Below are 54908 nucleotides of genomic sequence, written 5' to 3'. Positions count from 1 at the left end.
AGTGAATCAAGAACCAGAGAACTTTGACCCCGAAGTGGAGTTTGTTGGGGAAGGTGTATATGTGGACCCTGGACCCATAAGGTTTCCCAGGAATGATGAGTATGCTGTGGAGAGAAGAGGTTGCAGTTACACCGAGTTTAAGAAGTGTGGTCCACCAGATTACAATGGAAGAGGAGGAGCTAGTGTGTTTATGAAATGGGTGGAGAAACTGGAAGCAGTCATGGACATAAGTGAATGTCCATCTCATCAGAGAGTAAGATTCACTGGAGGTTCATTCACTGATGATGCACTGTCTTGGTGGAACACTTTGTTGAGAGCCCATGGGAGAACTACTACTTTTGAAACCCCATGGGATCAGTTTAAAGAGATGATGAAGAACCGCTTTTGTCCACTGAATGAGATGCAGAAGATTGAGCAGGAGTTTTGGCACCACACCATGGTGGGATCCGGTCATGCAGAGTATACCAGCAAGTTTCAAGAGTTGGCTAGATTGGTACCACACTTGGTGACTTCCGAGTCAAAGTTGATTGAGAGGTACATCTATGGTCTCATTCCCCAGATTCGCAACACAATGACTGGCATTCCTCCTTACTCGATTGAAGAAGCTATTCGAAGAGCTAGTGTTATGACTGATGACTTGGTTAAGGCTGGAACACTGACAAGGACTGTAGAGAAGAAGAGAGACCTTGGTGAAGCTAGTAAGAGGAGAGATTTCAGGACCGATAAGAGGGTCAGAGTTGGAAAGGTGTTTGCAGCTGTTGAGCCAGGACAGAAGGCATATGTTGGCCAATTTCCTCAGTGTGCTACTTGTACTTATCATCACTCCACAGCAGTGCCATGCGGATTTTGTCAGAATTTTCAGAAGTTTAGGCATTTGGCTAGAGATTGCAGGGTAGCCAGAGTTCCCGCCGCACCACTGAATGTCGCTCCAAGAAACTTCAGAGCTCCTCCAGCTAATCAGAGAGCCTGTTATGAGTGTGGCAGCACTGAGCACTACCGCAATGCTTGCCCAAGAGTTGTTAGGCGACCCGCTCCAGCCGCAGCCAATCAGAATCCTCTACAGATTGCAGCACCTAATCCTCCCAGAGTTAACCAAGCCCAGCAGGCATGGGGCCGAGTCTTTGCCTTGAATGCTATGGAAGCTGCTAATGATCCAAACGTCGTCACGGGTACATTTCTCTTAAACAATCATCTAGCTACTGTGTTATTTGATTCGGGTGCCGACTACAGCTTTATCTCCACTAACTTTGTGTGCACTATTAACGTGAAACCCATTCGTACCCATGCTTGCTATGAAATAGAGGTAGCTAGTGGGGGAATCTCTAAACTTGACCAAATTGTGCCTAAATGTGTGTTAACACTAGATAGTCATTCATATTATATAGATCTAATCCCATTCGAAATGGGTAGTTTCGATGTAATAGTGGGGATGAATTGGTTATCCCTGGTAGATGCAACCATCGTATGTCATGCAAAAATCCTTAGAATTCCCTTGAGTAGGGGAGATGTACTAGAAATCCAAGGTGAACGACCCGAGTCTCACAAACGAAACCTAATGAGCGCGACAACCGAAGTAATCAAACTAACCGATATCCCGATAGTTCGTGAATTTCCCGATGTATTTCCTGACGATGTTCAAGGATTGCCTCCGTCTCGACAAGTAGAATTCCGAATTGATCTCGTACCGATGCAACCCCAGTAGCAAAGGCACCCTACCGTTTAGCTCCTTCTGAGATGCAGGAACTCGCGGCACAGTTACGAGAGCTACAAGACAAGGGTTTCATTCGACCAAGTTCATCACCATGGGGTGCACCGATACTGTTTGTAAAGAAGAAGGACGGATCTTTTCGCATGTGCATTGATTATCGTGAGCTTAAGTTAACCGTTAAGAATCGATATCCTCTACCACGCATTGATGATTTGTTTGATCAGTTGCAAGGCGCAAAGTATTTCTCAAAGATCGATCTTCGTTCGGGCTACCATCAGTTAAGGGTTCGCGAAGAAGATGTGCCAAAGACAGCATTTAGCACAAGATATGGACACTTTGAGTTCTTGGTGATGCCATTTGGTTTAACGAATGCGCCTGCTGTTTTTATGGACTTGATGAACCGCGTATGTGAGCCCTACTTAGATCAGTCCATCATTGTGTTCATTGACGATATTCTCATCTACTCAAAGACTAAGAAAGAACATGAAGTCCACCTGAGGGAAGCATTGGAACTTTTGAGGGCAGAAAAGTTGTATGGAAAATTCTCGAAATGTGAATTTTGGTTGGAAGAGGTGAAATTTTTGGGTCATGTAGTCGACAAGGATGGAATAAAGGTTGACCCCAGTAAGATAGAAGCAGTAGAGAATTGGAGAAGGCTAGAGACACCGACAGAGATCAGACAGTTTCTTGGCTTGGCAGGTTACTACCGACGATTCATCGAGAACTTCTCAAAGATCGCACAACCTCTTACGTTGTTGACGCACAAAGATAGAAGTTTCGATTGGGGAGAGAAACAAGAAGAGGCTTTCAGAATCTTGAAGGAGAAGTTATGTAATGCACCGGTCTTAAGTCTCCCAGAAGGAAACGATGATTTTATCGTTTATTGTGACGCATCGGGTCAAGGCTTAGGATGTGTGCTGATGCAGCGAGGCAAGGCAAGGTCATTGCATATGCCTCACGTCAACTGAAGATTCACGAAAAGAATTACACGACTCACGATTTGGAGTTGGGAGCTATCATTTTCGCACTCAAATGTTGGAGACACCAGAGACGATGGTTAGAGTTGTTTAGCGACTATGATTGTGAGATTCGATATCATCCCGGGAAGGCAAATGTAGTAGCAGACACCTTGAGTAGGAAGGAGAGAGTTAGATCAAGATGAATTAGAGCCATGAGCATTACCGTGCACAACAATCTGAAAGATAGAGTGATTGGGGCACAAGTAGACGCAAACAAGAAGGAGAATGTTGACAGAGAAGGATTGGGAGGTATGATAGAACAGTTTACTCAAAGAGATGATGGAGGACTGTATTTTTGTGATCGATTGTGGATACCAATATATGGAGGACTAAGAAAGCTGATAATGGACGAAGCGCACAAAGCAAGATATTCTATTCACCCAGGGATAGATAAGATGTATCAAGACTTGCGAGATCTATTTTGGTGGCCTGGAATGAAGTGCGATGTGGCGGTCTATGTAAGCAAGTGCCTAACGTGCTTAAAGGTTAAGGCAGAACATAAGAAGCCATGAAGGACTGTTAACACAACCAGAGCTTCCCAGTTGGAAGTGGGAAAAGATTACTATGGATTTTGTCACGAAGTTACCAAGAACGAGTAGTGGTAAGGATGCAATATGGGTGGTGGTAGATCAACTGACCAAGTCAGCACATTTCATACCCATACGAGAAGATTACTCAATGGAGCAGTATGCACGCCTGTATCTTAAGGAGATTGTAGCTAAACACGGCGTTCCAGTATCGATCATTAGTGATAGGGATAGTCGATTTACCTCAGGATTTTGGAAGTCGTTGCAACGAACCTTGGGAACGCGAATCGATATGAGCACAGCCTACCATCCGCAGTCAGACGTACAGAGTGAGAGAACGATTCAAACACTAGAAGACATGCTAAGAGCTTGTGTCATAGACTTCAGAGGAAGTTGGGATACTCACCTCCCATTAGTCGAATTCTCATATAATAACAGCTATCACACAAGTATTGGGTGTCCACCTTATGAGGTCTTGTATGGAAGGAAATGTCGATCCCCGCTTGCATGGCACGAAGTGGGAGACATGCAACTAATAGGTCCAGAGATCATCCTCGAAACTACCGAAAGAGTTGCTCAAATCAAGGAGAATCTTCTAAAAGCAAGAGACAGACAAAAGAAATATGCAGACAACTGAAGGAAACCTCTAGAGTTTCAGGTTGGTGATCAAGTGATGCTTAAGGTTTCTCCTTGGAAGGGCGTAGTCAGATTCATTAAGAGGGGAAAACTAGCTCCAAGATATGTTGGACCGTTGGAGATCGTAGAATGCATTGGTGCAGTAGCTTACCATTTGAAACTTCCCCAAGAACTAAGTAACGTACACGATGTCTTTCACGTATCGAACCTTAAGAAGTGTCTAGCCGATGAAACAACATATGTTCCTTTGAACGAGATACGAGTAGATAGTAACCTAAGCTTCAAGGAAGAACCCGTTGAAATTTTGGAACGAGAAGTCAAAAAGCTCAAGAGACATAAGTATACCATTGTGAAAGTTCGTTGGAACTCCCGTAGAGGCCCAGAATTCACTTGGGAACGAGAAGATCAGATGAAGCTTAAGTATCCATACCTATTCACTTAACTTAATATCACAGTCTAGTAAGTAGGCTTAAGGATTTAGTTTCTAACCTGGTACTTGACGTTTGCTATATAGTATGATACTTGAAACTCAATGTGAAGCATGCTACTTGTTACTTCTAGTGTAGTTACATACTTAGAACTAAACGTGCAACTTGATGCTTGTAAACTTGGTGTGCGATTGGAACATGAAACATGATGTGTAATTCGAATTTCGGGACGCAATTCCTTTAAGTGGGGGAGAATGTAACAATCGTCTTAGAAACGTAGTAAATAAAACCCACAAATTTCATCAAAGTTCTAGACGTGCTTTAGACTTAAGATATATGCTCACTTGAAGGTCAATTCAATCTTAGATCTTGAATTGTAAGACGAGTTTATGATTTATTATGACAAAATAATAGATTTCGAGTCATAAACGATCGTATTTAAGGAAGTTCTAGTCCAAAAATGTTCACAAATAGTCCCTACATTTATTAGGTTCATTTAATATTGGAAACCTATAAATAGAAGATCTTAGAGAGAGAAACTCATTCTTCCATCTTCTTCATCTCACCTCTCTCTCTCTAAAACACACACTTGCAGCCACCATTTTCACACACAAAATCCATCTCATAGATTTTGGGTTGTGAGACCAAAATTATTTGTACTTTTAGCTTCCTTGTGATAATCATAACATATTTCTAGCACCAAATTTCAGGTAACAACAACAAATTTTGAGTTTTTGATCAAAATAAAAGTGTACTTTTTCAAGTTTATTTTCTTGATGATTTGGTCCAATTTTGATATGAAAAACGTGTTAATAGTTAATGGGTTTGTGTCTAAATGTGTTTAGTAACCTTTTTGTGAACAAATTTGAGTCATAGCATGCTTTAATCTACAAAACCCATTTTTAAAAATAAGGGAAAACTTGTTCTTGATGTGTCACACCTCAATCATGTTATAGATGGTCTCGAAATCGTTAAAAGTGTTAATGGTTAGTGTTATTATGTATTATGTACTAGTTTGATGTTATAACAAGTCCCGGAATCGATCTAGATCTTTGTGTTTGGATTAAGTCCAAGTTTCGGCCGTCTAGGACCCTAGAACCATCCTGATCCCAAGATCGTCCTGGGCAGCCTCTTGATACTTGATTCTTGCTCGTTTGTTCTCGTGTGATGTTGTGATGTGTTGGAACGTTTATTGGGTAACTGATCCTTTGGATTGGTTTAGCTCAAACACTTGATCATGAATCGATCTTGTGCACTTGATTCTTGCCTAGGAAACTAGGGCGATCTTGGGTTCATAACCCCTAAGACGATCTTGCTAAAACGATCTTGGTTCCCCCTTACCTTGAAACGATCTTGATCAACTTGCAAGCTGAAACGATCTTGTACACTTCTTCTAGACTTGGAAACCTAAAACGATCTTGAGCTAAGTCAACTAGGACGGTCTTGAGGGACGATCTTGCAGGACGATCTTGAGCCCTAGGAACTAAGACGATCTTGAGCTAGGGTCAGTGGGACGATCTTGAGCAAACCCTAGGACGACTTTATTCAATCCTAAAACAACTTGTATTAGTTCCATAACATAACATACTTGCTCAATTAACACTAAACCAAGATCATAACATCCTTCTCATACGATTACACACCTTAAAGTCTACTTTTTAACTTCGAGCTAGTTCATGAATCGATCTAAAGCAACGTACAAAGTGCAAACCCTAATTAAAGTACAATTAAGACATGTTCTATCTTGATCATCAAAGTACGAGTTCTATGACTAATTGATTTGAGATTCTAAAGACTAAAGTTCAGTACTAAGGGCACATACAACTCATTATTACGATAAGTACTTATGTGTGAGTTCAAAGACGTTCATTTCGAGTCTAGTTTATGTAAAACACTTTTGAGTCAAAACGTTCAAAGATCTTTAAGGGACCAAATCATCAGTTCATCAAGGACCACTCAATGAATAATTTATCACAAGAACTAATACATGTATTCATATATGCTCAATAACTTGTGATCAGGTTGACGTCAAGACATACTTGGATACAATAGATATATCCTACTTATATCTGTGCTCATACTCTGTGTTTATAAACTACGCTTGTAGCAGATCGCTGTGAGTCTTCGTAGCCCCTTTTTCTTTACTTACCTTTTGGGGTGAAAGGAATACTACTTATGCTTTTATACATGCCGTAACTGCTTTTACTACTCTATGGCTATCTGACTACTTGTTACATGTTAGTCGGTCCTGTAAAGGATTGTGTGTGCTTGCTTATACATATCAGTCGGTCCTGTAAAGGATTGTGTGTGCTTGCTTATACATATCAGCCGGTCCTGTAAAGGATTGTATGTGCTCGCTTATTCATATAGCCGGTCCTGTTGAGGATTGTGTGTGCTCACATTATACATATCAGCCGGTCCTGTTAAGGATTGTGTGTGCTCGCTTACTTATGTACAAGTTGGTCACTAGCCACTACATACTACTTTATACTTGTGTTCTATTGACGGCATAAAACGCTTTTATACAACTTGTTTATATACTCAAACCTACGAACTCACCAACCTTTGTGTTGATACGTTTAAGTATTCCTTTCAGATAATCAAGTTAATTGTGGCTAGGATTGGTAGCATGGGACTCTTAGCAGACTGCAGGCTAGGTTTTGATGTTTGCATGCTCTGGTTATGCTTGTTGGCAATATGCCTAACCGTTTCCCCTGCGTGGGAACTTATCGTACTTTTATTTGAATGATTGGTTAAATTTGTGTGAAATGACTTCTATTTTGCTATCTGAATTATGAAGTTGACTGTTTATGCTTGAGTGATGCACCCATTTAATATTCCTATGTAACATCCATGTGCGCGTGTGCTTTATCTTACATCCCGAGTTTTCCGCCGCTGTCGGGGTGTTACAGTAGAGGTACCTGAAATACTTGAGTGTTTTAAAGAAAGACCTTTGGATGATTCAACTTCATTTCCAAAACCTGAAATCGTCAGACTTTATATACCACAAAGTGCTTTGGAAAAAGAAATTGATGATTTGAAAAAGTCTCTTGATGAAAAACATGCACTCATAGAAAATCTGAAGGCTCAAAATCACTGTGATAACAAAAGAAACCTATCCAAGACGAATACCTCAATTTCTGACCAACCGGGGTGCTCTGTATGTGAAATCATGAATGAACCTGAGCAAACCAATTCTGAAAACATTAAAACTTCAAATCAGTCTACTTGTTCTATCTGTGAAATTTTGAATGCATCTGTACAAACTGATCTTGAAGTTGTGAGTGTTTCTGTTCAAACTGGTTGTTCTCAAGATGAATATGATTATGTTTCTGTTGATCCAACTGATATTTATTTTGATACATCAATTCCTAAGTTTTCAGAAGACACTCAAACTTATTTTAATGAACTTAACGATGCAATCAAAAAGTTTGAAAAGGAAAAGGATCAACGAATAAAAGTGGTTGAGGAACTAAATAAAGTCAAAGTGGAACTAACTTTGACAAAATTGAAACTTCAATCATTTTTGGACAAAGAAAAAGCATCACAATCATTTGAGCAAAGTTCAAGTCTGACAAATGTCACTGAATCGGGTGTGAAATTGAAAACAAAATCTCAGCAATTCAATGATTTTATGAATAGAAATCATAAATTTAATCCTGATTTTGAAAAAATCTTTGAGAAAAATGAAAACAAAACTGATTTTGCTGAGATAAAGAATCCAAAATTATACTCTTCAACACATATCCAACAAGGTAAGAAGACAAGACCTAAAATCTCAAAAGTTTTTCAAGTAGTCAAGACCTCTGGTGACTCAAAACCTATTAATGTTAAAACTGAAACTAAGTCACCAAAAGATGTTAAATCTCACAAGATTTCAAAGAAGGTACAAAATGAATTATTAGGTAACACACAACCGAAGACTCACACAATATCTAGTACTCCTAGGAAGTCTCAGACGACCTCTAAGTCCACTTTGAAGGTAGTTAGAGACACAACCTTAGGGATTACTAAATATAAAGATCAGTATGGTTGGTTGTCACCTAATAATATTAAGAAAGGTCAAATGAGTAATGAAACCATCAAGATGAAACCTGGGAAGAACTTAAAGAAAAATTTGTTTTCTAATTTAAAGAATGTTCATGTTTAAGGTGACGTGTGCTTAACTAGTAGCAGTAAATGGATTCCTAAAGATAGATTTTTACATGCTTCTAGAAAAATCAAGCTTGATGGCATTTCAACTCAAATCAAACAAGTGTGGATTGTTCGTAGATCAAATTCAATAGATAGGGCTAATACATCTAGAACTACTCCCACTTGTATCAAAACTTGTGTTTAAACTCTGGTTGTTTCTGTATTTCGTATGTCAAATTTGAACATTTATGTGTGTTTACTTGTTAACTTTGAATAAATTCATGTTTGTGTGCTCTTGTTTGTGTTGTTTATATATATGTGTGTTTGCATTTTATCTCTCTCTCACCCACAAGGACCCAATATATGTGGGGACCTTAACATCATAACTTGTCTTTGCAGGAATATCTAATTTGTGTATGGTATGTTGACTCGGGATGTTCTCGTCACATGACTGGAAACAGTCATTACTCTCTAATTTTGTTGAGAAGTTTTTGGGAACGTCAGATTTGGAAATGATCATATTGCCCTTATTCTTGGTTATGGGGACATTGTCAAGAATGGAATTACTATCAAGAGAGTTTCCTATGTTGAAGGATTAGGTCACAATCTTTTTAGTGTTGGACAATTCTGCGACAATGATCTTCAAGTGCTTTTCAAAAGATACGAATGCAAAGTTCAAACCGTAGACGGGGTAAATATTCTCACTGGAACAAGGGACAATAATTTGTTCACCATTGATCTGAATAATTTTCCAAATCTTGATTCTGAAATTTGCCTTCTCTCAAAAGCCTCTGCACAAAATTCTTGGTTATGGCATTGTCGTTTATCTCATCTTAAAACTATCAATGCTTTAGTGGACAAACAGCTTGTTGAAGGTCTTCCTGACTACAAGTACGCATGTGAACATGTTTGTCCGGCTTGTGCTATTGGCAAGATGAATAAGGCAGCTCACAAACCAAAGAAACATCTGAGTACTGAAGGTCCTTTGCATCTTTTGCATATAGATTTGTGTTGACCAATGAAAGTTAAAAGCATTCATGGAAAGAGATACATTCTTGTGATTGTTGATGATTTTTCTCGTTATAGTTGGGTTTCTTTCTTCATGCTAAAAGTGATGCTCCAAAAGAAATCATTGATTTCATCAAACAAACCCAAGTCAATCTTCAATCCTCAGTTCGAATTGTTCGTGCTGACAATGGCACAGAATTCAAGAATTCAACAATTGATTCTTTCTTTAAATCGCTAGGCATTACTCATCAGTTTTCTGCCACAAGAACACCTCAACAAAATGGAGTAGTTGAACGTCAAAATCGCACTCTTGTTGAAGCAGCTAGAACAATGCTTGCCTATTCAAAGTTGCCTCTAAATCTTTAGGCTGAAGCTGTAGCTACTGCTTGTTTTACTCAGAACAAGTCCATTATCAACAAGAGATTTGATAAAACTCCATATGAGGTGATCAATAAAAGAAAACCCAATGTGAACTTCTTACACATTTTTGGATGTGCTTGTTATGTTCTCAATGTGAACTTCTTACACATTTTTGGATGTGTTTGGATCTTCAAGAACAAAAAGGATGAAAACGGAGTTGTTCTACGAAACAAAACACGTTTGGTGGCAAAGGGATATTGTCAACAAGATGGCATAGATTATGATGAGACGTTTGCCCCTGTTGCACGAATTGAAGCAATACGTATGTTTCTTGCCTATGATGCTTACAAGAACATTACTGTATATCAAATGGATGTCAAAACAACATTTTTGAACGCAGTTCTGAAGGAAGAAGTCTACGTTGAACAACCGGAGGGTTTTGTGAACTCTGCACATCCGGATTATGTCTACAGGTTAGATAAGGCATTGTATGGTCTGAAACAAGCTCCTCGTGCATGGTTTGACGCTCTCACTACTTTTCTCTTGAAATATGGGTTCAACAAAGGTTCAATTGATACTACCTTGTTCATTAAACGACAAGGTAATGACATTATTTTAATCCAGATTTATGTTGATGATATATTTTTTGGGTCGACTAACCCTAAGTACTGCAAGAATTTTTTTGCACTGATGATTAGGAAATTTGAAATGAGTATGATGGGTGAATTAAACTTTTTCCTTGGTCTTCAAGTCAAACAGTTGTCTAATGGTACATTTATTTGTCAAAATAAGTATATCCTTGACATGTTGAAAAAGTTTGATATGATAAATTGTCAACCAATTGGAACACCCATGGAGACTCGAACAAAAATTCATGCGGATTTAAATGGTAAATCTTTTGATCAAAAGAAATATCGCAGTATGATAGGTCATTCATGTATTTGACTGCCAGTCGCCCGGATATTATGTTTTCCACATGTATGTGTGCAAGGTACCAGGCCAATCCCAAAGAAAGGCATTTTTAGGCCATCAAACAGATTTTCCGTTACCTTAAAGGCACAGTGAACCATGGTTTGTGGTATCCAAAGGATACCGGCTTTCAGTTAGTTGCATACTCGGATGCTGACCATGCAGGTTGTAAGTTGGATAGAAAGAGCACTTCGGGAAGTGTACAGTTTTTAGGGGATAGGTTGGTAAGTTGGTCCTCAAAGAAGCAGAATTGTGTATCTATATCTACTGCAGAAGCTGAATATGTTGCTGCAGCTAGCTGTTGTTCACAAGTTTTATGAATGAAGACACAATTAACTGATTATGGATTTCAGTTTGAAAGAATTCCCATCTACTGTGACTCCAAGAGTGCCATTGCTATATCCTGCAATCCAGTTCAGCATACTAAAACCAAGCATATTGATGTTCGATACCATTTTATTAAAGATCAAGTTGAGAAAGGTAACATCGAACTCTATTTTGTTCCCACTGACTACTAGTTGGCAGACCTTTTCACTAAACCACTCGATGAACAAAGGTTCAATTTTCTAAAAACCAAACTTGGAATGCTTGATTTACAAACTTAATTGCTTTCATGCTATGTATTCTATGTTCATTTTCTGTTTCAAACATTGATGTGTTTTACTTGTTATTACATGCATTGTTTGAGGGGGAGAAAAAGGGTAGAATGCATGATTTTAGGGGGAGTTTGTAAATTTATTTTTTTCTCTTATATGCTTAATTCGATGGGGAGTATGCAAATGCATGTAAATATTTTTTTATTATTATTTGTTATGTTGTGTTTATATTTTACTTTTATTTGTGTGTTTTTGTTCTAAAATTGGAAAATCAAATACAAAATTAGAAAAGATAAAAAGGCAAAAAGATTTTTTTTGCTTTCATTTTATGTTATTTTTGTTTTTTTGTATTTTATTATTTTTCTGTTTTTATTAAAGCTAAATTTTTTTGTTGTTGATTGAATACCCAAAAAGATATTAAGCCCAAATTGTTTTGCCAAGCCCACAATTTTTTTTTTGAAAGCCCATTAGACATAATCTGGATAGACACGCGGGTCATACCCAGACCCGTGACCCTGTAACAACCCTCAATTTCCAATTAGGATAATTTACTTGGACTTATCTAGGTCCTTATCCCTAGAGGTTTATTAAGAGAATCGACTACCTAGACATTCAAAGCATAGCGATAATTGCCCCCTAGTATAGTGAAATGCCTTAGAAATGCCATAAACAATAACTATAATCATTCAATACGATCTGAAGCTATAAATTAGTTCTAATCAAACTTGGTAAAATGTCAATGAACCAAAAATTTTATTTCGAGAAGTTGAGTTACATAAATAATTATACAAGACTCACAAGTTGTGATAATAACCAAAAATCCCTATAAATGTCCAACAATTCAAACACAAAGCTAATTAAAGTACATTTGAGCATAAAAATATAATGACTATCTTGAAAACAGATTTATAAATTATTATGTACATAATAATAAGCTTGAATAATAATAAGTACCTAAATATATTGCAACATTTGAATAAGTCTTCCAATTAAAAGATATGCATACAACTTAAACTTATTATAAATATAAACTCTTATAAAATTCACCAATCAGCATACAACTAACCCACTTATTCTTACACTCTCCTCCATGTCTTACATTCACATATACATACACCTATACATGTATATTGAATCTAGTCATTTATGCATCCAAATACATTACAATATTCAAAATCCACACCACCAACCTTTTACTAACCAATGGCCACCTCTCCACCACTCAACTCAACCAATTAACAAGTCTCTAACACCCCATAACCCTCTAATTTTCGTGCACCCTCCCCTCTACACTCTCACTTTTCATTTCAAACACACACACATCTCCAAAAACTCTCTCTTTTCCTCTCAAAATTTCTGCACTTTTCTCTCCTTCTCTTCTTCTCATTTTTGATTCATACAACACAAATTAGAGCTCAAAAATCTTAAGTGAATCAACTATAATAATAAGGGTTCATGCTAGATCATTCAAGGGTGTGTTAAAGCAAGCTAAGGAGTCCATTTTGGGGTCATATGGTCGTGGGTTTGGCTGTCCAAAACAGCCTCCATTTCAAGTTCATTAAGGGTATAACTCATCATCTCTTAGTTTAATTTATCTTGTTCTTGTATATATTCAAGGATTTTTATCAAAAGTTTATGTTTTATTCTTGTTTTCTTTGAAAAACACACTTGATGAGGGCAAGTTGATAGAATCTTCTTCCTCATGCTCATGCATGTCAAGATCTAGAAGAATGATTCTAGGATTCAACAAGTTAAAGACCCAAAAGTGTTGTGTTATGTTATTATCTAGTAAAAGTGACTTTTTCCTTGAAAAATGAAGATATATTTTCATACATTCATTAATATATTTCTGTGATTTTCAAGAATAAACATATTTTTATGTTTTAAGGAAGACTTGTTAGGAGATTTGTTCATAAAATGGCTAGATGGTTACATGCAATCACATTTTTGGATGATTTTGCAAGAACTAGGTTTGTTGAATAAGTTTTGTATAAAATCAGTTTAATATGATGAAGAATGATCTTGTATATGTTTGAAATAAGTGAATATTGATGTTAAAGTGATACAAAGAGAAGTATTAATCTTGTAGTGATGGATTTAAGTGTTAATTAAGCTAGAAAGGTCATTAGTGGGTTGATATAATCAAGAACATTCTGACAGAGATAATTTTCTATATTAAATCGGGTGAATTGAACATGTGAGGGCATTTTCAAGCAAAACTATCAAAATAAAAGTTGTATACAAATGAGTTAAGATTAACCTCCAACTGGAATTACTCAAAAGTAATGAACCAAACGAAAGATATGATTTTTCTACTGAAAATGGTCAAAACTGTAATTTGGTATGAATATTTTATAAACTTTAACAATTTTTATCTCCTAATCCATAAAGTTTCAGGAGGTCATACTTGGTGGAAAGTAATTTCAATGTGTTGTGAACTTAAAATAAAATCATGGGATTTTTCTAACAATCAGAACATCAAAAAATTTTATAAAACTTCTGATGTCGCAAGCAGTGCCCATTCGGAATAGTTTGTGTTTGGATAATTTTTAAGGACACCAAACATTATCTAAAAATTCAACAAAAATTCACAAAAATACTAGATACATATAAGTCGCTATGTAAAAATCATGAAGGTCCAAATAATTCGTCTTGACCCCAAAATAGCAGCCAACATTTCATAAAATGTGAAGTAAAAACAGAAAATTTTGAAAGAAGCTAATCATTAGTGTAATGGGCTAAAAGATGCACTAAGGAGTTAATGGGCTAGCCCGGCCCAACTAATGAACCCACAATGAATATAAATTAGTAGGCCCACTTGGCCCCATAACCACTATGATCCATTAATCACATAACCCAATTAAGGTTAAGCCCAATAACTAAATTAAGCCCAAGTCACTTAAAAACCCATCACATTTTGGCCCAATTGATAATGGCCCATAACATTTAAACGAATTTCATGAGATAAGTGTAATGAAAATAAAACAAAGATAATTAAGTGAGATAGGCATAAGTAATTATGTTAACCAAGCTATATATTGATATCACAAATGCTAATTCGCGCTAAAATCGATTACACAACAAATGATGAATAAGGATAACATAACTTAATATGGCATTTCTCTATGATAACCTAATATATCAAGTGAAACCACAAATGAAGCCAAGTTACCGAAAATCTAACAACTTATAACTACGCATGTTATGAAAGTAACCTTTCTCACCATAAATCTCTACAACCAAAACGATGCGAATGTTAGCAATATACTTGGATCCCACAATTTATAGCAACATAATGAAAGTGGCATTTTTAAGTAATGGCTTAAGATAGGAACTTACGTATATTAGTCCTATCATAGGGATAGTCTTGGCTTGAAATATGATGGAGGAACATAATGGATATATGGTCAAGGAAGCTATAGATGGGAAATACCCATTTTGGATAGATGAGTATAATATGCGGCATATCAAGGTGAGTCATAGCCCCCTTTCAAACTATTTTATGTGTTTAACTATCGGGGTGAAAAGCATGATATATAAATTAAATTGCTTATATATATATATATGAAATGATTCTTGATATAATGATTATGAAATGAACTTGTTTCGTATGTTCAAGGTGATAAATATTTTATGATGAGCTTGAGTTTTGTCAACCCGTTTTCTTTCGGTACACTACTATTTACTCCGAAAGTGGAGGCTTGTAGTTAGAGAGTTGTGCAACTAGGTTTCGTCCACCCACCCATAAGTGTAACGGTGGAAGGTTGGTTGCCTTTGTGACGACCCTCACTTCCAGTCCGACCATAGTGGTGCTCTAGCTACCTTATATTTAAATGGTCGTCTCCATGGCACGACCCTATTATTATTAATACGACACTTGATTGACAGCTTGTGCCATGAAATGAATTATATAAATATTGTTGGACTTGATAAAATGGTAGTAGTAGTGGCTCAAGCATTTACTCATCAAAATTATGTAAATTATGCCTTTGTGGCTAAATGAAATTGATATTGAATTATGCCCTTGTGGCTAAGTGAAATTGATATTAATATTGTTGATAATTGGAAATTGTTTGAACATACGGATTGGGTATCCTCCCTCATATGATATCTTGAAAGACGTTGAAATTGGTGATATTGAAATGATTTTGGTAACCGAATGATTTTGGTATGATATACGATTAATCGATTTATATACTTTTTCTCTCATGATGATTTGACAAATGATAACCTGAAATTTTACTATGGATTTTTCCAAGTCTGGATATGACATTATGGTATTTGGAAACTTGATAACATGATATGAAAATTTTGTCGGTCATATGTTTTGGATATTTTGAAATGTAATAGTAATCGGTTTTTTAAGTATTAAAACGGTGATGTACCAAGATTTATATAAAAACCTATGCACTCACCAACTACGTTTTCGTAGTTGACACTTTTTCTTCATGCTTTTCAGGAAATAAGCTTAAGCATTGAGGATTTATATGCTTCATGATCATTTGCATTGCACTTTGGAGTCAAAGATCAAACCTTGTGATAGGCAATGGAATCCGCCTTGATCATTGTAGTTTACTATTTCATGTGCTTGTTATTTGTTTCGTGAACTTAATATTCAAGTACGGTGGACGCATTTGTACTTGGAAATTGGTTCACATGCTTGTACATTTGTAAATTCTTTTATCAAATAAAACTATGGTGAATGTTATTTATAATCCTTTGTTTTGAATACTCGACTTTCTGTACATCTCATCGTTCCGCCTTAGTTGGGGTGTTACAGACCCGAGTTTGAGTCTTATAAGGAAAAAGGGTTTTAGGCAGGGCTCATTTATTTCAATACAAATTCAAATCAATTTTTCTTGTTTGTCTCTTCGTAAAACTGATCTCTGTTTCCTCATTCATATCATCAAATTTGCAAACTGTTACATAAGTTGAGGTATAATCTAAGAAAACTTGGGTTATCGATCATTTTAGTAGTGATTTCCATCTGGGTTCATTGATCAGATCATTGATTTAAAGGTATAACTATAACTTTTGATTATGCATTTCAACTGTTTGATTAAATGCCAATATGAACTGATCATGTCTGTTATGATTTCTGTGATGTTTTGTTGTATTGTTTGATGAACTTAGATGCATGTTTAGGCTTTATAAGTGTTGTTTATCCTTTAAATTTGTTCTCTTTCTCATTAGATTAAAAAATTTATGGGTTGGGTTTTGAAGGTTTGGGTAAATTCTGGAAAATGGTTTGAATTTGTTCTAAGTGCCGAAGTTTTAGCTTGACATACTTAACAAGTGTCAACGGTCATCTTCATACCTTCATAATTTCTGGACTTGTAAATATCCATCTTTAATAAAGGATGCCGAGATGTTTGCTCGGAAAACAAGTGTTCTCATAAATATCTTTCAAGTGTTTTTCAACTATATGCAGAGCTCTTTACTCGGCATACTTTAAAAGTGTTTAACCTGACCCTCAAACTTTCACAAGGGATAAATAACATGATCATGATTGCCATTTGCCGAGGTTTTTGCTCGGCAAACCATTGATTTCTCAAAACCCATTCAAAGAATTTCAAATGTATGCAGAGCTTTGAACTTGACTACTTTCAGTTTTTCATGAAAATTTTTCCAAAGTACCAAAGTTCTCATTTGCAGAGCATTTTGCTTGGCAAATCAATATAAATCTTTTTCAAAATACCTTATTTGCAGAACTTTGTACTTGAATTTCTTCATGTAATTTTCTTGAAATTATTTTCTCATGTTTTTCTTGAATAAAGCTGTTTGCAGAGCTCTAAGCTCGGCAAACAATACATTTTACATGAAAAATTTTCTAAGTTCTTTGAACCATTTGCAGAGCAATGAGCTCGGCAAACCACAATTTCCTTGAAAAGTTTCTAAGTCATATTTTTTCAAATTATACTATTTGCAGAGCATTTTGCTTGGCAAACAGTTAAAGTCTCTCAAAAATGACTTGAAACCAATTTTTCCTTGAAATGATCCTTTATCAATTGGCAACATTCTTGTTGTTTAATTAAAGGATTTTTCATATATTCAAAATGAAGTCTAATTTATTTGTTCTATACGCCGAGGTATTAGCTCGGCATATCTTAGACTTCATTTACATTCACACTGGGATGCATATCTTCTGTCTGCCGAAGTTTTTGCTCGGCAAATTCTACAAGTTGCCCAAAATCTGTTCCTAAATCATTTTCCATACTTGAAATGTTTCTGGGCAAAATTTCTTTTTCTTTTATGCTATCTGCCGAGCAGTAAGCTCGGCAAACACATAAATATGTCAACTTTTTTTCTTTTCTTGTCTTTGTCAACATTATTATGTCTTGATAAATGTGATTGTGTTATATGTGAGTCCATTTATAGTTTTCATGAGTATTAGGGTAAGAAGCAAGGTTTTGAATGCCTTTGTGTACTACCTTTGTTATCTTATTTTTTTTAATTCTTATGTGATTCTATAAATTGTAATGTTTTCTTATATATATTAGGGTGAGAAGCAAGGTATTGAACGCCTTTGTGTACTACCGTTGTTGTCTTATACTTAATATATGTACGAAACATTGTGTTTGTGAAGATAATGTGTCTAATTTGTTATAATGTGTATATTTCTTTGTGTGATGTCTAAAGTTGCTTTTCTGGTCAAATGTTGGTCAATTTGGTTTTATTTCAGGTTTTTCTTAAAAATCATAAAAAGATGACTATGTTTGAAGAAGGTGCCTCAATGAAGATGCAAGCTAATCAAGCTTTGCATATACCATTTACATCCAAATTCCCAATCATCACTGAAATTCTAAATCATCATCCATTGAACATAGCTCTCACTAATGGTGCTATAGTTCCAGAGAAGTATGTCTTCAATTTGTATACACAAAAGCTGATAAGCAAAAGAAATCTGAAGACTACTTTCAGTATACCTTAGAATCAGAAGGAAAGTATTATCTGTGCAAGTTTAACTTGGAACAGTTCAGATCTATCTTGGGGTTTCCTGAACAAGAAGAATATGAAGAACTGCCATCAGTAAAAGAGATGTTGGCTGCAGTTCAGGCCCTAGGATTTGAAGGGGAGTTGGGATCTTTGAGAGATTTCAAGAGAATGAACGTAGCTACTTTATGGCATACCATGTACAATGTCTTGAGTACATGCTTGATGCCCTCTCAGAAAGGGATTGATGCGATGACAAAACATTCTGTCATTATACTATGCAGTCACTCACAATGTAGGGTGTGACTATGCCAAGATTGTCTGGGAAAAGATGGCACAAGTTGTTAAAGCCAAAGACAAACAAGACAAGAAATACATCCCGTACATCAGATTCTTCACGTTGCTGATTGAAGATGTTCTTGATTCTACAAATGTAATTCCCAAGTTAGATGACAGCTTCAAATGTGTCATTGCGATGTACAAGTCAAATCTAAGAGGCACAGGGAGTGATGTTGCTAAACCTTTTCCTATTCCACCATTTTTGCTCAATCTAGTACCAGCTAACAATCCCCATCTTAGGAGTTATAGAGAGTGGTTAGACACAGTTCTGGGAACAAAAAGAGTATCATTTGAATCTCCCATCACACCCAATATCTCATCTTCTCAAACAACAACACCACCATCACAATCTACACAATCAATTCCTTTTACACCACTTCCTTCTATTTCTTCTCCGATTCAACCAATTCTTTCTCCATCACAATTACCAACAATTCTCGAAACAACTTCAAACATCCCTGCTCCCATTCCTGGGAGAAGATTAAAGATGCAAACTCGAAGAATTAAATCCAAATCTGGTGTGTTAAAAATCACAAAGAAAAAGCACAAGAAGAGACATTTTGCTTCATCTTCTAGTTTGCAAGGAGAAGAGTTGGGTACAGTTGCTATTGATCAATCTTTTGGTACCTCGACGGATTTTGATGATGATCATATCACACAAACCATTGAGAGTGTGATATCGGATGTTATTTCAGAGGATCAGGGCACTAGAGATGAAGTTGTGCCGGAGGAACATGGAAGGAATGAGGGAGGAGTTGAAAATACCGGAGAGGTTGAGAGGTCTGGGCTAGGACAAGGACGTAAAGAAAATGTTTGCCCTCCAATAGATGAAACAAATGAGTGTAGCCGGGATGACAACCCTAGGGTAGAAGTCGAGAGCTCCCCACTCTTGCATGCACAAAACTCTCCTAACCATTCTATATCCTCACAACAGGAGTTAGTCTCACAAAGGCACGGGGAACAACCACGATCACCACACTCTCCTCATTTGGAGGATGAGAGTGTTGAAATAAGAGAGGACCAGCCCCATCTCTCGCCTTCAGTTCGTGCACTTGAGTCTAGATCTCCTAGGGACACGGACATGCAAGCTCAGTTTAGTACTGATGCCGGAACAGGCGGAGAGGGACCCAGTTTGTGTGACCCTCTAGGACAGCTTGGAAGTCCTGCGTTAGCTAACATCATGCTAGCTTTAGCCGCAAGCGACAGTTCTCAAAAACCGAGACTGAGAGACAATATGAACGCCAAGGTGACACTACTGTTTCTCAGGATCAACCTGAGACTGTATTAACGGGCATTCTCAGTGACCCCGTGGTTGTGAGTTGTGTTACCCAACAACAAGTCCCAGACAGTGATTTATCACAGTCTAGGACACAACTTGATTCTGGTTGTGAAGCCAATGAATCCAAAACTGCTGGTGAGGGTGTAACCCGATGATCTGCAGGAAATCCTGAAACAGCTTCAGCTGATTTAGGTCACACCACAAGTGTGCCAACAACCTCCGGTTTGGATCCAGTATCATTTCAAACACCAACACCAACTCAAACAAGACAAACACCCCAACAAATTCCATCAAATTCTAACTAACAAGACAAAGACAACACATGCAATCATTTAATACAAATCTTGAGGTCTGAAGGTGATAGCCTTAACATGATTGATAGAGGAGCGTTGAATGCTTTGGAGTTGAGGGATAGAGAACTCGAGCATGCACGACAAGTCCAAGCTTTGAAAGAGCAAGTACAAACTTAGAAGGCTGAATATGATGCTAAACTTGCTGCTTTTGAACTAAGATTGATTGCTCTAGAGTCTTGCCGACCGGCCTCGGTTTCTACGAGACGGGATGATCCTGATTCAGATGATCACCCCGAGGGGGAGAACCAAGGAGATGGTCAAGCTAATGTTGATGATACTTCGTCAAGAGTTGAAGAAACCAGTGTAGATATAGAGACGGGGGAAAGGAATGAAGGTGGACAAGAAGAAGGAATTGAAGATCAGGCTGAATTAGATAGATTAGCTGAATGTAGAGCTAAGTCTAATGAAATGTGGACAGAACTTGGTGGGAATATTGAAGAAGTTGAGAATGCTGAGTACATGGATGAAATAAGGAAAAGATTAGAAGACGTGTTTGGAATGGGAGAGATTGAAGAGGAAAAAGAAGAGATTATAGATGAAGATATAGTTGATGAGGCTTTAATTGAATTTGTTGAAGGAGAGGCAGACGCAGAAGCAATCAAAGATAACATTGTATTGAGTGTTCCGGAATTTGTAGAGACTCAAAGATCTACTGATGAACCAGTGTTTGAAGAATTCGATGATCTTGATTATTTTACAACTGGTCCTTCAGGTAGAAATGAAGCTGAAGAGTCAACAATTCCATCTGTGTCAACTCCAAAGCAATATTCTTTCAATGATTTTGAAGGGTTTGATGAGCTAAGAAAAACTCCTGAAGTCGTCTCTCAAGATTTCAAGAAGTCAACCTTTAAACAAGTGTTAAGAGAAGCTATCATATCTGAAGAAGAACCACTTCCTGACTACTTCCCTACAGAACTAACCGAAGAAATATAGAACTTTGTTAATAGGGGGTACTTTCTCGGAGATCAAGCTAGAATGGTTGCACTTGGCATTAAGCCAAAGCAAGCTGCAATCAAGTCAAGATTTTTGGAGGAAAGAGCATTTCCAATCTTCTGTGGAGCTACTAAGGTTGTCAAAGTAGGAAGACCAGAATTTGTTGCTATGTACAAGTTTAAGGATCCAAAAGAAGTTGAAGAATACAGATCTCTCCTTAAACTTACTGATAGCTACAATCCAAATATCCTTGAAGATCAGAGAAAGTTCAGGATTGTGGTGCTGATCAGAGTGATTTTAATTAGAAAAACTCACATCTCTATACCTTGTTTCCATGTCAAGAGAGAAAATGGCTTGATATATAGATTCAACGAAGCTCACTTCAAACTTTTGCCGGTTGATGACATAATTTTCCTCTACAACCACTATGTGAATGCCATTCAAAGATATTGTGAAGATCTTATTGCCTTTGATGTAGTGAAGAGATACATGTCTAGCGTTATTCAACATGCATCATTGGAAGATTTTCAGATTGGGTTTGAGCTGGTTAAGAGGAAGATTAATGTTCCGTATCCAGATCAAAGTCTTTACACAAAAAATATAGAAAGGCTGAATATTGGTCATGTTCTCGAGAAACCAACACTTGTAGTAATATTTCTTAACAGCAGGAAAAAGAAGATCTTTGTTAAAATGTGCGACCTTGCTTCTTACTCTGATGGAACCCTGGAATTCTGTATGTGTTGTTATGCTTTTCTGAAGATGAAGAGTCTGATCAAAAGAAAGCTCTACTTGATAAGGTAATCAGCAAGATTGATAAGAGACTGGGTATCAGAGAAAGTATTAGAATGATAAGGGAAGCAAAGAATGTTAAGAAGTCCAAGTATGTTGAGAGAAGAAGGGGAGGATGTTTGATCAAGAATGAACCTAGTAATGTTTTGGGACCACATAACATTCCTCCTAGAGACTATGAAGCAAACATGGTGGTCCCCGAAGATAAACCTGAAGGTGACAACTTGTTCTGGCATCCAAACGAAAACAGACCAAATACTCGAGCATAAAGACTGTTGACTCTCGGATATATTTTTGACAAATCACTACTAAGGGGGAGATTGTTAGAAATATAATGTCTAGTAGTTGATTTGTATGTTTATAATACTTTGTACTTGTTTGTATTTCTCATAAGTATGGAAGGGAGACTAGTGAAAATTGTATAGGAATATATAAAGCCCCTTCCATAGCTTTGAATTGTAACCTTAACACATTTCATGCAATCCAAACTTTCCACACACACATACTTTCTCTCTCGGCATTTACACATACTTACACACACACGACCTCCATTAACACACACTAAAACACATAGTTAAGCTCATTTACATACTTTACAAACTTATTAATTAAACCACAATCTACGGATATCTCTGTTTTATTGTTTTAGATTCCCAAATTCAAAAATATATTCTTATTTATTATGTATCTAAATCTTCTATTTTTTTTAATAGTATACTGAGTGATGTAAAAGACTTGTGTGTTATTCGAAAAATTAAAAATTACTAAAAAAATAAATGAATTGTTTGCAAAAGAGCTTTGGAGTAGGATCACCAAATAGGAGTAAGCAATATAGACTTTAAAGATTAAATTGTAAGTTTTGTTCAAATTAAGATTAAATTGATTTATAGCTTAGAGTCGATGACTCGTGTCATTTGAGGAGGAGCTTCTATATGTTCCTTATTCTTGATCTCACAATTTCAATAAAAAAATAGTTTCCTACTGATCATGTTGTTATGTTATAAAATTGTGCCAATTTCAAGGAAAAAACACAATTCAGTAACAAGAATGCATTTGATGGTTTTCTTTGTTATTTGATCATATTTTGAATTTATCATTAACATTGTATCTATAAGTCCCAACTCAAGAGATGGTACTAACTGAAGACACCTCTATGTCAATGGTGAGATTTCTTTGCAATATAGACACTGAACTGGAGACAACCAGTTACAGTGAATGTATACCAAGTCCTTAGATTACTTAGCAGGTGACTTTTAGGAAAAGACAATGCAATAAGTAAATACAACAAAGTAAAAATGGTGAGACCAAATTGTAATTTTCAAATGTATTTTATTTATTGATGCTAAATAAAATACAAAGTTGTTGTGGAACCAAGATAATACATAAGTGTAAATATCCTAACAACCTATGAAATACAAATGATCTATACTTGGAAATTCTCTTTAACAATCGAAACACTTAAAGTTGTGAAGTGTTCCCTTTTACGATTGAAAGAATATTGCACAAGTACACCAAGAATATTGCAAAAGTGTGAATATGCAAAGTTATATTCTTGCTGTGCGAAGACCTCTATTTTTAGACAAAGTTGGCATTGGGATTCCAACTTTGTCGTATAGATATGGTTGACAGCATTTAAGGAAACTAGGCGAGTTCCTTTGAAATGCTTAATAAGGTAAGTCAAGATGTTACTTTATCCAACCTGCTTTATGCACTTTTGTACTTTAATCATAGACAAATGATATTGTCTGTATAAAGCTGCATAAAGTAAGCAGGCCTTCCTCGTAAACAGTGTAAAGCATTGTAAAGGCTATAGACTGATATTCTCCAGTTTCAATCTATGTAGAATGCCACCTGGGCTTCGCTGCCATTGTCATTCTCTATCTTTCACTTGTTGTCTTCGACGTCAATTGGAATGTCTTCAGTTCTGATCAGATCTTAACTGGAGGAAGTCTTCAGCTGCATTAAATATACATTGCAACTAGACTTCAACATATTTCTGGACAAATCATCTGGTCTCTCCAGATGCAATTGGAGACTGGCCAGTTTTAGTCGAAACTAACAAATTCCCCCTATTTGTCCTAAAATATTGCCAAGTCTGTTCAAGTTCTTGTAACTATACAAGTACGAACTTGAAAGATTTGTATGACTAAATCTAATCTAAGTTTCCAAGGCATTTTTATAGATCATCAAATGCCTTGGTTTTTCGTATGACTAAATCTAATCTAAGTTTCCAAGGCATTTTTATAAATCATCAAATGCCTTGGTTTTTCCTTTTTAGTTTTTTAGATCTAATCTGTTATCTAACTTGTGGTTACAAACTGGCAACTTGTATATACATGATAAAATTACAAAAGTTACAAGAAAATAAGTAAAATTACAAAATAGATAACTGAAGAAGAACTTAAATGGACGGCCCTTCGCCAGTTCTCATTCGCTTTGCAACTGAAGAGATGGGTTGTCTATTTTCAGGATCAAAGTTCAATCTTTTCTCAACATCTTCCTTGAACTTGATCAGACTTTGAAGTACATAAACCCAACCCTTTTCGATCCTGTTCTTATGTTGCCTTGCCTCCAGCAGATTCAGCATCTCAACCTGCTCTGAATGTCCATACTGATGAACATCAGGATTCTCAGTCGTGAGTTGTGGTCCATTGAAGTATTGAATGGTTACCACAAATTGCCTTCCTCCAGGTTTGATTATAACTTTAATTTCATTCATTTTTCCTGGATGATATCTTCGCTGAAGAACTTCATTTAAGTATGCACGTGCATCAGACTCATTGACCAGTTTAATCTGGGTAGTGCTCAGTTTCTGTACAGCAGCTCGGATATCTTCAGTAGATGGCTCATTGGGTTCCACCCAAGTCCTTAAGTTTGCATCCCTTGGCAAGGGTTTAGGCTTTGATTTACTCTTAGACTTGGGTGGGTTCAACACCTGTTTGACTCTTTTCTTTATCTGCTCAGTCCTTTTCAGAATCCCCTAAGCTCTAACTTCCTTGGCCTTCTCCACTGATATGTTTAAGTTTCTGGCATCATGCTCAGCTTCATCATCAGGATAGTCTTTGTCCAGATGGATTTCAATCATATCATTTACCAGTCCCACTATCCTTGGGTCACTCTTGACCTTCCTGTATTGCTCCAGTGTGATGCCCAATAGATTGACATCATTTACATCTAGTATGCCCAATCCTTGCAGTTGAACCGTTGAGACCAGCAAAGTGGCTTTCTTTTATTTCTTTCTTTCATTTATAGCATTTCCAATTCTAGCCAATCTCTTGCTGTCAGATTCAGTCACTGGAAGAAGCTGATCAGGATTTCCAGTTTCCAATAAGGGTACATCAGTGGCCGGCTAGGCAGATTCATCAGTTGCAAGTGCCTTGCCCTTATTCTTCTTCCCCCTATCACCTACATCCTCAAATTCTTCAAATATGTGCATACCAGCATCAATACTGGCAGCAACAACCAACTCTTTCCCAATACTCGAACCTAGAGTTTCAATAGGAGTGTTGGGAATACGAACAGATTTTTCCCCCTTGGCAGCATCTAGTCCTTTTATAATTGCTTCAAACTTTGAATGACTGGAGGGTAAGCGATCTAGAGGCTGCCATGACCCCATGTTCTTACACTCCTTGAAGACTCCACAAATCATGCGAACTGTCCTCCAAAGATGATTGACTTCTTGTGACTGGACCAAAACATTGCCATTTGTTTCATTTTGGCCAGCCTGAATTGCTTTAAGTATAGTCAACTCATCTGGAGAGAGCCCAGTTGCACTAACATCCTTCACAACTTCCTTAACCTTTTCTTTGCCAACTTCAGTTGTCAGATTATGTATAGCGGCGGAGTGTTCAGACACCTTGCTGGCCAGAGTAACCTGGGGAGCTGCAGTCTTGGTGATCTAAGATTATGTATAGTTTCCAGATGTAATGGGAGTGAGATCAACCTGGGGCGCTGCAGTCTTGGTGATCTTAGACATCACCCTTTCCAGAAATTGTTGTTCTCTAGCAGCCAAGGTTTCTTCTGTCTTTTGACCAACTGAAGTGGCCAACTGGTTGCCAAGCTCGATCACATCCAGACCAGGTCTTTCAATAAGCAACTTAACCTGTCTTTCAAGCTACTTTAAATCAACCTCTGAAGATCGGACATTTGTGTTCAGCAGGTTGGTAATTGAGGATGTGACCCCAGTTTGAGTAAGTACAAAAGCCTCCCGTAAAGATGTTGCCAGTAGATTGGAGGAATTGACCAACTCATTAAGCTTGTTAAATACCAAGTCCTCATTTGCAAAGAACTTATTGATCCCCAGGTTAACCACTTTGATTTTTGTAATGTGTTCTTTCTGGTACCTAGAAAGGGACTTGGTATTCTTATCAAGTATCTTCTGAATATCCTCCATCCTTGTAAGAAGTTTTGGATATCGAATTGAAAAGATACAAACTGGCTATCCAGTGACGGAAGGAAAGGTGTCACTGGACCAGTTCGAAAAGCTACAGGTACAATTGGAGGATGTGTTACAAGTGATAGTTCTCCAGATGTAGTAGCACCAATTGAGACAAAAGGAGTTGTTGAAGAAAGAAGGGGAAGAGATTCAAGTTGACGTACAGGCTGAGAATGCTCAGGTATGTACGCCAGCGACGGTGGTGTTAGAATGTGTCTATTTCTAGGCACATTCATAGAAGATAGTAGATGTCTGGAGGCGAATTGTGGAATTTCATGAAGTGTGGAGAAGTCAGGAGGTGAAACTGAAACTTGATGAACTATGGGTTGATTAGAAAAAGAAGGGAGCTGATCATGTATAGATGCATCAGCCATTTCCTGATCAAAATGTGTCTCATCTGAATCCGAGGATTCAAGCTGAAACTCACCCACATTCCTGCCTAGATCCATGAATGATAGGGGTGGTTGAACAAGCTGTTCAGGCTCCTGATGACCAGTTCCAGTTGCCTGGATGGTTTCACCAGTTGAGGGATCCATTGCCGAAGCATTTTCTCCCTAGGAAGAGGTCACTGGTGCCTCAACCACAACTGCTCGATCCTCAGCTGTAGTATCATGGGTCGTAGAGTCTAGAACTTCGATCTCTGGCTGTGACTGACCAGAAACTTCGTCAGTTCGTGCTTCAAGAGTGTCAGAAATATGGCTCTGCAAGTTAAATGCTGACACGGACTCTAAATTGTGCAAAGACCTCTATTTATAGACAAAGTTGGCATTGGGATTCCAACTTTGTCGTATAGATATGGTTGACAGCATTTAAGGAAACTTGGTGAGTTCCTTTGAAATGCTTGATAAGGTAAGTCAAGATGTTACTTTATCCAACCTGTTTTATGCACTTTTGTACTTTAATCATAGACAAATGATATTGTCTGTATAAAGCTGCACAAAGCAAAAAGGTCTTCCTCGTAAACAGTGTAAAGCATTGTAAAGGCTTTAGACTGATATTCTCCAGTTTCAATCTGTGTAGAATGCCAACTAGGCTTCGCTGCCATTGTCATTCTCTATCTTCCACTTGTTGTCTTCGATGTCAATTGGAATGTCTTCAGTTCTGATCAGATCTCAACTGGAGGAAGTCTTCAGCTGCATTAACTGTACATTGCAACTAGACTTCAATATATTTCTGGACAAATCTTCTGGTCTCCAGATGCAACTGGAGACTGGCCAGTTTTAGTCGAAACTGGTCCTAACAAAGAACCGCCATCTATTGAAGAAATATTGGCTGCAGTTCAAGCCCTTGGATATGAAGGGGATTTGGGTTCTCTAAGAGACTTTAAGAGAAAGAATGTTGCTACTCTCTGGCACACCATGTATAATGTTCTGAATACATGCTTGATGCCCTCCCAAAAAGGAATAGATGCCATGACAAAACATTCTCTGTCACTTTATTATGTAGTCACTCATAATGTTCAATGTGACTATGCAAAGATTGTTTGGGAGAAAATGGCCCAAGTAGTAAAAAGCAAAGATGGCCAAGAAAGGAAGTATATCCCTTACATCAGATTCTTCACATTGTTGATTGAAGATGTCCTTAAGTCTACTGATGTAATCCCCAAGTTGGATGACTCGTTCAAATGTGTCATTGCTATGTATAAGTCCAATCTCAGGGGCACAGGAATTGCAAAACCTTTTCCTATTCCACCATTTTTGTTAAATCTTGTACCGGCTAACAGTCCCCATCTTAGGACTTATAGAGAGTGGTTAGACATAGTTCTGGGGTCTGAAAGCCGACAGACTCCTACCCCAACTGTGCATAGGTCACCAAGTGAGGGTCCTAGGATTATTAAAATAAAAAGAGGGGATAGAGGTGAGGGGTTTGTTGAGCAACCGAGGAGGAAAGCTAAACGAGTATCATTTGAAACTCCGATCACACCAATTTCTTCTTGTCAAACAACACCGCCACCATCACAATCAACACCATCTATTCCAACAACACCTTCTACACCACTTCCTTCTATTTCTTCACCGATTCAACCAATTCTTTCTCTGCCACAATTATCTACAATTCTTGAAACCACATCAACCATTCCCGCTCCCATCCCTGGGAGAAGATTGAAAATGCAAGCCCGAAGGATCAAATCTAAGTCTGGGTTGTTGAAAATAACAAAGAAGAATCACAAGAAAAGACATTCAGCTTCATCTTCAAGCTTACAGAGAGATGAGTCGGGTACACCTAATGTTGATCAATCTTTTGGTACCTCGACAGACTTTGATGATGATCATATCACGGAGACTGTTGCAAGTGTGATATCTGAGGTTGTTTCTGAGGATTTGGGCACTGGAGTTGAGGTTGTGCCGGAGGTACAAGGAAGGAATGAGGGAAGAGTTGAAAATACCAGAGAGATTGAGAGGTCCGGGCTAGGACAAAGGTGTAAAGAAAACATTTGCCCTCCAGTAGTTGAAACCAATGAGTCTAGCCGGGATGACAACTCTAGGGTAGAAGTCGAGAGCTAGCCACTCTTGCATGCACAAACCTCTCCCAGCCATTCTAACTCCTCACAACAGGAGTTAGTCTCAGATATACATGGGGAACAACCGCGTTCACCACACTCTCCTAATTTGGAGGATGAGAGTGTTGAATTAAAAGAGGACCAACCCCACCTTTCGCCTTCATTTCGTGCACTAGAGTCTAGTTCTCCTAGGAACACGAACCAGCAAGCTCAGTTTTGTACTGACGCTGGAACAAGCGGAGAGGGACCCACTGTTGTAACCCTCTAGGACAGCTTGAAAGTCCTGCCTTAGCTAACATTATGCCAGCTATAGCGGCAGGCAATAGTTCTCACAATGAGACTGAGAGCCAGTATGAACGCCAAGGTGACACTGCTGCTTCTCAGGATCAAACTGAGACTGTATTAACGGGCATTCTCAGTGACCCCGGTGTTGTTAGAGGTGTTTCCCAATAACAAGTCCTGGACAGTGATTTATCACAGTTTAGGACACCCCTTGATTCTGGTTGTGAAGCCATTGAATCTCCAATTGCTGGTAAGGGTTTATCCTAAGGATCTGCAGGAAAATCCTGAAACAGCTTCTGCTGGTTTAGGTCACACCACAAGTGTGACAACAACCTCCGGGTTGGTTCCACCATCTATTCAAACACCAACACCACATCAAACAACAACAACACCTCAACAAACTTCATCAACCTTCAAACAACAAGACAAAGAGAACACATGCAAACATTTACTAGATATCTTGAGGGATGAAGGTGAAAACATTACCATGATTGATAGGGGGTTGTTAACTGCTCTGGAGTTGAAAGAAAGGGAAATGGAGCATGCAAGTCAAGTTGAAGCTTTGAAAGAGCAAGTACTATCTCAGAAGGCCGAATATGATGCCAAACTTACTGCTTTCGAGCTTAGGTTAATTGCTCTGGAATCTTGCCGATCGACCTCGGTTTCTTCCAGACGTGATGATCCTGATTCTGACGATCACCCCGTGGGGGAGAACCAAGGAGATGGTCAAGCTGATGTAGGGGCAAGAGTTGAAGAAAGAAATGTAGATGTGGAGATGGGGGAAAGGGTTAAAGGTGGTAGTGTTGATATTCCTAAGGATGAACAAGTTGAGATTGATAGATTAGCCGAGTGTAGGGCTAGATCTGATGAAATGTGGAAAGGATTGGGTTTGAATGTGCAGGAGATTGAAGATGCAGAACAAAGAGAAGAAATAAGGAAGAGGTTGGAAGCAGTATTTGGAATGGGAGAGATAGAAGGAGAGGAGGAAGATAATGAGTTTGTTGATGAAGACGTAGTTGATGAGGCCATAATAGAATTTGCTGAAGGAGAGGCTGACGCAGAGGCTATTAAAGACAACATTGTGTTGAATGTTCCGGAATTTGTGGAGACTCAGAAATCAACTGAAGAACCAGTGTTTGAAGAATTTGTTGATCTTGACTATTTTACCACTGGTACTTCAAGAAGGAATCAAGCTGAAGAGTCTACAATTCCAACTGTGTCTACTCCTAAGCAATACTCTTTCAACGATTTTGAAGGGTTTGATGAGCTAAGGAAAACTCCAGATGTTGTCTCTCAAGATTTCAAGAAATCTACATTTAAACAAGTGTTAAGATGAACCATCATTTCTGAAGAAGAACCACTTCCCGACTACTTCCCCACAGAACTAACAAAAGAGCAATGGAACTTTGTAAATAGGGGGTACTTCCTCAGAGATCAAGCAAGAATGGTTGAGCTTGGTATCAAGCCAAAGCAAGCTGCAATCAAATCAAGATTCTTGGAAGAAAGAGCATTTCCAATCTTCTGCGGAGCCACTAAAGTTGTCAAAGTAGGAAGACCAGAATTTGCTGCTATGTACAAGTTTAAGGATCCAAAACAAGTTGAAGAATATAGATCTTTCCTTAAACTTTCCGATAGCTACAATCCAAGTATTCTTGAAGATCAGAGGAAGTACAGGATAGTGGTGCTAGTCAGAGTGATCTTGATAAAGAAGACTCATATCTCAATACCTTGTTTTCATGTTAACAGAGAGAATGGCTTGATTTAACGATTCAATGAAGTTCATTTCAAACTACTGCCGGTTGATGACTTGATTTTCCTCTACAACCACTACGTGAATGCTATTCAAAGATATCATGAAGATCTAATTGCCTTTGATGCAGTGAAGAGGTACATGTCAAGTGTCATTCAACATGCATCATTGGAAGATTTTCAGATTGGGTTTGAGTTGGTGAAGAGGAAGATAAATGTCCCGTATCTAGATCAAAGTCTTTACACATAAGACATAGAAAGATTGAACGTTGGTCATGTTCTCGAAAAACCAACTCTTGGTGTAGTATTTCTTAACAACAGGAAGAAGAAGAAGATCTTTCTTAAGACGTGTGACCTTGCTTTTTATTCTGATGGAACCCTTGAATTTTGTAAGAATGTGTTGTTTTGCTGGTCCGAAGATGAAGAGTCAGATCAGAAGAAGGCTTTACTCGATAAAGTAATCAGCAAGATTGATAAAAGGCTGGGTTTCAGAGAGAGTATTAGAATTTTAAGGGAAGCGAAGAACGTTAAGAAATCCAATTACATCGAGAGGAGAAGAGGAGGACGCTGGATCAAGTATGAACCTAGCAAGGTTTTGGGACCACATAACATTCCTCCTAGAAACTATGAAGCAAACATGGTGGTTCCCAATGATAAACCTGAAGGTGAAAACTGGTTCTGGCATCCTCATGAGAAAAGACCAAGGAATCGAGCTTAAAGACTTTTGAATCTGAGATACATTTTTGACAAATCACTACTAAGGGGGAGATTGTTAGAAATATAATTTCTAGTAGTTGATTTGTATGTTTATAATGTTTTATGCTTATTTGTAATTCTCCTAAGTATAGAAGGGAGTCTAGTGTAAATTGTATAGGATGTATATAAAGCCCTCTCCATAGCTTTGAATTGTAACTTTGATCACATTTCATGCTATCCAATCTTTCCACTCTCTCACTCTCTCTCTCTCTCGGCACATACACACACTAACACATACATAACCTCCATTAACACACACTTAAACACATAGTAAAGCTCAATTACATTCTTTACAACTTTATTTCTAGAAATGTTGAAAAATATTTAATATTTTTACTTACTATATTTTAAAGTACAAACTCTCTTATTTAAATTACATTATCAATCATTTATTTTTTACAATATTTTCGTTAACTATTTAAATCAATTAATTTTTACATCTAATTATAAACACCACTTGACACCACGTCAACAACCAACAAGCACCACGACACCATCACCGTCACAAACAACCGCCGAATTGCGCATGTATCATGTTTTTAAGGTATATTAAAATACCATATCTAAATTCTAAACTACATATCAAAAAACTCACACAGTGATTAATACCCGAAATAAATTTCAACCCGAACACATAACCTAGTAAGGCTGTAAAGGGGTAAGAGTGTAGTCGACAAAAAGTATCGACTCTTTTCTTTGGCTTCCATCGGCTTTTTGGCTTCCTTGTAGCATGTGTATCGGCAAACATCGACAAGTTCCATCGGCTATATAAATCGGCCACATTTGGCCGATCTTTGTGAATGTTGGGAGCGTGCTGTTTGACCATTTTTTTTTTGTTCTTGTGCCAAAACCAATCCCACCGGAAACCTCATTTTTTTATTTGGGGGTTTTCGATTTTGTGGGAAATACAATGGTTTTCTTGGCTTCTATTGCTGGAAACCATGTCGAAAATGACTTGCCAATGCTCCTAATGTACAATACTCTTTTTTGGTGAGATCTGAAACTAGGGGTTTCCGGTGGTCGTGGCCAGAGACGTTCACTTTTTACAGCTAAATAGTTGTTTGGCAAGGGTGCAGTTGGCACATTTCATTGACTCTTCATTGTCTATTTGGCTACTTTTCCGGTGACCCTTTTTTGAGGTTTCTGGTTGGTACACACTTTTCCAGTGAGTCCTTTTTGGGGTTTTTGGTTTAATCGAGTTCTGCATGTGTTCCAATGACTTCTTTTTGGGGTTTTTTAGGTGTTGCTTCGGTTTTCAAGTAACTCCTTTTTGGGGTATCTGGTTTCATTGGTTTTCCGGCGAGCCCTTTTTGGATTTTTCGGTTAACTGCTGATGCTTATGCTTGATTATATGTATATTTATCTTACTTACATTACCGTTAAATTCATGTTTGTGATTAATTTGGTAGTATTAACTTAGTGGTTGCGTTGCCAGATTTTTTCCTTTGTATTGTTGCTGTCTTTTGTTCCATTAAAGCAATAGGTAGCCAGCAAATTAGTATTATGCCGGTGATGATATCATTCAACCTTTAGGTTGCCAGTGTTACGTTTATATGGACGATGATGATACAAAATGTTTGTAAAACTAGGACTCGGATGATCCGAGGTGAATCTTGGCGGGATAAACCTTCGGGTTGACAGCCATGGCGTCTTCGACTTTCGAATTCCCAACCCCCAAGTTCTGAGCCCAAGTATATAGTATTTTATAAAAAAAAAATTGGTGACTTTTATATATATTTTCGCAACCTTTAATTTTTTCGGCATTCACATTTTGGCAAGTTTTGGCTAATATTTTTTCCATTACACCATCACTTTTGGCACGGTTTTAACAAGTTTTGAACATTTTTTGATAAAAATACGTGGCAATTTTTGATTGGTCAAAAAAAAGTCCAAACAAAGCCAAAGAGCTAAAAACATACCCCAAACTCACACCGTGATTAACAAATCCTCAAACACATAACCCTGTACACAAAACAGACACAGATGTGCCGCCACTGCAACTTCCACAGTTGCGTCCCACCACAAATCACCACCACCACCACCTCCTCGATCGGAAAAATGAGAAAAGCCGCCGCCACCATCACCATCGTTGGAAAGCCATCGCCGACGTTGTCCATAGATGTTGTGTGATTTGGGTTCTAAAGATTCCGGTGCATCCACCTCCGATTTCTCTTCTGGTAATTTTTTTTTCTTTTACTTTTAATATTAGTTATTTAATTATTTATAATTTAGAGTTCATTGTTTGTGTCTCGTTATAATTTTTTTTTTATATATAATATTATTAGTATTATTATTTTACAAATGAATTGCGAAACATGACCAGAAATGGAGTTTCATTGGGTATATTGGTCTGTTATATCTTGAATCAATCAAATAAGAGAGTTATTGTGTAGATATAAGTGAACATGACAAATGGGTTGAACCGGTATATCTTTAAAATGGAACATATATGAAATTTCCCCTTATTTATTATGATTTTGTAATCATAATTTACATATTTTTATTAAAATATTTATTATGATTTTGTAATATTGTGCGGATATGTAATATTGCTCTTGCCGAGTGCAAACACAACAATGTTGAATTCCGCTCATTTAAGTTATAATTTAAATTGTATGTTAAAGGTTACCGGGTAGGACCCAATTTAGATATCATTAGCTTTGTAATTGCATTTTTCTGAAGCTTAAATATCGAGACTGAATATCTGTATGCACTTGCATCCTTTGAACAGATTGCAAATAAGTGAAATAACCCGGCAAAAGAACTGCATTGTTTCTCGATTATGATGGAACTATGGAACGCTATAACCGATTGTGGGTAATCCAAATCAACTTTCCCCTCACATGGATGGGGAAAATGGTCCCGTTACAGAGTTTTTGCTAAACATCAATTAGAGTTTAAACATGCTTATATCCGGTACGGTCGACTTGTTTGCAGAGGAGGCTAAACATGCTTATGGAGATATATCGCTGTTCATTTGTCCTGAAACAGGTTACTTCTTAAAGCTAATCGTTAGAGTTAAAAAACGGAAGGAAAAAAAAAACAGGTTTTCTAGTTTTATGCCTCATGATCCCTCTAAATTGCAGCCTGTTAGTGTGGTTGGTGCTATCACACCCTGGGGAGTTATTACATGAATATCATTATTGAATTTGTGGGTATTTTCAAGAGTGTAATATTTGTTTTGGCAAAATGGATGAGAGTTTTGGAGTTAAGAATTCGTTCAATTGTAATGTAAATAATAGACATTGTCTTCATTGTGGGAATTTGTTTGTCTTCATTGTGGGAATTTGTTTTCTATTTTAGTATAAATCTTTTTGTTGTACATTATTCTTGCAGGCATTTGTTTAGCTGTCATAGTTCTAACTTCTAAGTTTCAATGTTATAATCACTACTTGTACCTAATAGGCTAATACCTATATGATCATAACATGAATATGGATTGGACATTTTAGTGTTTTATGTGTAGGGTGACCCAAAAGTTGATTTTATCTATTTGTAGGTTCACCATTCATGTTCGGAAATTATAGCCCCGGTTCCATCAATAGGTCCAACGAATTTGGTTGACGAAGTTTTGATGGGAATACACTTAACCATAGGTAAGTTAATCGTGGCTGTCTTGCGAACCTGCAAATTTGGCAATTTGGGCGATTTAATCATTTATCCATGATCACCGGCATTATTTCACCCAAGATTAACGATATTTTAAGAATTTTGCAAATATCATGCACGTCAGCCTTCAATTATCAAGTTAGCCACATGTTTTATCAATTGGTAAGACAAACATAACATTCACCCAGACAAGTGTAACTACTTTGATTGCGGGGAATACAAATTCTGAACAGTTATGCGTGGTTCGAGCTACGCATACTGCCCAGTTAGATAGTGTCTCGAATATTAACGACTAACTAATAATTCACTGTTTGAAGTAAAAAAAAATTTTATATGAATTTAATTAAAAAAAAAAACAGGTGAAGTTCACTTAATTAGTCCTTTTTTAATGTGACTACCATCATATGTATTATAACCATATATACGTCCAAACGTTTCAACCTATACTTCTTTTTCATCAATAACTATGTTTTTAGCTACTGGCGATGATAATTATATCTTCTTTCCTCTATACTTCTACTACATTAATATTTTTAAGTTATTTCCTACTTACAATGACAACCATGTCTTCTTGCCGTCATTTCGAATTACACGATATTCTTTCAGCTACGGAGAACTTTGACGAATCATTAGTAATTGGCCAGGGAGGTTTTGGAAAAGTTTACATAGGTAACCTTATGGATGGACCAAGATCTGTTGTTGCAGCCATCAAACGATTAGATACCATGTCCCGTCAAGGAGCAGCCGAATTTTGGGCAGAAGTTGAGATACTTTCAAAGTTGCGTCATTGTAATCTTGTGTCTTTGATTGGTTATTGTAATCATGGACAAGAATTAATCCTAGTATATGAATATATGCCCAATGGAACACTCGAAGATCATCTCCATAAAATTTGCACCCCTCTTTCTTGGACTCAACGACTCAGAATTTGCATAGGAGCCAGTTGTGGGCTACACTACCTTCACACTGGTACGGGGATTGAATCGGGTGTCATACATCGAGATGTCAAGAGCTCGAATATTTTGTTGCTTGAAAGTTGGACAGCCAAAATTTCCGACTTCGGGTTGTCCAAGACAGGTCCAACTAATCAGCCAATAACTTATGTCAATACACTTGTTAAAGGAACTTTTGGGTATCTGGATCCTGATTATTATGCAACTGGAAAGCTAACAAGAAAATCCGACGTATATGCTTTTGGTGTGGTAATGTTAGAATTACTGTGTCGGAAGCGTGCAGTTGACAAGAGTCTCGATGAGGAGCAATGGAATTTAGCAAAATGGGGACAAGAATCCATCAAAGAAGGAAATTTAAAGCATATAGTAGATTATGATATAAGGGCTGAAATATCACCAAAATGTTTGAAGAAGTTTGTTCGAATTGTGTTGAGATGTTTGCATAGCAATCCTAAGCAGCGCTTGACTATGGCTCAGGTTTTAGCTAGGCTTGAGAATGTACTAATCTTACAAGAGAAATACGATAATTCACTGCGACCCGCAGACAGCACACTACTTGGTAGAATGGTCCATATGCTTCCCTTTTTTTCTGATGGAGAGAACTCAGGTATTTCAAAATCCTATGTCAAATATGAGAACTGAGATTACGTCTTTTCCTTATTTCAAGTGAAAGAGAAGCAAATCCCTATCATATTCCATCAAACGAATATTATATACTAATTAAGATCCTTTTACATGCATATATATATATACATATATATAGGTTTTAGGTAAAATAAAACAAGTATTAAGGTAACACAAATAAAATAATAGGTTTCTATTCACTGAAAATCACCATGCATCATTAAAATCTTTTTGTATCAATTTTTTCGTGAATCTTCGTGCATCAATCTAACCATGATCTAAGGGTCAAGATTTTGTCTTATTTATTTTACTTTAATACTTGTTTTACAATGCCCAACCTTATATATATATATATCAACTAATTTCAGCCCTTAATATAGTTCTTATAATTTTTTAAAACGAAAAAATCTCTTCATATAGTCTTTTGTATCAACACAATGGTGTTGCTTCTCTAAAACTAAGCCTGTTTCATTATTTTCGTAGCTTGGAAGCATATTCTTAAGTAGGTTTTTTGTGGATTATCTGTTGGCTAGTTATAACTTCAATTTTATAATCTGTTTGTGTTGATCTACTTCAGCTCAGGGTCGTTCAAAGATATCAAGTGATAACAAAGGAAACAGTGAAAGGGCCAGCAATATTATACAGAAATTTGATATTGATGTCTTGAGAAAATCTACTAATGATTTTAGTCAATATAGAATCATTGGCGAAGGAGATTTTGGGACATCATACTTAGGTTGGGTTACTGAGAACACATTCACCCCTTCAGAACATGAGGATGGAGTTATTGTTGCTGTGAAAATGCTCCATTTCTTTCAAGAACATGCAGATTGGCAGGCAAGTATCAACATCTATATAGTATTTGAGTCAAGTGAAGTGAGGTTGGATATTTTAGTGTAATTGGAGTAACTTTCTTACCAATATTGTCATAGAACATCACATAAGTTTGGAGTATGGAATGCACGCTTATTTGATGGGCAGAGCCCCTGGGTCGAGCTCAGTTTGTGGCCCAAAAAAAACTTCTGTAATATCCCTGGCATTTGGTCATAATTTCTGGTTCATCTTTCTCTCAAAATTTGACATATTTTATTTCTTATAATTCTCTGAATTGTATCCGATCAAGTCATTTAGGTGAACCACCAAATAAATTTGATCTGAAAGTGTTATCACGCCTTTCAGAGTATGCAAGTTGTTTGTTCGAAGTTCTGAAATTTCTCCAATAAGTGACCTATATAAACTTTGTCTATTAGATGAGTGAGCTATGTTTATTTTAACTTTTAAATTTTTGTGTTCAGGAAATGGTAAACTTCTTAGGACAGCTGGCTCATCCAAATATTGTAACTCTCTTGGGATACTGCAGCGATGAATTCCAACAATGTCTTGTCTTTGAGTACATGCACAACGAAAGTTTTGATCGCTTTATTTTTACGGGTAAACTACCTTAGGATCTGCAAAAACTATGCTGGATTTATTTTAATCAAGAAGTTGAGATGAATAATTTTGCAGACATACCCAATCATATCGCCGAACCACTTTCCTGGAGAACACGACTCATGATAATGATAGGAGTTGCCAGTGGACTGGTGTATTTGCGTTCGATAAACAAAAAATTTGTCCTACCTTATTTAACAAGTGCTAATATTCTCCTGGATGAAGTACTCTAAAGCTATTTAACACTATTGGTTGTGATATTTTCGGTGTACTGTAACCTTATATAACCATCAATTTTTGCTTCTCTTATTTCAGAACTTCAATGCAAAACTGGGGGACTGCAGCTTTTCCGTAACTAAATATTTAGCTTTATTAGACAGGGATGGAAAAACACGTAATATTAGTTTACAGAGTATCAGAAAAATTGATTACGGCACATACAGTTATATCGACCCAACATATTTGAGGACTGGTAAGTTACCACATTGTTAAGTGATTGTAAGAAGGTCCTTGAGAATCTATACATCTGTTGTATTTTATTTCACCAGTTTTCTTAGGGATAGAGCATCATTTTCGTAATGTATAAAGATAAATAAAGAGTTTGTCTTTAAAAATGGTTGGTTTTCGGTTTTCAACAAAAACAAAGTGCTCTAGTGCAAAGTCAATACCTCCACTCTCAAGAAAATTTATATTTGATGACTTCCAAAAGGATCATACTATTGTGTAATTGTAACCAACACTGTTCAATATTACAGGTTACTTGAGTGAGAAGAGTGATATCTACAATTTCGGGGTGGTGTTGCTGGAAACTCTAACAGGCCTACGAGTAACTGATAGAAAGCGTCCCATTGGGGAGCAAAATTTAGTTGACTGGGCACGCCCAATTCTTGGGAAAAGAGAAGAGCTAAAGAAAATAATGGATCCACGCCTTGAACAGAATTACCCTATAGAAGGTGCTTTTGATTGGGCTTCACTCGCATTGAGATGTGCTGCAAGCTATCCTAAAGATAGGCCTTCGAGTGAAGAAGTTTTAAAGAGTTTGGAACAAATATTAAGTAATTCGATGACAGCGAGCGAGGACTATCCTATAATCAGTCCGTAATCAATAGAAACTGTAAGAATACAGATGGGTTGATGTGGAAAATGAGCGGGTCAGGTTGACTGGGCCATCGGCCAAGTGAGTCCATTTTTGTATTAGTTGAAATGGGTTTTGGAATGGTTGAACCAAAGAACTTAAATCAATCTATATATCCTGCAAATTTAAGATATAAATAGGGTCTCAAGTATGATTACAAGAAAATACACAATCTAGTGGGTTTTTTATCTACTAAAAATAAAGTTTAGGCTATCTTGTTAAAGTTTAATAGCCATCGGGCCATTAGCCTTAATTTGGATTACTACCCCATATTATAACATATTACGATGTATCAATTACCAAAATTTAAGAATTTCATGTCTTTCTTCACCTTGTATTCGACACCATTCGGATATTCCATTGATGAAACATGAGTGGTGCCGTGGTACCTAGCTTATGTGTAAGTCTAGTAGTGAACTAACTTGAAAACTTAGATGCAACTCCTCTGTTGTTACTGTGTTCATCACAATGATCAATTGGTAATTATAGTGTTGTCACTTATGACTGTAAAAAGTTATGTACTTTGAATCTGGGGCCATATAAGAAAATCATAAATTTTGATTCATTCAAGTCATCCTAAACTACAAATTTCAAGTCCTTTAACAGATCCATAATCTACTGTGTTGAGGAATACTACTAACTTTCTGTTGATTAGATGATATAACTTGTCTATCTTTGCAAAGAATATGAATCTATTAATAAAATTTATACAAAGTTCAAATTACCAGAGGGATCTCCATTCGTTGAGAACGCAGATATATAAAGCAATCTACCAAATATTTTCTGTCGGCACATTGCAATGATTTGTTGCTTTTCTTTTGTACGGTGACTGCAGACTAAATACTGATCACAACCTTGGGACGTTGCTTTGGATGGATATGCAAACATCCATCAGCAGTACCAACAAAATCTTTCAGAATCAATGATGTGCTTAGACTTTCCTTCTTTGATAGAGTCTTATTGGGCCCAAGGTGCTTACCCCGTTGGTCCTCATCAAGACTTCTGTCAACTGCACGCTTTCGACACAATAATCCTTCACCATCTCTGTCAGAAAACATAATGTTTCGGGAAATTTGATCCATAGATGATGATTGACACTTGTGGACTATTGGTTGACTCTTGTGGGTATCTGAATCATGTCTATCCATACTCAACCAAAATATTACCTAGTATCCATATATATATGTTGTTTAACATTATTATTGTTATTATTATATACTACACTTTTTTAATAGAGTGGGATCCATATATGTTGTGCATCCAGGAAGAAGACGACAATGTCATTAATTAACAAACTTCATGGATCATATTATCTATACATACATGATACATGTAAAGGTCAACCATTTCAATCTAACACTTCTACTTCATCAATAATTATGTTCTTTCCTACCGGCGATGACAAGGAGTCTCAACCGGCCACGTCCTCCTGCCGTCATTTTCAATTTCATGATATTCTTTCAGCAACAGATAACTTTGATGAATCATTAGTGATTGGTAATGGAGGTTTTGGTAAAGTTTACAAAGGTAATGTCATGGTTGGATCAAGTTATGTTGTTGCAGCTATCAAACGACTAGATACCATCTCCAATCAAGGAGAAGCCGAATTTTGGGCAGAAGTTGAGACACTTTCAAAGTTGCGGCATTGTAATCTTGTCTCTTTGATTGGTTATTGTAATCATGGACAAGAAATGATCCTTGTCTATGAGTATATGTCAAATGGAACACTCGAAGATCATCTCCACAAACTCGGCACCCCTCTTTCTTGGCTTCAAAGACTCAAAATCTGCATAGGTGCCGGTCGTGGGCTACACTACCTCCACACTGGTACTGGGATTGAATCAGGTGTCATACATCGAGATGTCAAGAGCTCGAATATTTTGTTACACGAAAGTTGGGCAGCCAAAATTTCTGATTTTGGGTTGTCCAAAATAGGTCCGATCAATCAACCAACAACTTATGTCAACACACTTATTAAAGGCACTTTTGGTTATCTGGATCCTGATTACTACGCAACAGGAAAGCTCACAAGGAAGTCTGACGTGTATGCTTTTGGTGTGGTGATGTTGGAATTACTTTGTCGGAGGCGTGCACTTGACAGAAGTCTCGATGAAGAGAAAATGAATTTAGCAAGATGGGTACAAGAATCTATCAAAGAAGGAAATTTAAAGCATATAGTTGATTCTGATATAAGGGGTGAAATAGCACAAAAATGTTTAAAGGAATTTGTTCGAATTGCAGAGAGATGTTTGAATATCAATGCTAAGCAGCGCCTAACGATGGCTCAGGTTTTGGTCAGTCTTGAGAATGTACTAATCTTACAAGAAAAATACAATAATTCATTGCAACCTGCATGCAGAACACTACTTGGTAGAATGGTCAATATGCTTCCGTTTTCATCTAAAGGACTGAACTCAGGTATTTCAAGCTCCTCATGAATTCACATAATCCTGTGAAATTGTGTGTATCCGTATATAGATATACTAACATAACATCATTGATAAATAGAAAGTAGCTACCATCTCCCAAAACTAGAAAGATTACCGATGAATTGCAAATCTTTTGTTAAATGTGACAACAGAGCTTATTAGATCTATAACATGGTGTTAATTAGAGAGATTGAGTTCGCCACATTCTTATATCTTTGCCTCCCTTTTCATGTGCAAGTAGTTCAAAAACCATTGAAGATCAAGACTGAGGGAAATGGTGGGGTCCACCAGAATGAAATTTGTCGAGTGTTTACTACTGTACATGGAGTTGATGGTGCACAAGAGGTGGCAGGTTGGCCATCTTGGTTGACTGTAGTGGCAGGCGAAGCTATTAAAGGCTGGTTGCCCCGAAGAGTTGATTCCTTCGAGAAATTGGACAAGGTCTGTCAACTTCATGATTTTTATGTATGATGTATTCATATAGGTGACTAATAATTGCTCAAAGGTTCAACTAATGAAATGTCAAAAGTTACAGTCATGTGAAAACAAGAGAGTGAGTGGAATTATTATGCTCTTGGATGCTTAATTTTTGTGCAGCTTGATAATCAAGACCTTTTGCACCCTTATATTAGATATATGCAGTTGTATGTACTGCTGTTAACTTATATTAGATTTTTTTAAGCTGTATGAAACGCACCCATTTCTTTGATTGTTTCATACAGATCGGACAGGGGACTTGCAGCATGGTGTATAGAGCTCGTGACCTTGAAACCGGAAATATTGTCGCCTTAAAGAAAGTAAGGTCAGATTTAATGGATCCCGACAGTATTCGTTTCGTGGCAAGAGAAATCATTGTTCAACGTAGGTTAGACCATCCGAATGTGATGAAACTTCAAGGTCTGATTACATCCAGGGTTTCAGGCAGCTTTTATCTTGTATTTGAGTACATGGAGCATGATCTTGCTGGCCTTGTAGCATCCCCTATGATTAAGTTTACTGAACCACAGGTATAATTTTTCTTTTTGGCAATCATCTTTATCAACTAGATTAGAATTGTTGTTATGCCCGTAAAATAGTTTTATCCTCTAATATATATTTTATGCATACGACCCGCAGATCAAATGTTATATGCAGCAATTACTTTGTGGGTTAGAACATTGCCACAAACGTGGAGTTTTGCATCGTGATATCAAGAGCTCAAATATCTTGATTGACAGCAATGGGAATTTAAAAATTGGTGATTTTGGGTCAGCCACATTTTTTAGCAGTGACCAGAGGCAACCTCTGACAAACCGAGTTGTTACTTTATGGTATCGACCTCCTGAGCTTTTATTAGGTGCTACTGATTATGGCGTAGCTGTTGACTTGTGGAGTGCTGGATGTATCCTTGCAGAACTTTTTGCTGGCAAGTCTATAATGCCTGGAAGAACAGAGGTACTTATGATGCTAGATAGATTTAGGAAGTATCTGTACTTCCGTTTTTAATCTGATTGTTTGCTTATTGTCACTTCCAATTATCTGATTATTTAGGGATTACATAAGTAGTTTGGTACTAGCTGCAACAAAAGTTGGCTATGTGTGGGAAAACTAAAGCAGCGTATTTACCATGTCTTCTAATCGTATTTTAGACTTTTACACTAGTTAAACAAGGGGTACTTACATATTCTACAAGTTTCGTTTTTCATCATTTCATCATAAAACAGCCAAGCAGTATTCTTACAGCTCATGCATTGCAGCTGATGGTAGTATTCCTAATGCACTTCCAAATGCCACCTTAGATCATAATTTATGACCTTTCACTTATGAAGATCGATCATCTGTTATCTTATGATATGTTAATGGGAAACTAAGTTTTCTTTTTTTTCTGATTCCTTTTCACTTTTAGGATTTCCCATTCATAATGGTGATTCACATAAATTCATTCAATCATATATACAGGTGGAGCAACTTTATAAAATATTTAAACTTTGTGGTTCACCATCTGAAGAGTACTGGAGAAAACGGTTGCCTCATGGTTCATTACTTATACCACCGCATCCTTACAAACGTTGTGTGGCTGAGACTTATAGGGATTTTCCACCACCGGCTTTAGCACTTTTGGATTCTCTCCTTGCAGTTGAACCTGATAAACGGGGATCTTCTGCTTCTGCACTTCAGAGTGAGGTAGGCAATAACCCTTGACTTGAGACTTAAAATTTCGTGTTTAAGAGTAGAGATATCAAAAAGAGTGATTTGGGTAATGGATGAAGACATGCTATTGCGCAGGTTGAAACAAACCAGGGTGAGTCGAGTGATCTGAAACACTTCTTACCGAATTTTAGAAAACAAATGTCTAGGTGTAGTTAGTATCCTCTAATCATTAAAAATACAACTTAGGAAACTTTCTACCCTTTCCATACGAATCATGTTTTTTTCTTTCTTATCTATTTAAATTAGACCAATTTTAGTGTAACCAGAATTGACCCGTTTGATGGTGAACGTGTCAACATTGCCGCTTTTACTTATGAGCCATCTATTTACTATCAATTTTTTTAATACAGTTCTTCACATTAAAGCCTCTTCCTTGCCATCCTTCAAGTTTACCCAAATACCCACCAAGGAAGGAGTATGATGCCAAAATGCGAGATGATGAACTAGGCAGGTAATATTTCTTGCTTTTGTGATGAATTATTCCACATGAGTATTTTGATATGCATTTCAAAAGTGATTATGTGGTGTAAATCAAAATAAAATAATTAGCTGTAGTAATATGGATTGTTGGAGATAGTGTTTCGATGTGGTTCTCTGCTTGAGGTTCTGATAATCAGATGACCAAATATGTAAATATGCACTAGCTCTATCATCTATCAAATTTAAGAAAGACCAAAAATTAATATAGAGTTGGAATTTTGTGAAATAAGAGTGGAATTTGTTATTCAAAAGCTATTACTTGACTCATATGCATATTATATTTCATCAGGCAAAATAGACAGCTAATTGCAATAAATCAGATAATCAGTCCTGAAAAGCAAATCCCAAAATCCCAATAAAAATAGTTTAGTAAATACATAGGTTATACATTGACATAAGGGTTTCACATTCATATTGAGTGTCATAATTTCTAACATTAGTTACGTATACAAGTAATTTGACTAGATATGGGTAAGTTTGTTTGTTGCTGTTATAATCATCATTTATCTCCTTTTGCTGCTGCTGCTTGTCATATTGATCTTTTGTTTTTGGTGGCACCGGCAGGAATAAAGTAGGTAGCGGGATAGAACATGCACCGAAGCCATTGGAAAGGGCTACAAGAAAATCCAGAACTCGGCCAGAAGTTGATGCTAATGCAAAATTCCTGACCTCTATACAGGTAATTGCCCAATTTATGTCAGAATGGGTCAGATCTTGAAGGAGAATACTATACCATCTATGCTTACACATCCTCCTACACACGTTACTACTCTAAAAGAATTGGTTAGTGACTTGTTTTGTGTAGAGGAGGATATATATATATAACATTGCTCCTTGAAAATAGAGTCTACGTGACTTTCAATTTTAACACCTCTGACATGTCCAACCCATTGCACCTCCAAGGGATAAACCACACACAAGTTCACACATTCACAAGTAAATGGTTCTGTACTTTTGGATTTCCACGTATAGTTTCACATGTTTCAAAAACAAGACTCTTAAAAATGAGCCCTTGTTAGCTAAAAGGTGTGGGTTTGAATCCATGCAAAATGCAGATACGTTCTTACCAGTCCCTCTGGGTAGTCACCAGATTGGAGGGTTCCTATAATGAAAGGATAGCCCTAAAGGGTTCCCGGCCATTTACCCTTTTTTGTCTTCTTTTTTTAACTGTCTTCCCATCTGATATTAAATTATTAATGTTTGTTCTTATTCCGATCAAAGAATCAAAGAAAGAAGGCGGAAAGAACTAGAGTAAGGGGAAAAGACCTGGTAATAAGGCTTCGGGTATGATTGTAATTGCTATCGTCAATATATCTATTCAGGTGTTGGCCTCCACTTCCGTGGTTTCATTTTCTAAAATGAGTTGAATGAATTATAGAGCCAGCCTCTATTTGTTTTTCATATATGTTCTTTGCATAAAGAATTGAATAGCTATAACTGTGCTAAAAACAAATCGGAAATTTGAAACTGAAATCAAAGCAGAGTTACTGATGAATATGCTTGATGCTTTTCAGAAACTGTTAGAGAAACAAAATCCTAAAAGTAGCAGTGAGAAATTTAATCAACTAGAAGATAGAGGTTCTGGGTTCCCTATAGAACCTTCAAGAGGATCATTACAATTTAATAGCTACAATTTACGGTCAAAACAATCTGGGGTTCAAGAAGAAGCAGATGAAGCTCAAGGGGGGCAAGATTCATCCCAACATCATAAACATCAATTAGCTCAATTAACCAAGTTGTCTAATTCGTTACCTTGGCATGGTAGTTCATGGTGGGACAATAGTGAAGGCACTAGTGCACATTGGCCTGAAGATCATTCAAATGGAAAGTACCACCAACTAAATGATGCGGAATCATCTTATCATATGTTTGACAGGCCCGATATTTTTTACAGAACCATGAGCATGCACCTGCAAAGGTATGTAAAACTATCTTGCATTTTCAAGTAGATCAACTAATAATTGCTGTCACTGAATGGATATTGGATAACTGATTTTAGATAATGATATGTTCTAATATGAATAGTTGATTTTATGATTATTAAAATCCGGTGCAGTATGTTTTCACAATTCCAAATTTGATTCTGATAATCACAAAATGAGTTTCAAAACATGATTATCATTTATCAACAAGTTTTCATGTTAATGATATATGCACATGTGTTGTGATTACAGGGGTATGCGCCAAAGAAAACGAGGATCATGACTGCAAAACCATTTGATACACCATTTCTTTCGCCGCCTGGTGGAAATACAAGGACTCTTGATGAAATGCTTATAGAACACGAAAGACATATCCAGTATGCTGTCCTTATGGCTCGTCTACGAAAGACTTGAGGGTGTAAAGTGTTATTAGGAAAGAATGAAACAACACGTCTGTTCAAGAAAAGGGGCTGGCAGTTTTTGGGCCTCACACAGCAAAGGACACGGCGGTTCAATTAAGAAGACACAACGCTTGTAAAGCAACACAACGTTACAGCAATAACCGCCAAAGATACTAGTATAAATAGAAGTCATTTCGTTTTAGTTTCATATCCAACTTTGTAACAAAACATCAGTGATTGTATACATATCAACAAAGTGTGATTCTTTATATGAATCGTGTTCTTTGAGTTTGATTACAAACCTGGGCATCACATATCAGAAACTGGGCTTCCAATTAGCACATATATTATTATTTTCGTATGGGAGAAATGGGGGGTCTTTCTATTTTGTATAGAGTTCTAACCAGATATTCTAATGGCAAATGTCAAACAGATCTTAAAGAAAAACGTTGATGATCAGTTGTTAGAGCTGATGCGTCAACACAAACAGTTCATGTGTTTTCTTTTTTATTGAGTGTTGCCACTGACACACCTCAATTCCAAAAGAAACACCTCCTATACATCTCGTAATAACCTCTACGTCCATTAAACAACCGGACCTACACAAAGAATTCGACCTAGTATCCTTCTCAACCATAAATGGACACCCTCTACTCCTGGTAACGAGAGAAAGTAGTCATCTATGTTATTGTTTTACCTAATTGATACATATATCTTTTCGATGTTGTTTTATAATTAATTATTTAGAAAAGTGTATTTTTTTTACGGTGTAGTCCATCCCTTAGCGTCATCACCACCACCATCTCCCATCTGCACCGCCACCAAATTAATACGTGTTTTACATAACATATTCGGACCGTCACATTGGGCGGATAGTTGTTTCTCATCATTTTATTCCTTTCTTCCCAGGTAGTTTATCATAAACATGTAACTAAAGTGATTGATCATACTTAGGAGCTAATTCATTTGTTTCCTTCAATGATACTTTTTATTTTTATATCGGAGTGGGGATCAAGAGTGGACTTTGAGTTAATCATTTGATTTAGTCATATGATCTATACTTTCTAACTAATTAATATCAACTTTATTAGATTAATATTGTACTCAGATTTTGGTATGTATATATATAAAAAAAAAAAGTTAAACAAACGCGATCAAGACCCGCTGCTACTATTCATTTTATTCTTTCATTCTATCAAACTAGAGTCAATCAATTTCTCAATATCAATACGTAAAGTCTTTGCTGCTGGCGATGACAACCATGTCTTCTTGCCGTCATTTCCAATTTAATGACATTCTTTCAGCAACAGAGAATTTTGATGAATCACTAGTAATCGGACATGGAGGTTTCGGCAAAGTTTACAAAGGTAAAATTATTATGGATACATCAAGTTCTGTTGTTGCAGCCATCAAACGATTAGATACCACGTCCGGTCAAGGAGCAGCCGAGTTTTGGGCAGAAGTTGAGACACTTTCAATGTTGCGTCATTGTAATCTCGTATCTTTGATTGGTTATTGTAAACATGGAAAAGAATTGATACTTGTATATGAATATATACCAAATGGAACACTTGAAGATCATCTCCATAAACTCGGTACCCCTCTTTCTTGGTTTCAACGACTCAAGATCTGCATAGGTGCCGGTCGTGGGCTACACTACCTCCACACTGGTACCGGGATTGAATCAGGTGTCATACATCGAGATGTCAAGAGCTCGAATATTTTGTTACATGAAGGCTGGGCAGCCAAAATTTCTGACTTCGGGTTGTCCAAAATAGGCTCAACGAATCAGCCAACAACTTATGTCAACACACTTGTTAAAGGCACTTTTGGGTATCTAGATCCTGATTACTTCACAACTGGGAAGCTAACAAGGAAATCCGACGTGTACGCTTTTGGTGTGGTGATGCTGGAAATGTTGTGTCGGAAGCGTGCACTTGACAAAAGTCGTCATGAGGAACAATGGAATTTAGCAAGATGGGTTCAAAAATCTATCAAAGAAAGAAATTTAAAACAAATAGTTGATTCTGGTATAAAAGGTGAAATAGCACCAAAAGGTTTAAAGGAGTTTGTTCGAATTGCAGAGAGATGTTTGTGTACCCAAACTAAGAAACGCTTGACTATGGCTGAGGTTTTGGTCAGTCTTGAGAATTTACTAATCTTACAAGAGAAATACAATTATTCATTGCAACCCGCAGGCAAAACACTACTCGCTAGAATGATCAATATGCTTCCGGTTATTTCTAATGCAAAGAACTCAGGTATTTCAAGCTATTCAGTGATTCTCATATTCCTTTGATTTTGTGTGTATCCATCATATTCCTTTGATTTTGTGTGTATCCATATATCGATATAGTAGGGTGAAGTTTCATGCGAGAACCTTTTTATTTTGCAAGAACCACAAGAACTTTATATAATATATTAGATCACATTTGAGTGACTTCATTCACATGTAATTCATATCAAAAGTTCATTTGAGTTAAAAAAAAATATGTAACCATGTAAAAAATTATGTATAACTTGATTTCTTCAAATGTGAACGGATTTGTTCACATAAACCATTCATATATGAAAGTATATCAAGTATGTAATACGTAATGTTAAAGTTCTCGCTAATAAAGGAATTCTCGCATAAACTTTTGTTTACTAGCATAACATCATTGATAAAAAAAAAAAAAAATCAATCTAGCTACCTCCTAGGGGGAAAAAAGAAAAGAAAAGAAAAAAAGATTACCTATTACCTCCAGTTTCCAAATCTTATGTTAAAACTAGATAAGATCTTTTTACATGCATATACATTTCTACTGTATTCAGCCTTCAACTAGTTTTAGAATCAACAAAATGGTCCATGCATCTTTAAAACCAAGCCAATTTACTTTTATAGTTACGTGGATTCTCCGTTGGTTAGAACTTTCTTTATATTATCTGTTTGTATTCATCTACTTCAGCTCAAGGTTGTTCAAAGCTATCAAGAGATTACAGAATCTCAAGTTTAAAGAAATTTGAGTTCGATGTTTTGAGAAAGTCTACTAATGATTTTAGTCTAAATATGATCATTGGTGAGGGAGATTTTGAGACAACATACATAGGTTGGTTTAATGGGGACACATTCACCAATTCAAAGCATGGGGATGAAGTTGTTGTTGCTGTGAAAAAGCTCCATTACTTTCAAGAACATGTGGAGTGGATGGTAAGTATCAATAAGTATATGAATGTAGTGAAATGACCTACGTAAACTTTAGCTGGTTGGTCACTTGGTTGTACTAAATAATGTTTATATTAATCTTCGTGAAAATTGTTTATTACCACTATCAATACTTTTATTTAAGAGTGAACGTAGGAGTTTTTAACGATGGAACATCATTAAATTTTTCCAGGAAGGGTTAAGATTTTTAGGACAGGTAGCTCATCCAAATATTATTACTCTCTTGGGATACTGCAGCGATGAATCTCAACAATGTCTTGTTTTTGAGTACATGCCTAACAAAAGTTTGGATCACTTTATTTTCACGGGTAAACTATCTTAGGATCTACAAAAACTATGGTTGTTTTTATTTTCTCTTCAAAGGAGTGATTTATGTTAATCAAGAAGCTAAGATGAATAATTTTGCAGATATACCCAATCATATTAACGAACCACTATCCTGGAGAACACGAATCATGATAATGATAGGAGTTGCCCGTGGACTGGTGTATTTGCATTCGTCAAATGAGAAAATCATCCATGGTGATTTAAGGAGCAGTAATATACTTTTGGATGAAGTATTCTAAACCTACTTAAAACTATTGGTCCTGTTTACTGTCACCTTGTATAACCTTCTATTTTCTCTTCTTATTTCAGGATTTCAATGCAAAACTCGGGGGTTTTTCCTTACCTAAATTTATACCTTGGCATGTAAAAAGACGTGTTATTAGCTTACGGAGAATCCCAGTTTATGTGGGGACAGGTAAGATACCATTACGTCAAGTGATTTTAAGAAGGCCACAGAGCATCCGTTGTATTTCACGTATTTCATTAGTTTTCTTTGGAATAGAGCATGATTATTGTAAAGTATGACTAAATGTCTATAGACATGGTTGGTTGTCTGACATCAGCTATGGTGTGATCATTGTAACCAGCATTATTCGATGATGTTACAGGTATCGTGAGTGTGAAGGATGACATTTACAGTTTTGGGGCAGTGTTACTTGAAGCTCTAACAGGCCTTCGAGTAATTGATAGAAAGTGTCCCACTAAGCTGCAAATTTTAGTTGACTGGCCAATTCTTGAAAAAGGAGAAAAGCTAAAGAAAATAATGGATCCACGCCTTGAACAGAATTACCCTGTAGAAGGTGCTTTTGATTGCACTTCACTCGCATTGAGATGTCTTGTAAGCTATCCTAAAGATAGGCCTTCAAGTGAAGAGGTTTTGCAGGTTTTGGAACAAATATTAAGTGAAAACAAGGGAAACAGTGGAACGGCCAGCAATATTATAGGGGCAGACAACAACACATTACTAGACACTATTGAACATCCTGCTGCTTACAAAATCCCAAGTTTACAGAAATTTGAGATTGATGTTTTGCAAAAGTCTACTAATGATTTCAGTCAAGATATGATCATTGGTGAGGGAGGTTACGGTAGAACATACTTAGGTTGGGTTAATGAGAACTCATTCACCCCTTCAAAACATGGGGATGGAGTTATTGTTGCTGTGAAACGGCTCCATTGCCTTAAAGAACATGCAGAGTGGCAGGTATGCATCAAATAGTATATACATTAGATTTTTTGTTTTATGAATAATGTTTTGCTTAATTTAACAACTGAATATGTGTGTTCAGGAAGAGGTAAGCTTCTTAGGACAGTTGGCTCATCCAAATATTGTAACTCTCTTGGGATATTGCAGCGACGACTCCCAACAATGTCTTGTTTTTAAGTACATGCCCAACAAAAGTTTTGATCGCTTTATTTTCACGGGTAAACTATCTTAGGATCTGCAAAACTAATGTTGGTTTGATTTTCATTCTAGAATCTGGATTTGATTTAATCAAGAAACTAACCCAAATAGCTTTTGCAGATATACCCAATCATATTGCCAAACCACTTTCCTGGGGAACACGACTCATGATAATGATAGGAGTTGCCCGTGGGCTGGTGTATTTGCATTCGTTAAAAGAAAAGATCATCCATCGTGATATAAAGAGCGCTAATATATTTCTGGATGAAGTACTCTAAATCTATGTAACATTATTGGTGGTAATACTTTTGGTTCCTTATATAACCATCACTTTGGTCTTCATGTTTCAGGTCTTCAATGCAAAACTGGGGGGTTGTCTTGTTACTTCACAGAGTATTGGAACATGTGGTTATATCGACCCAGCATATCTGTGGACAGGTAAATGACCGTATTGTTAACTGATTGTCATATGATCGTCAAAAGGATTTTAAGTCGGTATCTCTACTCTAAAGGCAATGTAAATTTGAGGTCTTTTATAATAATCATACTATGTGAGGCAATGTTACCTATGTAAACAGAGTAAACCATATAGTTATTTACGAGTGCTTATAAACGGGTATAACTATTGCTAAAAGACCCTAATTTTGACATTTTATTAACAGATACCACATTTGGGTTAGAATGTTAGATATATGACTGAACTAATAATCAACCTGTACACTAACACATATTCAGAAGATAGACCCGTAGTACATTTAATTGACTACTAAGCTTGACACATTACCATTCTGACTTTTGCATCTTAAAAGTCCAACAACCAACACTGTTCGATATTACAGGTCGTTTGAGTGCGAAGAGTGACATCTACAGTTTCGGGGTGGTGTTGCTGGAAGCTCTAACAGGGCTACGAGTAGTTGATAGAAAGCGTCCCACCAAGCAGCAAAATTTAGTTGACTGGGTAGGTCCCATTCTTGGAAAAAGAGAAAAGCTAAAGAAAATAATGGATCCACGCCTTGAAATGAATTACCCTTTAGAAGGTGCTTTTGATTGTGCTTTACTCGCATTGAGATGTCTTGAACGCTATCCTAAATATAGGCCTTCAAGTGAAGAAGTTTTACAGAGTTTAAAGCAAATATTAAGTAATTCAATGACACCTTAAGAGTGAGGACTCCAACAAAAACAGTTCGTAATCAATTTGCAAAAACGTTGTAAATGCCCTTTATTTAATTATATATATATATATTGCTGGTAGAATTGAAAGAAAAAAAGATTGAATTCTCTAGTTTCTAATTGGCTGATGGTTTTATTTTTTTGTGTTTTGATTGGTTGAGTTTATTTTTAGAAATGATTTAAAATTTATTTAACAAGAATCTTTTCATTAGTAAAGTTAAATATAAAACAAATAAATTAGTAATTATATTTGGAATTTAAAGAAGATGTTTAATACTAGATACAAACAAATTATTTTAAAAAAATACGGAGTATAATAGTTTTTATTTATTTTTAATTTAATTTGAACATAATAAAAACCAAATTAATATATGGGTTGGTAAATTGACTGCAGTCTATATAACTAGAACACAATTGTGAAATATAATGAGAAATAGTAGCTTATCAACATTATTACTATATATTTTTAAACATGTGATTTTTTAAACATCATTTAAAAGAAGTGTGATTATGTACTCCACCATTATTGTTCATGCAAGAATTATAACTATTTATAGTGTATAAATTTTCGCAAATTTATAATTAAATTTTTTTAACAATAAGAGTGTTTTTTAGCCTACATAAAGATTTATAGAAAGTTTTATATATGATATATACGTTTGTCAGTTAGATACACCCTAATTGGGATGACAGGTTATAAATCTTTAACCTTAATCAGACCCACTAAAGTTTCATATCATAAATTACAACTAAGACCCAACTTGCGTCAACCTGTAGGTTTGTGGGTTATTAGGTTAAATGGGTTGTTATTGGATCAATTTAGTCAAATTAGTTGTTTTCTAGACAAAATTGGTTGACGGGTTGAAATGTCAAATGTGTGGTTTTTGTCAAACGGATCAATATTAATTATAAACAAATTAATATAAAAATATTTCAGGTTGGGAGGTGGACCTAGAGGTGTACAAAACACTAGGTTGAAACCCGAACCTGAACCTAAACCCAAAACTGGTCAACAACCGGGTCTGACCCAACCCGGCGGTTACTAACCGGTTTGGCTTTTTTTATATCGGGATGAGATCGGGTTTGACACGAGTTTTGGTAAAAAATATTGGTAAAACCTGGTCAATGCCCAGTCAAAGTTTGACCAAAAACTGGTATCAAACCGGGTTGGGTTGGGTCAAATCCGGTTTTGGCCTCATTGACCAAAAAACCGGGTCGAATTGAGTAAAAAACCGTTTTTGTACACCACTAGGTAGACCTGACAACCAAAGGAGCCAACCCGAATTAACCTAAAAAAAATCAAGTTGCTGGGTTGGCAGGTTGAGATACTTGACCCAAAACTGTTTTTCTTCAAATTGAGTTTTAGGTTAAATTGACTATTGACAACCTGAACATGATATACCCAAAATTACACGTGTGTAAAATTTTATTTGAACTTTATATTTAATCTATCATATTAAACTTCATATATCAATAAACATGCCAAAAAAAAATTATCAATAGAACAATTTTTACAATTAAACTTTATGCTTTTTTTTTCTCTCTTTCACAATATATTTTCTAATAATTTGACGTATATTTTTTACAATGTATAATGCATATATCAATTTATCTTTTTACCCGGTCATCGACCAGGGATTAATCTAGTTGCAAAGGACCGATCGGGTATTAATCTAGTTGCAAAGGTATAGGTACTTCAAGATACATGAACTGCTCGGACTACTTTCATTAATGTATTAACTTTCAATTGTTTTTCAATGAACTTACTTTTTTCGCCATGAAATGTATTAACTTTTTTACCCGTAGGATATGGTTTCTTTCTTTATTCTTTTTGACATTGATGGGATATTATAACACATAAAGTGATTCAATAGAAACTCATACGATAATATCG

General features: G+C 36.6%; 3 protein-coding genes, 1 long non-coding RNA gene and 1 pseudogene across 4 annotated transcripts; all 5 read left to right on the top strand.

Moving 5' to 3' along the window:
- Positions 1–33581: 33581 nt before the first annotated feature.
- On the top strand, positions 33582–35008 carry LOC122602037. The gene is made up of 2 exons (XR_006324146.1): positions 33582–33910; positions 34465–35008. It is a non-coding gene; the product is annotated as an uncharacterized LOC122602037 (long non-coding RNA).
- Positions 35009–35249: 241 nt separating this feature from the next.
- On the top strand, positions 35250–39624 carry LOC122600402 (serine/threonine-protein kinase PBL35-like). Its single transcript, XM_043773112.1, has 7 exons — positions 35250–35329; positions 35949–36902; positions 37497–37756; positions 38215–38350; positions 38426–38574; positions 38666–38822; positions 39106–39624. Exons 1-7 carry the CDS (start codon positions 35308–35310, stop codon positions 39450–39452), a joined length of 2025 nt encoding a protein of 674 aa, XP_043629047.1. The 5' UTR covers positions 35250–35307; the 3' UTR covers positions 39453–39624.
- Positions 39625–40864: 1240 nt separating this feature from the next.
- LOC122601167 (receptor-like protein kinase FERONIA) lies at positions 40865–41923 on the top strand. Its single transcript, XM_043773933.1, has one exon. It carries the CDS (start codon positions 40865–40867, stop codon positions 41921–41923), a length of 1059 nt encoding a protein of 352 aa, XP_043629868.1.
- A 162-nt stretch (positions 41924–42085) lies between these two features.
- Positions 42086–46920, top strand: LOC122601166 (annotated as a pseudogene).
- Positions 46921–47276: 356 nt separating this feature from the next.
- LOC122601165 lies at positions 47277–52122 on the top strand. The gene is made up of 10 exons (XM_043773932.1): positions 47277–47355; positions 47454–47508; positions 48177–49168; positions 49856–50097; positions 50285–50420; positions 50521–50669; positions 50749–50854; positions 51048–51643; positions 51729–51864; positions 51917–52122. The coding sequence occupies exons 1-10, from the start codon at positions 47277–47279 to the stop codon at positions 52120–52122; spliced, it is 2697 nt and encodes an 898-aa protein (XP_043629867.1).
- Positions 52123–54908: the final 2786 nt, after the last annotated feature.

This window comes from Erigeron canadensis, chromosome 5, assembly GCF_010389155.1.
Source record: "Erigeron canadensis isolate Cc75 chromosome 5, C_canadensis_v1, whole genome shotgun sequence".
NCBI classification, from domain to species: domain Eukaryota; kingdom Viridiplantae; phylum Streptophyta; class Magnoliopsida; order Asterales; family Asteraceae; genus Erigeron; species Erigeron canadensis.
The sequence above is the reverse complement of the archived record's forward strand: the minus strand, read 5'-3'. Positions and strand labels throughout refer to the sequence as shown.

Bases quoted from the DNA above. Each gene is read 5' to 3' on its own strand.
- LOC122600402 (XM_043773112.1), top strand. From the start codon at position 35,308: ATGGGAATACACTTAACCATAG. The intron at 36,903-37,496 runs GTATTTCAAAAT...GATCTACTTCAG, and splicing joins TTCTGATGGAGAGAACTCAG to CTCAGGGTCGTTCAAAGATA. The intron at 38,351-38,425 runs GTAAACTACCTT...ATAATTTTGCAG, and splicing joins TGATCGCTTTATTTTTACGG to ACATACCCAATCATATCGCC.
- LOC122601167 (XM_043773933.1), top strand. From the start codon at position 40,865: ATGTTCTTTCCTACCGGCGATGACAAGGAGTCTCAACCGGCCACGTCC.
- LOC122601165 (XM_043773932.1), top strand. From the start codon at position 47,277: ATGGGGGGTCTTTCTATTTTGTATAGAGTTCTAACCAGATATTCTAAT. The intron at 47,509-48,176 runs ACACAAAGAATT...AACCATGTCTTC, and splicing joins TCCATTAAACAACCGGACCT to TTGCCGTCATTTCCAATTTA. The intron at 50,098-50,284 runs GTAAGTATCAAT...AAATTTTTCCAG, and splicing joins AAGAACATGTGGAGTGGATG to GAAGGGTTAAGATTTTTAGG.